We start from the raw sequence: 72,089 nt of genomic DNA, 5'->3' as shown, positions 1-72,089 counted from the left end.
AGAGTTATTAGCAGCTAAACTAACTCTTGAGGGTATGTTACATACATTTATAAAATATATCAAGCAAGAGTTTGTAGAAAGAAATTAGAATGACGAAAAACGAGTAAGAGAATGGATTAGAAAATTAAATAATATAAAAATATATAATATGAAATATATATATATAGAAAATTATATATGTGAATTTCCATACTATAACAACTCGAGTTAAGGCCCGACCCTTTTATATTCTTTGATTTGAAATATGGTACTCATTATTATTGTTTAGACTTCTTGATGTCTTGTTGTTAATTGGGATTAGTTATTGGTTGTGTTTTAAACAGGTTGGGAGTTACTGTTTTTCAAAAGAGTTTCTGCTTGTTTCACTTTTTAGGACCCTTGTTGTCAAAATCTTTGGAAAAAAAGTTTGTAATCAGATTGTAATTTTCCAGTTTTGTTCTTCCCGCTCAAGTGTGGAAATGGCCGCTCGAGCGGAGTTTACACTCTTACAATATTTTGCGTGTCTGCAAAAATACTGAGTGATGTGTTTCTACGCTCGAGCATGGGATCTTCCGCTCGAGCGTGGACCCTAGGTTGGAACACGCGATATAGAGTCCCAGCTCAAGCGTCCATTTCCATGCTCGAGCGGACTGCGCGATCTCTGCTTCTATAAATTCGCTTGTTTGTCCAACTCTAGGGCTACTTTTCCTAGATCTTCTTTAAGAGTCTTAGGGTTTCGTTTGAGGTTTTCTTCTGAAGGTTTTTGTGAGTTTTTCTTGATGATTTGAGTGAGTATTAAACTCATGTATTGATAAGCACATATCAAGGAGGTTGATTGGTTATATTGAAGAGTGTTCGTCTTCGGTGGAATCCGGAGATTCAAGCCTGGAGTTTCAAAGGAGTTTGATTCTGTACGTAGTTGTTGATTCGACAAGTGAAGTTGTGGATTCAACTTTAGGTTAATCAATTCCAAGACGAAGGTTGCAGTGAAAGATATACAGAAGATTTGAAGACAAATTTGAAACGTTTGGGTAGTTTTTTTGTTATCTTTGTAATCTTTCTTTCTTCAGTAGCGGATTGATTAGTGGCGTTTCGCCCGTGGTTTTTTTTATCACAATTGAAGGTGCTTCAATTGTGGTTTTTTCTACGTAAAAATTGTTTGTGTCGATTTATTGTTTTTCGAGAACAACAATGTAAATCACTTTCGTAAGTGCTTGATGATTTAGATTGTGTGTTTTGAATGATTGGGAATTGAAATATTTAAATCTTGGTCTAATCACGAATCACTTAGGATTTTCACTCTCAAAGTTCACTGGAGTGATCTTTGTTTCATCATAGTATCTGTGTTTGCAGTTTGAACATCCGGGATATAGCGATCCCGGTTTTTGACCCGACTCTTGTTGTACCCCAGTCTCGGGTTTAATGGTTTCAAATTGTTGTTTATAGCTTTTTCCATTGTATCTTCTTGAATTTGGCTTTAAGGTTGTTGTGGTTATGTTTGGACAAGTTGGTCACTTGTTTTTCAAACTTTATGTTGCCCAAATTTTTGGTCCTCCGCTCAAGCGACACTTTCTGTGCTTGAGCGGGCTTTGCGAACTCTCAATACTTTTGTAGGTCTACAAAACTACTGGGAGAGTATTTTCTACGCTCGAGTGGCGTTTCCTACGCTCGAGTGGCCATTCTTGCGCTCGAGCGTTGGCTTGTTGTCTGCAAAATTACTGGATGTGTGTATTCTCTGCTTGAGCATCACTTCTTGCGCTCGAGCGGAACAACTTATTGTGTTTGACGCTCGAGCATCAACTTTTGCGCTTAAGCGGACTATGCGTGTATCAGTTCGCAGCAACCTACCTTTTCATTACTTTTTCATCCCTCTCTCTAAAACTCTCCAAAACCTAGATCTTGAGTTTCTCTCTCCAAAATTCACCTTCTTTCTACTTTTTCTCCTAGATCCATTGATTTCTCCACCCTAGTGTCTTTGGGAAAAGGGCAGAGCATCTCGAGGGCTACGTTTTGATCTGAATAAACTTTGGTTTCGGCGTCTTTAGAGTTTCCGTCTTGATTTTCTCGTCTCCTAACTTTGAGGTGGGGACTTTCTACACTTTTCTATGGGTTTTAACTTAGTTATTTGTTGATGGGTAAGAAATATTAGAACTTGTCGTGTAACGCCCCAACTTCTTAATATACATATATAACCAGAGTTAATATCACAGATAATTCGTTTATGTTCCATTACAGGATTACCAAAACATTGCCAAACCAAAAGTTAAAAGGAAAAAAAACTAGTCTGAGACTTCAAATGAACCACAGCTCCAACACTTCATCTTTTTTGCCTTCGAATTAACCTTCACCATTGTAAACTGCTTCATCACCTGGCATGGCATGCCATGAGCTTGGAATGCCCAGTAAAAACGTACACACCCCCATATCTTTTATCAACCAATCAACCATACACAGAACAAATCGTACAACATTACAATAAGGTTCTATGAATTTGTAGTTAGACTAGACATCGAGAATCCCCCAAATCGATCATTCTACCTAACCACAAGGATTGAACATTAGACTATTCAGAACTCCCCCTTTTGTTGCTTTGTAGACCTTACCACCTATACCCACCTTCCGGTTATTTACCGGTCAGTGACATTGATGGACCTCAAAAGGGATGGCCAAACAAGTGGGCTTGCTTACACCTAAATCATGCCTAGGGCTCGCTTACACCCTGTACATACCATACCAAATTGTGCCTAGGGCTCGCTTACACCATGCACATACCATACCAAAGGGTTTGCTCACACCCTGAAACCACCGCATAGAGTCTGAATACGTCCGTGTCAACCTAGGGGCTCACTTAGACCGCTTAAGCAAGACTTAACTCATTTGGTTTTAATCCCATCATAATTCATGTTATTCATACGTATAAATTATTCTGAAACACTAATGTGAACGTCAACCCGTTGCCAACCCCTGTTAGATCTTTTGCCAAGCAAGTTAGTCACATTCGGTAAATCGGTAATATAAAAGAGCATAAGACAAACATAAGGGAGGAAATATAACCCATGATAAGCATACATAAGTATGGTAAAGCAAGCAAACAACATTAGGAATGCTTTAAAACACTTAGAGACAAATAACACAATAAAATACAATTTCCAGCACTATTCAGTTCTGCAGGGCTAACAATAATGCTTTAGTAAAAATACTTCTAGGTCAAATTAGGGGCTGAAATTGCACAGAAACAATAATCAACCTGTCTAGTTTTAGTTCCAATTCTTAGAATTTGCACAGAACCTCCAGAAAGTCACCTATAAGCTCTGTTCGAAAACTTGTCCACATTTGTCACCCATTGGGAAAACTGGCTTTCCTCTCAATCTGCCCGATGATTTTTACCCAAATAAATTCCATTGGAAAGAGAACTCAAAATTATAAATTTTTACAGAAGAACCAACCGGAGATTATTATTTTGGAATTTTATAAAATTGTAAGAAATGGACTATTTTTTAGAGACTCAGGACCAGAGTTTTAAACAAAATATCCAAGACCTAAAAACACACAATTAGGGGCTAATAAAATTATCACAAGCTCTAAACACACCACATAGCCTACAATAAATTCATATTTTAGAAATAAATAAATTTGATATTTCTTTTAAATTAGAGAAGTTGCAGCAGTGCCTAATTTAACAAATTTGTAAGGCAAAGTCACTAAATCAAACCCACACTTTCATACACATCAAAAACCCTATTTACCATTAATATGCAACACAAGAGGGCATGTAGACAATAGGATGAGATGGGTGAAAGAATTGGAGAAGACATGGGAGGGGTGTGTTCTTACCTTGACTCAAGAAGGCACATTTTCTCCCTTCTTCTTCTTCTTTTTTTTTTTTTTTTTTTTTGTTTTTACTTCCCCCTAATCACACTCTCCTTCTCTCACCTTCTCCCTAGGCTGCTAAAAATGTGGGTGTGGAATTGAGACAAGGCTCTCAATTTATAGGCCATGAATTTGGGTTAAAAAGACCATTCTGCCCTCTTGCTTAAAGACTAAGGAAAATAATAAATATCTAGATTTTTTTTCGAACTAATTTGCTCAAATAAATAATAAAGATGCAAAGAACTAATAAATATTCAAATAGGCTAAAGCAAATAAAATGTATGAATTGATGTAGAGACTAGGGGTTAAAATAAATAAAAACTAAGTGTTAGGGGTATTTTCAAATATAAAAATGGCATTCTAGGATTTAGTTATAATACAAAATAAAGACAGAAAAATTATTCTTTCTTGGACCATTTTGTAAAATTTTATGAAATTTGGGAGTAAAATGCAATTAACCTAAGGCTTAGGGTTTCAAGTGTAATTACCAAAAATTAGGGTCTCTACATGTCGTGATTTTGAACAAACCTAGGGTTTTGGGATAAGATCAAAAGAGGAGTTTTCGATTGAATGTATTGGAAATGGTCATGAGAGTAGATGTGAGATTATGTTGTGGAAAAAGTTTGACTTGGGACACTTGGGGTGATATTTGGAAAAGGGAAAACTTTGCCCTAAAATGTCTTGATTAATCATTTTGTATAAATTATGAAATTGGTAATAAAAGTATGTGTTAGGTCCCTAAGTCTTGTCAAACCCGCGAACAAACTTGTGTGGTTGAGTTGTAATTTTTTGTGCTGTTTTGTGTTGCTCGCTCGAGCGACGAAGTGCTTGCTCGAGCAAAGGACTGCGTCTGGCTTATAACCTGAAAGAGATGAATGTGTGCTCGAGCTAAGACTAGGTGGCTCGAGCGAAGAACTACGTCTGCATAAAACTTGAAAGAGTTCATTTCTCTCTCAAGCGAAGGTTTCGTGGCTCGAGCAAAGGAACTTATGGAAATCATGCGAGTTACGGTTCTCGTTCAAAATTCGGATTTCTATAAGTAGTTGGTTTTCAGATCTACTTTGAGGTGTTCTGAGATTTTTTTCTGGGGAGTTTTTGTGAGTTTTCCTTGATAAAATTGAATGAGTATTAAACTCATGAATTGAGAAGCATACATCAAGGAGGTTGATCGAATACACATACAAGAGTGTTATTCTTCGGTGGATTCCAAAGATTCAAACGTAGAGTTTCAAAGGCGTTTGATTCTGTACGTAGTCGTTAATTCGACAAGTGAAGTTGTGGATTCAACTTCAGGTGGATCAGTTCCGAGACAAAGGCTTGGTGAAAGAGTTACAGAAGATTTGAAGGCAAATTGACTGAGTTGGGTAATTTGTGTATTATCTTTGTAATCTTTCTTACTTTAATAGTGGATTGGTTAGTGGCATTTCACCTGTGGTTTTTTTATTACAATTGAAGGTTCTTCAATTGTGGTTTTTTCACGTAAAAATCGTTTGTGTCAATTTATTGTTTATTCATAAAACAACAATCTAAATCACTTTCATAAGTGCTTGATGATTTAGATTGAGTGTTTTAAATATTTGGGAATTGGAATATTTTAAATCCTGATCTAATCACGAATCACTTAGGATTTTTAATTGGTATCAGAACAGGTCACTCTTTGTTTTTATCAAAACTATAGGAGTGTGATTTTGTGTGACTAGTGATATGGATTCTATTCGTGAAGGTAACTCGACCCATAGACCTCCTTTACTCGATGGTACAAACTATTCTTATTGGAAAGCTCGTATGAGAGCCTTTTTAAAATCCATCGATGAGAAAGTTTGGCACTGCGTGATCTATGGGTGGAGTGAACCTATTGTCACCATTGATGGTGTTGATATTCCTAAACCCCTTGATAAATGGGACACAACTGATTACCAAAACTCGAGTTGGAACGGTAAGGCTCTCAATTCCCTGTTTTGCTCCGTCACACCTGAAGGGTTTCGTCGTATCTACATGTGTGAGGTAGCAAAAGAGGCTTGGGACATTCTTGAAATGATTCACGAAGGTACTACTTCTGTCAAAAGGTCAAAACTTCAACGTCTCACCTCCGCCTTTGAAACCCTTTTTATGCGCGAAGATGAGACGTTTGATGATTTCTATCCAAAACTTAGTGATATCGTGAATTCTTGTTTCACACTCGGTGAAAAAATCCCTGAAACTAAAGTTGTTGGGAAAATTTTGAGGTCTTTACCCGAGAGGTTCCAATCAAAAGTGACAGCCATTGAGGAGGCTCAGAATGTTGATACCCTCAAGCTTGATCAGTTGGTTGGAAACTTGCAGACTTATGAAGCCCACCTGATTTCAAAGAAAAAACAAAAAGATAGTGTGGCTTTCACTAGTGCTCATGAGACTGCAAAAACTCCGAAGACTGAATTTGATTTAGAGTCTGAGATGATGGCTATGTTTACTAAACAGTTTAAAAAAAATTTGAAGAAAAAGAAGCCTAATTTCAGAGACCCTATTTCAAAAGACAAGAGTAATGAAAAACCCAAAACTTTTCCACCAAAACTTGCTCTAAAAACTGAAAAGAAGATTGTAAAGGGGCAAGGGGTCAAGTTCTATGAATGTCAAGGGTTTGGTCATATTGCCCTTGAATGCCCTTCGAAAAAGAATCGAAAGAAAGTTTACACTGTGACTTAGGATGATGACAGGGGGTCGGAGCAAGAACCCGAAGAACCTGAATCCGGAGAAGACGGGGATAGTGCTTTCATGGCATTTTGGTCCACTTTCACTTAACCTCTTCCAAAGCCAGTGGAGTTAGCTCATGGTCAGAACCTGCATCATGCTCCCACCTTTCATGGGAGTAACTACCTGTATTGGAAGATCAGAAGGAGGGCTTTTCTGAGAGCTTTTGATCCAAAAGGCTAGCAAGCCATTGAAGAAGATACAGAAAGTGCTGACAATCCGAGCAATTAGAGAGCCCTGATTACTATTCGTGGAGCAATTTCTGATGAAGAAAAGCAACGGGTTGCTCACTACACAAAGGCTAAAGATGCATGGGAAATTCTGAGCCAATTTCATGAAAGAGGAGATTCACCTTCACCACCATCCAGCAACTTTCCTGCCTTAGTTGCTAGATTGGATGAGGTCAAGAAGAATGAAGAGCAAAAAGAGGATGATGAGACATCAGAAGACAATGATGATATTAATGGTGATGAACTGCAACAAGCTTACGAAAAGCTTTACGAGGAATCTCTAAATTTGTCCAAAATTAATGACAAACTCTCTCTCAAACTCAAGGCTTGTGAAAGTGAGAATGTCAAGCTGAAAGGAGAACTAGTAGCAGCAAAGCAGAATATCATCAATATCTCAAGTGATAGGCAAGACTTATGTGGAAAACTTCTATCTTATGAAACTGAAAGGAATGAACTTCTGAAGGTGTATTCCACATATAAAGAGAAGCTTGAAAGCCTTGAGATGTCACAAGCTACATAGGAAGAGATAGTCTGTCAGAAAGATGAAGAACTCCGTATTGCTAGAGCCACTATTGCCATGTGGAACAAAGGTTCCAAATCTTTAGAAGACATCCTCGGGTCTCAACAAATGGGGTGTGACAAAAGTGGGCTAGGCTATGGTGCGACAACTCACAAGGGATAGGCCTCTACTTCACATGACCCGAAGACTCAAGCAAAGGGAAAGCTGAAGGTAGACCAGGGTGATCCCTCTCTTCATCTACCTAAAGGGGGTAAGATCAACGAAAGGGAGGTAAAACCTGTTTTTATTTTTCATCACTGTGGTAGGCATGGCCACATTCATCCTTATTGCTATGAATTGTTTGGTAAGGTGTCTCAAAAGGGTAAAAATTTGAATACTTTTTTGGGTAAGGAGACAACCTTACATGTCTAGGCGGAATACCAAGATTCATGAGAGTGCTCACAATGCCAAGACATTTACCAAGACCAAAAAGATTTGGGTGAGAAAAGATGATTTAACTTGTTTAGTTGTTCACACTGCCCTAAAAGCACGTGACTCACACATGTGGTATCTTGATAGTGGGTGCTCTCATCACATGTCCGGTAACAAATCCTACTTCACCTCCCTTGAAAAATATGAAGGAGGAATTGTTACCTTTGGCGATGGCGGCACTTCTAGAGTCATTGGTAAGGGCTCTATAAGTGTTGCTGGTCTTCCCAAGCTCAAAAATGCTCTTCTTGTTAATGGTCTTAAAGCAAATCTTTTGAGCATTAGTCAAATGTGTGATTCCAATCATGAAGTATTGTTTTCAAAAAATAAATGTGAAATTTTGGATAAAAAGGGAAATACTGTCTTACATGAGGTTCATACATCTGATAACTGCTATGGGATTGTTGCTACTAATGATCTCACTTGTCACTCTGCCATCATAAGTAACATTGATTTGTGGCATCAAAGATTAGGTCACATGAATTTCAAAGACCTAACTACGATAGCCAACAAAGAGCTTGTGAAAGGAGTACCTAAACTGGGTAAGAATCTGAACCATGTGTGCGGACCATGTTAACTTGGAAAGCAAACCTGTGCCCCTCATAAAAAGGTGAACAGCTTTACAACCAAGCATCCTCTTGAATTGGTTCACATGGACTTAATGGGACCTACTCGCACTGAAAGTATCGGAGGTAAAAGATACTTTTTTTAACTGTTGATGATTTTACTCGATTTTTGTGGATAAATTTTTTAAGGAAAAAATCTGATACGTTTGATGCTTTCCAGGCCTTAGTCCTTAAAATCTAAAATGAACAGGGTGTTTCCATTGGGCGTATCATAAGAATCCGAACTGATCATGGTCGTGAGTTTGAAAATAGTTCGTTTTCAGATTTTTGTGATATGCATGGAATTAAGCATGAATTCTTTGCACCTATTACTCCACAACAAAATAGAGTTGTTGAGAGGAAGAACAGGGTTGTTCAAGAAATGGCTAGGGTCATGCTCCTTAGTAAGAAACTGCCTCCAAAGTTTTGGGCTGAAGCCTTAAATACTGTTGTTTATGTCATAAATCGCGTGTATTTAAGGCCCGGCACTTTACAAACTCCATATGAATTGTGGAAGGGATTGAAACCTAATGTAAAATACTTCAAAACTTTTGGGAGTAAGCGTTACATTTTCAAAGATAGAGAGCCTTTGGGAAATTTGACTCCCGAAGTGACGAAGGTATTTTTCTAGGGTATTCAACCACTAGTAGGGCTTTTCGAGTCTATAACCTGCGAACTTCTTCTTTAATGGAATCTATCAATGTGGTTATAGATGATACAAGTTCCCCTACTCCAGCAACAAATGAGGATGACAATGGTGAGTCTCCAATGTTGGATACTGAACCACAAAGTCAAAGAGAAGCTGAGGTCCAAGCACAAGAAGTGGAGACGGCACCATCCTCATAGGTAAGTCAAAGTCCAAAGAGTGCACAAAGAATCATCACTCCTGATGCTTCTGTCACCGCAAGTCCTGAGTTTAAAGCATCAGCAAGGGTGAAACTAAATCATCCAGCTCAACAGGTGATTGGAAGTGTATCGAATCGAATGAAAACCCGAAGACAGATTCGGGATGAGGTATCACATATGTGTTATGTTTCATTAATTGAACCTAAGAATTTCAAAGAGGCCTTGCTAGATGATAGTTGGGTCAATGCTATGCATGAAGAATTAGCTCAATTTGAACGTAACAATGTTTGGACTATAGTTCCCAGACCTAAAGACATGAATGTGATAGGTACCAAGTGGATCTTTAAAAACAAATATGATGAGAATGGTACTGTGGTTAGGAATAAAGCCAGGTTGGTTGCTCAAGGTTACACTCAAGTAGAAGGTGTTGACTATGATGAGACGTTTGCCCCAGTTGCACGTCTCGAATCTATTCGTATTTTACTTGGTGTTGCTTGTTATCTTGGTTTCAAATTGTTTCAAATGGATGTAAAAAGTGCTTTTCTGAATTGGTACTTGAAAGAAGAGGCATATGTTGAGCAACCAAAAGGGTTTGAGGACCCTAAATATCCAAACCATGTCTACAAGTTGGAGAAGGCTTTGTATGGATTGAAATAAGCTCCTCGGGCTTGGTATGATAGACTTACTACCTTTCTTCTTGATAATGACTTTCAAAGGGGTAGTGTGGATAAGACTCTATTTGTGAAACATACTAAGTCTTATATTCTTGTTGCTCAGATTTATGTTGATGATATTGTGTTTGGATCCACTGCTGATCATTTTGTGAAATATTTTTCGGATTGCGTGACACATGAGTTTGAGATGAGCATGATGGGAGAGTTGTCCTATTTCTTGGGTCTTCAAATTAAACAGTCTCCTTCTGGAATGTTTGTTTCTCAGACTAAGTATGCCAAAAGTCTTGTGTCTAAGTTTGGTCTTGTGTCTGCCAAACATGCCTGTACTCCCATGAGCACCAATCTTCACCTTTCCAAAGATTCCTCTGGTATTGATGTTGATCCTACCCTTTATAGGAGTATGATAGGGAGTCTTATTTACCTCACAGCCAGTTGTCCTAATATTGCCTTCAATGTAGGTGTTTGTGCCCGTTACCAAGCCAGTCCTAAAGAATCTCATCTTCTTATGGTCAAACGCATCATCAAATATGTGAATGGGGCATTGGGGTATGGGGTTTGGTTTTCTACTGATACTATAGCTGAAATTACTGATTTTTCTGACGCCGACTGGGCAGGGTGTGCGGATGATAGGAAGAGTACATCCGGGGGGTGTTTTTACCTTGGGAATAATCTGATTTAATAATTATGAATTATGTGCATATTTAGATAGTGGTTGTTCTGTATGCTTTGGGAAAAAGAAACATTTTCCCGAATACACGTGGATTAAGCACAATAAACCATTAACCATTAGAATAGCAAATAATAGTGCAATTGTTCATAAAGAAGCCATAGAAAATTTAGTAGTCGAAATCCAGTCGATACGTTTTGTTATTCCAAAATTATGGGCAATCGATCAACCATCACACAATTTAATCATAGGAAATAATTTTTAACTATAGCGATTCTGGTTTTAGACCCGACCCATTTGATATTCTGGACTTGGGTTTCATGTTTCTGTATTGTTGCTCTTGTCTTATCCCTTTTTTTCCCTCCTTGAGTTTGGTTATTGGGTTGTATTGGTTGCATTTGGATTAGGTTGGTAGCTTGGAGATATCGGAATCCGAAATAAGTAGATAAGGGACAAGAGTCCTAGAACAAAAGAGGGTCTTAGTCTGGGTAAAGATAAGACTTAATGAGAGTTTATTTCTATCTAGATGAAGATCCAGGATGAGCATGGAGCATAAGTCCATTGAAGTGAGACTTCTAAAGAGATCAGGTCACTTATGGTTACAAAAGCAAGGCACTCTCGTGAATCTGAGATAAGTTCTTCCCAGTTAGTTTAAGCACAATTGGCTATCTTTGAGAGATACTGATTACTGACTTGATCGTTTGAGTGCCTCCGGATGGACAAACCACTGCCGTATTCTCATTTTCTTGTTGTTGGTTGTTGGGCTTAATCTATTCTACTGGTGCTCTTCAGCTGAGTTTCATGTTTGGTTGTGTAGTCAAAAATCAACACCTACAAAAACACATAAAGCGTATACAAAATATGTTATGTGATAAACCCAGGGGATTGGCTGAGTGATAAAGATTTGAGAATAAAATCTAACGTCTTGAATTCGAGTCATCGTAAGGAGTCACTAAAAATTTGCCTGGCGGTTATCTTCAAGGTTCTAAGACCACTGAAAGTTTGCTTAGTTTGTCAAATTGTGTACAAGCTGGCCGAACTCATTTTAGATATGACATAGTTCAAATTAAAAATAAATTTCAACCACAATGTATTTTTGTTTTTGAGTTCTAATTATGGACACACAATATATTTTCTACTTTTTTTATTTCTTATTTTTTTATGTTTTCTAATTATTTGCACGAAGTGTTTTTTCTATGCTTTTTGTATGTTCTAATTGTGGGCACCTGAAATTAATATTAACAAGGATTTGTCCCATTAAAGTCAAAGTTCAATATGTTGAGTAGATGCAAACAAATCTTGTGAATTAATAAACAAATGACACAAAAAAGTTAGGCAATTGGCTAAGAAGAAAAAAAAAATTTAAAAAAAACACAAACACAGAAACCTATGACAAACTTTGTTAGATGTCGACAAAATCAATAAGAAGGATCAAACAACGTCACATAGTACGAATTTCTTGAAAATACTCAAAACTTGTCACGACCCAAAACCGCCCGTAATAGTTTGGTGCCGTGATGGCCAGTAATCCAAGATTACCGAAGGCCAACTTCCAAAATTCACACACAAACAGAGTATAAATATATATAGGGCTTACAAGTGCGGAAGCATAAATTTAAAAATACAAGTGGTCCATAAGAGCAGTGCATAAGTTACATGAGATGGCATACAACTTTACATAATATTACAACTTGGATACAAATACAATAAGGTACACAATGCATTTTTACATCTTGATCAAAAGGCTTCTCCAGCCGACATGTGTAAATTACAAGCATTATAAGCCGAGAAGCATAATTTTCAAGACTGCCGATGTGAATGCAAGTTAGGCAAACATAACAAAAATCCAAAACAAGCTCGCCAATCACACCTAGGCGTCACCGCCTTCCTGCTCATCACCTACATATATATATAGAGAGGGTGAGCTTGGATACTCAGTGAATGGTATAAGAAATAAAGGGGTTGCATGACTGGTACTCAAGATCTTTATCAAACAATACATAACATAACTAGTGCAAGTCAAGGGATGAACCATGTCCATCTTCCAAATCTGTCAAGTTTCAAGGGATGCTTACTAACATCATTATAATACAAGTGATGGCATCTCGGCAAACAAACCCACGCGGTAAACCGTCAGTGGCAAACAAGGCAAGACAAGACAAGACAAGGGAGAAATTTCAATTCAATGGTGCCGTTGCATTATAGTCCCCTGACACTAAGGACTTGTGCTACTAATGCTTAGAGTCCCTTAGCACGTATGGATTTCCAAACTTTGTGCTACAAATGCTTATAGTCCCTTAACACGTACGGACTTCCAAACTTTGTGCTACAAACGCTTATGGTCCCTTAGCACGTACGGACTTCCAAACTTTGTGCTACAAACACTTATAGTCGCTTAGCACGTACGGACTTCCAAACTTTGTACTACAAATGCTTATAGTCGCTTAGCACGTACGGACTTCCAAACTTTGTGCTACAAACACTTATAGTCCCTTAGCATGTATGGACTTCCAAGAATGTCATCAAAACAAGAATATATATATATATATATTTTTTTTTTCCAATTAGGAATAACCATTCATGCTTACAAATACTTTCCAAAACGAAGCGAAACAAGACTTTTATCAAAGCATTATAACATAGCTTTATTAAAAATACCACTCACATAGTTCTTCAAACGTCGGGGTCAAGGCAAGTCCAAACCCTACAAACACATGGCAAAGTCTGTTGAATGCACCTTCAAACTAGTTTCACATGGATGCAGATGATCTCGGCATTCCTCAAGACTAAGTCGAATCAAAACAAACACAGTTCTTTATCTCGGGAAAACATGCTAGGCAACTACCAGGTCTAGGCCGAGGTTCCACACCCCCTTGCCGAGGTGGGGCCTCGATGGCCACATTAAAAGAAATGAAGTCGGGAAAAATATGGGTTTCCCTCTCTTGAAGAACACGATGAACATGAAGAACATGAACATGAGGAAGATGAATGCAAGATCACAATTTGCTGTTACAAAATCTCAGATTTCATGCTATGAGTTCAAAAACATGGACTTGGGTACCCATATTCAAGGATTTTATGAGAACAAACATAAAAATATGAATCTTAATGCAAACTTTCAGATCAAACAAGACTTTTTCTTCAAGAACGCATGAACACTATTTTTCTTTTTCTAAAACCAACTTTAAATCGATGCATGAAATGCAGAACAGGTTCGATCGTGCAATGTAGCAAGATGATCAATAAGAACGACAAGAGTAAATCAAGAGTCTAACCTTAATACGCGAATCTAACGGTTTGATCTCTAGGAATCAAGCTCGAAGTCCCACTCTCTCACTCTAAAACTCCTTCTTCTTCTTCTAGAGCTCCTCTCTCCTCACAAACAAAGACATATAGCAAAATGATACATTTCTAGGTCTGCTGGCTGACTTAACCCTCTACAGCGGCACGTGGCAGTAGCTGGTTGGTGCTACACAAAAAGGTGGCTGAGTGACAAGACAAAACTATAACAAAGTGTGTTCAACAAGCAAGATGGCATGGGCACTTCGGTAGGCAATGATCTCGGCCGAAAGCAAGGCATCGGCAAGTAAGGAAACAATGACCTTGGCTAGGAAGGACAACACTTAACTAAGCTGTGCCACACCTTGGCCTAGATGTGCCACACCTCGGTCTAGGTCGTACCACTCCGGGACAAGATCACTTAGGTGCAAAGGTAACATCTCGGCCTAGATGATACACACCTCGGCCTTGGTGATGAACACCTCGGCCTAGATAATGACTTCTCGGCCAGTATGTCAAGGCGAAGGTGGAGGTCAAACAAAGTGGTTCCAAGATAATTCTAGACTGAAAATGACCTCGGCTAAACTCACACCAGCAAGGTACAAAACATGCTGTAACACTTAAACGAACAAGGACAAGGCTCGAAATGCAAGTTCACAAGACAGAATCACATGAATACATATGAGTATGGTTAGGATAGCATGAGGGTTATTACATCCTACCCCCCTTAAAGAAGTTTGGTTCCCAAACTTGAGTTACCTTGATTCGAGAATAACTCCGGGTATCGGACTTTCATTTCCTCTTCCATTTCCCACGTAGCATCCTTGCCGTAATGCTCTTTCCATTCAATCTTCACCATCGGTATTGCCTTATTTCTCAATCGCCTCACTTGTCTGTTGATAATGCATATCTGCTCCTCTTCGTAGCTTAGGCCTTCATCAACCACAATCCCGAAATGATCAATCATGTGTAGTGGATCTCGTACATACTTCCTCAACATCGAGATATGAAACACATTATGGACTTGACTTAATCTCGGTGGTAAAGCAAGTCTGTAGGCAACCGAGTTAACTTTCTCAAGAATTTCAAATGGTCCAATGTAATGGGGTGTCAATTTACCCTTCTTCCCAAATCTTGAAACTCCTTTCATCGGCGAGGTTTTCAGGAATACATGATCCCCTACTTCGAATTCTAACTCCTTTCTTCTCTGGTCGGCGTAACTCCTCTATCGGCTCTGAGTGGTCTTGATTCTCTGTTGGATAAGCTTAATTTTTTCGGTTGTCCTTTGAACTAAATCGGGGCCGATCAAAGCTTTATCTCCTACTTCGGTCGAACATATCGGCGATTTGCACTTCCTCCCATACAAGGCTTCATACGGCGCCATGCCAATGCTAGCTTGGTAACTGTTGTTGTAAGCGAACTCTACTAATGGAAAATGCACTTCCCAGCTTCCCTTGAAGTCCAATACACACAGTCTAAGCATATCTTCAAGTGTTTGGGTTGTTCTCTCTGTTTGGCCATCGGTCTGGGGATGAAAAGCTGTACTAAACCTCAATTCGGTCCCCAGAGCCCTTTGTAAACTCTGCCAAAATCTAGAAACAAATTTTGGATCCCGGTCTGACACGATGGACATCGGCACCCCATGAAGTCTAACGATCTCATTCATATACAACACAGCAAGTTGATCAGCACTGAACAAAGTTCTAACCGGCAAGAAATGCGCTGACTTAGTTAACCTGTCGATTATAACCCAAATCGAATCCATTCCTTTCTGTGTCTTCGGCAAACCAATCACAAAGTCCATGGAGATGTCTTCCCATTTCCACTCAGGAATCGGCAAAGGTTGGAGAAGTCCAGCCGGCCTCTGATGTTCCGCTTTCACTTGTTGACAATACAAACACTGAGACACAAACTCGGCTATCTCTCTTTTCATATTCGGCCACCAAAAGATCTATTTTACATCTTGGTACATCTTGGTGTTCCCTGGATGAACTGCAAATCTGGATCCATGAGAGTCTTGCAAAATCCTTCTTTTCAATTCTTGGACGTCGGCCACGCACAATCTTCCTTCAAACTTAAGCACTCCATTCTCAAGGGCGTAACCCGACCTCGGCCTGGTGGTAATCTCGTCTGCTACCTTCTTCAGGAATCCATCCTCCATTTGCCTTGCCTTTACTTCCCCAATAGTAGTCGGCTCCACTGAAATCATGGCTAGGCATGCCAAACTTCCCACTGACTTCCCACTCAAGGCGTTGGCTACCGAGTTTGCTTTGCCTGGATGATACTGAATCTGCATGTCGTAATCCTTCAATAATTCAAGCCATCTTCTCTGCCTCAAATTTAGTTCCTTCTGGGTGAACAAGTACTTCAAACTCTTGTGATCCGTAAAAACTTGGCAAGAGGCTCCATACAAGTAGTGGCGCCAAATCTTCAAAGCAAACACCACGGCTGCTAGCTCAAGATCATGGGTTGGATAGTTCTTTTCATGAAGTTTCAACTGACGAGATGCATATGCTATGACTCTGCCCCCTTGCATTAATACACAACCCAAACCCTTATGTGAAGCATCACTGAAAATCTGGAATTCCTCATTACCTGACGGGAGTACAAGAACTGGTGACGTAACTAACCTCGTCTTCAACTCTTGGAAGGCTGATTCTCTATCATCGGTCCATTCATATGCTGTTCCTTTCTTAGTTAGTTGTGTCAATGGTACTGCTATCCTCGAGAAGTCCTTCACAAACTTTCTGTAAAACTACGAACCTCGGACACGTTGGTCGGCGTCGACCAATTCACAATGGCTTCAATCTTACTCAGATCAACTGATATACCCTCTTCATTAATCACATGCCCTAAAAAGGAGATGCTGGAAAGCCAAAACTCGCACTTACTCAACTTGGCGTACAGTTTCTTGTCTCTCAAGATTTGCAGGGCAAGCCTCAGATGATTCTCGTGCTCAATTGTACTCTTGGAATAGATCAATATGTCGTCAATGAAAACAACTATGAACTCATCTAGATACGGCTTAAAGACTCTGTTCATCAAGTCCATGAACGCTGCAGGAGCATTGGTTACTCCGAAAGGCATTACCAAGAATTCGTAGTGGCCATACCTTGTCCGAAAAGCAGTCTTCTCAACGTCCTCTGCTTTAAATTTCAGTTGGTGGTAGCCCGACCTAAGGTCAATCTTGGAAAAGACTCGTGCCCCTTGTAATTGATCAAGCAAATCGTCAATCCTAGGCAGTGGGCATTTGTTCTTAATGGTTACCTTATTAAGTTCTCTGTAATCAATGCAGAGGCGAAGTGTGCCATCCTTTTTCTTAACAAACAAAACGGGTGCTCCCCACGGTGAAGTGCTCGGCCTAATGAATCCCTTATCCAATAATTCTTGTAACTGTAGTTTCAGTTCTCTAAGTTCAGCTGGGGCCATCCTATAGGGTGTTTTGGAGATGGGTTGCGTTCCCGACACGAGGTCCACAGTGAACTCTATTTCTCTATCGACCAAGTGGCCAGGCAGCTCATTTGGAAAGATGCCGGAAAATTCCTTAACAACTGGTATATCGGTCAACTCAACACTTCCATTCGAATCACTTAGTATACTGCACAAATAGCCCTGACACCCTTTTTGGATCAACTTATAGGATTTCATGGATGAGATTAAGTAAGGTGGGGGTATTACTCCCTTACCCTAGAAAAAGACCTCGGCTTTGTTTGGGGTCTTCAATGTGACGCTTTTAGTAACATAATTAATGGATGCATGATGCGCTACTAACCAATCCATTCCCAATATGATATCAAAGTGAGTCATGCTTAATGGCATCAAATCAGCTAATAGTTCTACATCCTCAATCACCACAACACACGCCCTATATATGGATGCAATAATTACAGTTCCCCCAGATGGAGTAGATACAGATAGCATATAATCAAGGGGTTCTAACGGTCTGTTCAACTTCCCAGCAAATTTTACAAATACAAATGAATGTGTAGAGCCCGAATCAGTCAAGACGTATGCAACTTGAGAGCAAATTGAGAGTGTACCTGATACTACCGTTTCAGCATTCTGGGTGTCTCCTGGCACTAGAGCAAAAACTCTGCCCTGTCTCATCTGTGTCCTTCCGACGTTGCTTCCTTGTGCAGAGCCCGAGGTGCTCCCATTTTTCTTACCATCATCAGCTCTTACCTTAGGACAGTCTTTCACGCGGTGGCCTATCTCGCCACATTCAAAGCAGGCTCCTGTCGCCCAGCGACAAACCCCTAGATGCAGCTTCCCACAACTCGCACATGTTGACTTAGCATTACCATCCCGATCTGAGTTGCTGGAACTGCCCACATTCGCCTTCTTCTTGGCATTAAACGGCATCCGACGACCCTCATAGTTCTGTCTCTTCCTCTGACTCTCTCTTGAGCTTTGATATCGATTTAAGTTAGCTTCCTCGAAGATGGCCTTGTCTAGCACCTCGGCGTACGTCGGCATATTGAGCATGTTGACCCAATCCTGGATTGGTCCACGTAATCCACTTTCGAACTTCCTGGCTTTCCTATACTCATCACTGACCATATGAGGCGCGTAGCTCACCAATTCGGTGAAGGCACGGTTGTACTCTGCCACTGTTATGTTGCCTTGTGTCAGAGTCTGAAACTCTGTGGTCTTGCGATCTCGAACGCTGAGCGGAAAATGCTTGTTGTAAAACAATTCCAAAAATCTGGCCCACGTTAAACCAGGATTAGCCTCCCGGATCATCATCCACCACCTTCGAGCGTCGTTGTCTAATGTGAATGCTGCTAATGTCACCTTCTGAGTGTCGGTGCTGGGAAAGATCTCGAACAGCTTTTCCATTTCCAAAACCCACACCTCGGCCTTCATCAGCTCTATGCCCCCTGCGAATCTCGGTGGGTTCATCTTCTTGAACTCTTTAATCAAAGTCATCGTCCCTTCCCCATACAAGGTTGGCTGTGGAGGCACTTGGGGCACTGGAAGAGGTGGAGTTGCATGTCGGCCATCCGTCTGTTCAGCCGGGGTAGATGTAGCACTTGCATTCTGTTGTCTCATCTGCCTTAACTCGTGGGTTAAACCTTCAACTAGTCTTTCTAGCCTGTCCAATCTATCCTTTGATTGATCTTGGCCAACTGGTGGTCTACCTCTCCTCATGATGCTATGAGTAGGCAAAATGCAACCTTAAAACAAACTGAACCAAGAATCATGTATGCAATTTAACAAACGGTTATGCCGAGATGATGCCCACCTTGTCAAGTAACAAGCAATATGATGCAATCCAAAGATCATTCTAAGGGACATCCTATGCTCTTTAGGACTCAAAGTGTGTGAATGACGTACTATAAGGAATGCGTGCTCTGATACCAATCTGTCACGACCCAAAATCGCCCGTAATAGTTTGGTGTCGTGATGGCCAGTAATCCGAGATTACCGAAGGCCAACTTCCAAAATTCACACACAAACAGAGTATAAATATATATAGGGCTCACAAGTGCGGAAGCATAAATTTAACAATACAAGTTGTCCATAAGAGCAGTGCATAAGTTACATGAGATGGCATACAACTTTACATAATATTTCAACTTGGATACAAATACAATAAGGTACAAAATGCATTTTTACATCTTGATCAAAAGGCTTCTCCAGCCGACATGTGTAAATTACAAGCATTATATGCCGAGAAGCATAATTTTCAAGACTGCCGACGTGAATGCAAGTTAGGCCGACATAACAAAAATCCAAAACAAGCTCGCCATCACACCTAGGTGTCACCGCCTTCCTGCTCATCACCTACATATATATATAGAGAGGGTGAGCTTGGATACTCAGTGAATGGTATAAGAAATAAAGGGGTTGCATGACTGGTACTCAAGATCTTTATCAAACAATACATAACATAACTAGTACAAGTCAAGGGATGAACCAAGTCCATCTTCCAAATCTGTCAAGTTTCAAGGGATGCTTACTAACATCATTATAATACAAGTGATGACATCTCGGCAAACAAACCCACGCGGTAAACCGTCAGTGGCAAACAAGGCAAGACAAGACAAGACAAGGGAGACATCTCAATTCAATGGTGCCGTTGCATTATAGTCCCCTGACACTAAGGACTTGTGCTACAAATGCTTATAGTCCCTTAACACGTACGGACTTCCAAACTTTGTGCTATAAACGCTTATGGTCCCTTAGCACGTACGGACTTCCAAACTTTGTGCTACAAACACTTATAGTCCCTTAGCGCGTACGGACTTCCAAACTTTGTGCTACAAATGCTTATAGTCGCTTAGCACGTACGGACTTCCAAACTTTGAGCTACAAACGCTTATAGTCCCTTAGCACGTATGGACTTCCAAGAATGTCATCAAAACAAGAATATATATATATATATATATATTTTCCAATTAGGAATAACCATTCATGCTTACAAATACTTTCCAAAACGAAGCGAAACAAGACTTTTATCAAAGCATTATAACATAGCTTTATTAAAAATACCACTCACATAGTTCTTCAAACGTCGGGGTCAAAGCAAGTCCAAACCCTACAAACACATGGCAAAGTCTGTTGAATGCACTTTCAAACTAGTTTCACATGCATGCAGATGATCTCGGCATTCCTCAAGACTAAGTCGAATCGAAACAAACACAATTCTTTATCTCGGGAAAACATGCTAGGCAACTACCAGGTCTAGGCCGAGGTTCGACACCCCCTTGCCGAGGTGGGGCCTCGATGGCCACATTAAAAGAAATGAAGTAGGGAAAAATCTGGGTTTCCCTCTCTTGAAGAACACGATGAACATGAAGAACATGAACATGAGGAAGATGACTGCAAGATCACAATTTGCTGGTACAAAATCTCAGATTTCATGCTATGAGTTCAAAAAAATGGACTTGGGTACCCGTATTCAAGGATCTTGTGAGAACAAACATAAAAACATGAATCTTAATGCAAACTTTCAGATCAAACAAGACTTTTTCTTCAAAAACACATGAATACTATTTTTCTCTTTCTAAAACCAACTTTAAATCGATGCATGACATGCAGAACAGGTTCGATCGTGCAATGCAGCAAGATGATCAATAAGAACGACAAGAGTAAATCAAAAGTCTAACCTTAATACGCGAATCTAACGGTTTGATCTCTAGGAATCAAGCTCGAAGGCCCACTCTCTCACTCTAAAACTCCGTCTTCTTCTTCTAGAGCTCCTCTCTCCTCACAAACAAAGACATATAGCAAAATGATACATTTCTAGGTCTGCTGGCTGACTTAACCCTCTATAGGGGCACGTGGCAGCGGCTGGTTGGTGCTACACAAAAAGGTGGCTGAGTGACAAGACAAAACTATGACAAAGTGTGTTCAACAAGCAAGATGGCATGGGCACTTCGGTAGGCAATGATCTCGGCTAAAAGCAAGGCATCGGCAAGTAAGGAAACAATGACCTCGGCTAGGAAGGACAACACTTGACTAAGCTGTGCCACACCTTGGCCTAGATGTGCCACACCTCGGTCTAGGTCGTACCACTCCGGGACAAGATCACTTAGGTGCAAAGGTAACATCTCGGCCTAGATGATACACACCTCGGCCTTGGTGATGAACACCTCGGCCTAGATAGTGACATCTCGGCCAGTATGTCAAGGCGAAGGTGGAGGTCAAACAAAGTGGTTCCAAGATAATTCTAGACTGAAAATTACCTCGGCTAAACTCACACCAGCAAGGTACAAAACATGTTGTAACACTTAAACGAACAAGGACAAGACTCGAAATGCAAGTTCACAAGACAGAATCACATGAATGCATATGAGTATGGTTAGGATAGCGTGAGGGTTATTACAAAACTCTTCTATACTTGAAATGCAAAAGGTCAACTAATGATATTATGTCTTATGTTTGTTAACTTGTTAGGTAAAAGAATTACAAATATTAATTGCACACAAAAGTTGAATTTTATTGATTAATAGGAATTGAAGCAAGCGATTATGAGGGTTTGGCATCGTTTCATTATCGATGTTTTTGTTTTTTGTTTTCAATTTTTATGTTTTCAAAACACACAAAAAAACTTTCACCCTTCTTTATATCATAGAGCTAAATAAAAATTATCTTGAATCTGGATTCAATTGCAAATGCTTATTATTTTTGTGTATATTATAATAGACACTAATAATGTTTATTACAATTATAGATTCTCCTTACGTTTGAGAAGTTACATTCCGCCTTTTGGGATTTCCAATCATCACATAACAAATGGCCTATTACGTTAATCAGTTGTTAAGTCATACTAATAGAGTGCATAGGACAATTCTATTTCCACACACTTACTTATCTCAACGCACACATTTAATGAAATATTATTTTAATAACAATTATATCCTAAAGTAAAATGACCATAATGGACATCCACCAACACCCATAATATCATATCAAAAAATTCTTTGTACACATCTTTTAAAAATAAAAATAAAATAAAAATCTCAATGTACATCTTTTGAGTAAAAAAAATTAAACTCTAATTTCTCCATTATTTGTCACTTCTTTCATTATTTCTCACTTTACTTACTACACACTTTATACCCCTCTACATAAACATTTGAAATTATCATCAACTATATAGAACTTACTTTCATTTTTGTGTTACAATGGTAAAATCAATACTTAAAATATGAAAATAGAGTCATTGAAGTACAATTTATAGTTCTAAAAAATCATTTTACTAACTACATATATCAGTCATATCAGAGATTATATTCCATCTTTCTCTCATGCTTAACAATTTTCCATGCAACCAAGTTCCTTTACCTACACACACACATACTCTCTCTCTCTCTCTCTCTCTCTCTCTCTCTCTCTCTCTCTAAAAACACACTCATGTCAAACCTCTCTTTCTGTCCCCTCTATACAAACCCATCCTATCTATTTATATTCCTATATATATATATATATATATATCATGTAATTTCAAAGCATATTCCAACAATAGGTTGGTGGTGGTGGTGGGTCTGATTGTTATTGTTAGAGCTAGAGAGCTTCGGCATCTTTGAGGAGAAGGACTAGGGTTTTGTTGATGTGACAAGCCATGACGATTTTAATCCCACCCAAGAACTTGTCGCTGACAAACACTGCCAGAAAGGGTTGCTGCTGGTCGATATCTTCAATGGAATCTTCAATGGAGGGATGGAGGTCTTCAATAGTCTTCACTTCATTTTGACTGTTAAAGTTTGTCTAGAATCGTAACAGTGTCTATAATTTTCAACAAGTGTGTGGGAGGAGGGTGGTGTGTGTACAATATTAGTGAATCGTATAATTGAAATATCTAGTGCGTGGATTGAGAAGAATAAGTAATAATTAAATTAATAAGTATGTGCACTGAAAAATAATATGTACTAAGATACAGTGGTGTGTGGAAATAAAATTTCCTGAGTGTATGACATAAGTAATAATTTTTTATTTTTTATATTTATGAAAATAGCTATATTAACCTTTATAGAGTTAAACACTTTATTTATTTTTTATTTTTTCTATCTCACCTTCCGTATTTCCCATTATCTCTCAACTAGTAAGAGCACTTTGCCTAACCATTGCATCACCTTCTCCCACTGTCAATCAACACCACTATCATTAGTATCTACATGTATTGGGTGTCACTGAGGAGAATTGGAGAATATTGTTGTGGTGTCACTGCTGGAAAAATGACTTTTAGCGGCGTTTTAAAAACGCCGCTATATGTATGAAAAACGCCGCTAATTCCTTTAGTGACGCTTATCGCCAAACGTCGAGGACGCGGCCGTCGCTATAAGTTTATGACGCTTTTAAAACGTCGTAAAATTAGTATAGGCGGCGTTTTTTAAAAAACGCCGCTAAATGCGATAAATAATAATAAAATGACGTCATCCAATATTTAGCGACGTTTTTAAAACGCCGTGATAGATTTTTTTATTTTAAAAAAATGTCCGTTGGCACTGTCGTGGCGTTTTGAAAAAACGCCGTTATAGCTCTTTTTTTAAAAAAAAAATTGTTCTGAATCTGTTATATTTAACTAAAAAACATACCTGTAATAAAGCTGAAAAATAACAATAATATGAATAAAATTTTACAGCTACTTCAATATATTGACTAAATAAAATTACATGATTGTGTCTAAACCAAAATCAAACAAACACAATCAAAAAATAAAAAGAAAAAATAGGTTAAGTCATTTGCTTGCACATGCAGATGCAATGGAATAGTCAAGCATATTACACATCATTACACTGCAGAATAGGGATTCGTATTCAATTAATCATAATAGGTTCATGTACAACAAAGACAATTTTGAGCAGGATACATTCCCAAATCCCAGTCAACACAAAGGAATGCAGAGAGCCCGGTGAACAGTGGCGCTGACACCTCCAACTTCTTCATATAATTTGTAATTTTCTGCATCATAATCCTTCACCTTTATCATAAAATGAAATTTAGTAAACCAAAGCAAAGAAGAATTGAGCATGATGCCCAGTAGTTTAAATGGGAAAATCAAGAAAAAGAATCCCTAATGCAGGTCAAAGGCATTTGCATAGTAATTGAGAGAGAGAGAGAGAGAGAGAGAGAGAGAGAGAGACTTATGAATTAAGAGGAATAGGATCACAATCTATGTTTAGACAAATTTTCAACTCTGTGATAAAAAATAATACAAGGAAATCAAACATAAAATTAATAATAAATCTGGATGAAATAAGGATATCAAAATGCAGCGAATTTATCCCAAAAAAAGAAAGAAAGAAAGGCAAAAAAGAAACAAAAACAATAGTGCAGGAACAAACCACAGAGCCTAGTTGTCTCCTCTCTCTTGGTTTATCTCTCTTATTAGCATGCATGGAAACTCGTGATCAAGCAAGGTGATTTTTTTGTGGATTATTTTGTGCAAGTAGTCAACCGACTATCCCTCTTAAATTTGTTAGAAAGAAAGAAGGAACAGCCAGCCTATAGCATGCCAAGCTGGCTTCACTCACTAAGAACCCTAGATTTGAGTAGTGTCCATATAAAGGAAAGTCGAGCATTATTTACAAATGAACGGCATTGTCAAGTTAGTCGAAGCTCATGTTCACAAGTACATAGCTCCTAAATCTGGTTAGATGCAATAAATTTTGCAAAAAAATTTCACTTCCAACATTATCACAGTCCAAATGTGTTCCACATAAAATCCTCACATGAGTACTGCCACTCATCAGATTGTATCATACAACCTTCATAACTTATAATGTAATTCAAATTGGAACTTCAAATGGTGTAGAACAACATGTAATTCAGAAAGAACTGATCTGTCTGCTCTTAACAGTTAAATATTTAGACATTGTAGACAATAAAAATGTAAAACATAATTGACAAGGCAAATAAGCATACCAGAACTTTTGCACTTCCGAAGTCACAAAGCTTAACCTGATGGGTGAGAGGATCAACCTGCGAATAAACAGACAGCAGGTTAAGATAAACACTCCAACTCAGTCAAGAAAGCAGATATAGAATAACATACCAGAAGATTTTGAGGCTTCACGTCCCTATGGCAAACCCCAGGAACAGTATGAATATAAGCCAGCCCCCTAAATATCTGACAAGTATTTTCAACTTTTATCAGGCTAAGGGGAAATAAAAGAGTAACAAAGAATATATATATATATATATTCAAACCTGATATGTATAAAGTTTGACATAGATGAGCGGCATCCTCTGATTTGCATTGCTGTAATGCTTCAGAACGCGGTACATAGTCTCAGGGACATATTCCATGACCAAATTCAAGAAAAGCTCGTCTTTACTTGTTGTAGAAAAGAAACAGTGCTTCAAAGAAACCACATTTGGGTGATCCATCAAACGCATTAACTGCAGCTCACGATTTTTGTACCGCCTGTCCTGCAAGACCTTTTTGATGGCCATAGTTTCTCCAGTTTCCAAGCATTTTGCCTGAATGAAAGTGATATTAAATCATCATCGATACTGGAATTACTGAAGTTCAAATAAAACTCAGATTACATTACCTGAAAAACAATTCCAAATGATCCAGTACCCACTACACGCTCAGCCATGTAACTAATGGTCTGCAAAAGGCATTATAAATCAACAGCTTAGCTTCCCAAGTTGCAGGAATTACCCAAAAATAAAATAAAATAAAATAAAAGACATTCACTTGTGAATCTCCTCAGAAGTTCAACCTTCAGACTACATAAAAAAAATTTCAATGTCTCAATGCTTAGGTCTAAAGAGGACATGTAACTCTGCAAAAACAACAAATTCCCTAGGAAGTAGATAAATTATTAATAAATTTAAACCTTTTACAAGAATTAACAGTGGATAGTTTATGTACACCCAAAAGAAATAAAATACAAGCGGCTTATTACATACTTAACAATAATAGCCACTAGAACTGGAATATTAAATAAATGTAGCCCTCACCCGTTTAGGCTCGCCATTTTTTCCACCAATTGTAGTGGAAATAATGTGACCAGTGACTTGATCATTTCCCTCAATTACAGCAGGTGTCATTTCCTACAATGTGAACCAAATTGGATGATTATTACAAGCACAGACTACCATAACTGACGATGAAATCAATCACATCCTCTACAACTTCTTATAAAATAAATATATATAAAAAATAAATAAATCCTTTACAAGGACCCTGATGATGATGATGATACCACAAAGAACAAAGTATGTAATCTAACTAGCATCAACAATCAAACATGATTACCATAATTGAACAGATTACTTCAAAAGCAAATGAAGTTCCGAGAAATGAATCTAACTGAAGCAATGAGCGAAGATCTAAAGAAGTACGCTAAGGAAAAGCAAAATGATATGACCATAGCTTTGAAGAAAGCATCAAATGGCACAATCTACCCAATCTAAGCAATAGGTTGATTAGATTATTACAAAGGGCAACAATAAAAGCAACAAAGAAGAAAGACTGGTCAGACCCAATCTACCCCAAAAATCTATAGATATACACTCACTTTTTTTGTCCATCTCTCCAGACTCTTGCAGCAGCCTGCATGAGTCAAAAAATAATAATAATAACAATAAAAGACAAAAACACAGAAGCCATGGAAAAACAATAGGGTTATTTCTTTTTTGAAACACGTCAAGGTCCTGTATGAAAATTTAGGGAAAGTAATTACTTGTTTGTCATTGGCAGGATTCCAATCAGGGTCAAATAAGACCAGTCGATTCCCACCTATCAAATTGAGGCCACAACCACTAGCCTTGCCGCTCAAGAGAAAGACAAACTCTTCCTGACAGATGTAAATTGAACTTGTTTCATCAAGTCAGCTCACATAGTTGCATATTCAATTAATGGACCAAAAATTATGTACCTTAGATGGATCATTAAAGCGGTTCACCAACTTTTTCCTTTTACTGATTGATGTAGTTCCATCAAGCCATAGGAACAGATATCTTCTCTCCCGACACAATTAAGCAAAAGGTCCAATGTCTGACGAATTAAAACTAAGTTATTTAACACCAAACAAAACCAAAAATAATAATAATAATAATAATAATAATAATAATAATAATAATAATCTTATGGGAAAAGAAGTGCCACAAGTAATTTCTTGATGGACAGGAAACATAACCAGACAACTTGCATAGCAGTAAACATTCTCATAAGCGCAAAAAAAAAAAAAAAAAATCAATTTCACTATGAGAACATTTTTCTGAGTTCTTTTTTGGGAGCGCGAAAACTACAGCATCCAAATAGTTCCCACATGGCTGCAGCTTCTAAGAACTATGTGTTTTGTGTGAGACAAAAAGCTAAGGCAACAATACATTGTTTGATTTGTACTTCAGACTAACCAGTTACTTCAGTTGGCAAGAATCAATCTAAGAACTACCTGTGTGTAGTTTGAGACCAAGACAATTCGATCATCTGTTCTCTGGTACAGCTGGGAGAGAAACTGGGCTAAGACATGCATTTTTCCAGATAATTCAACCCAAACCCCCTCGCCACCAGTCCAAGATCCAGATCTAACAGAACAGATAGAACTCCAAGATATCAAAAATATTGGAAAAGAATTTCAGAAATGTAAACCAAAGAAAATATGGAAGCAATGACTTACCTTCCAGAGAACATTTCTGGAGGGAAAAAGCGCAAACAGTCCTCAAATCAGGTGAATAAAAAAAAAAATTAGACATCAAAAGCAGGAGATCACCCCTTAATCATCAAAACGCAGTATAACATTTATTAACACCAACAAATCAACATGTTCACAGCTCTATTTAAGAGTGCCCCCTTCAGCCAAGTGAATAACAAAATGAAATTCATTATCCTAAAATGAATGCAATTAGATTATCACCTCTGACTCTGTTAGTTTCCGAAGCAAGCTTCCCAGAGAGCTCGAATGAAGGTTTTTGCTGCAAATCACAGTTAACTTATAAGCCAACAGAATGCATGCAGAAACATCAAATCTATCCAAACAAATACATGCAATATGATAAAGTTGAAAACTCAGAGAAATGAAATAAAAAAATAAAAAAACATTTAAGGCTAATCTTTGCCCCTGCAGATGTCCTATCTTATGGACGAAAAAATTATTCAAATAATCAAATAATGCTACAACTTATAGCAGGTAGCAGACCCAAAAAAATATTACCTTCTCCTTTTCTTGCAGGGCATCTTCAGCGGCCTTCATTTTAGCTACTGAATCATCATCACCATTCCTGCTCAAGTGAATAAACTTCTAATCAGAAACTGTATCAACAGAAAAACAACCAAACAAAGGTACATTAATGATAAAACAGAGCCCCCAATAAGAACCAACTACCCAGTCGAAATGGTCTTAAAAAAGGCAACAAAACAAGGAACAAAGAGTTATTACACATTATTAGATATCATGTGTGCTTCCCCGTGAGCAATAAATCAAACTGGTGACTGAAATTTCTAATCAGTTACGCAGGCCCACAAGAGCAATAGATCAAACTGACAAATGATTTTCTTTTTTCTTTCCTTATTCTTTTCTGGTACAGAATAAAATTATTTTCTATGCCAACAGAGAAAGATAAGAAATAGTTGTTTTAATGAAGGAGATGAAAATGAGGAGGCATGAAAATTTAGGGAAAAGAGAAGAATGCACTCAGCATGTGACAACAATTAAATTCTTTTTTTCCTTTTTCTTGGGTACAAAGACAACTAGAGAAGATTAATATGAAGGTCACCAGTAACATCTTTGACTGCAAACATTCCTCTGCAGTGCGGCCCCCCTTCCTCCCCCCCCCCCCCCCCAAAAAAAAAAAAGGTGGCCCCATGAGCATAGACGGCAAGGAATTTGTTTATTAAGGTGGGCCCATGGGCATAGACAGCAAGGAATTAATTTAGAAAGTAAACAAATAACAAGGGACAACAACCAATAAATAAATGAAGAAACTCATCTCAGTCATTGCACTACGCACTGAAGAATATTTTTCTAACAAAGGAGATTTACAGACCTGCCCCACTGCACGGAGAATGCTCTTCTGAACTCTAATATCTTTCTCAACTTCAACTCCTAGGATTCTCTGTACATGATACATAAATGTTTGTTTTTTAATTAAGATCACAATATGGATGTATAAATATGTATAGAGATCTAACCAGCTGCTATGAACAAAAGAAATTGTTGTGTGGGATCCAGCCCTATAATATTATAGCGTCCTGGTTTCTTGCCTTTGTCCTTTCCACCAGCAGAACCAGACTCTGATGGTCCACTGACACGAGCAGAGCAAAGCATTGCGGTCAGTACGGCATCATGTCGCCTATGAGCAGCAGCCACTGCCCCTGGGGGAACATCACAAACAAGATCGCCACTCACAACCTGCAGAAGCATAAAGAATTAATAGCCATAAATTCCAACAGAACCATAATGCACAAAAGTTGAGAACTCCAACCAAGATATCATGTGCAGTCAGGTAGTGACCAATGGCCCGAAGAGCAACAGTTGTGCCAACATCCTCGGGTACTGCAGCTACCTGCAAATTTTCATTATTTTACAAGTGTTGCACAAAGGCAAATAAATAAATAAGAAAAAGAAGAAATAACAGCTCAACTCTCCTCCCTGAATGATAACCTTCCTCTCTGGTCTTGAGCAAAAGATGCCAACAATTATAGATTTAAACCCCCCATAATCTGCATGGGTTACAGTAGTCCCACCCCATTCATTTAAAATGAAAATTATTTATAAAAAAAAAAACAAAAAATAGCACAAACAATGAAGAGATGATTTTGCAAGAGTACATAGCACGGTACTGAAAGGTGCTAAACCTGAACGGTATTAAAATTTAAAATACAAGATTTTGTTAAAGGCAAGTAGTCCATAAAACATAATATTAACTAATACCTTTTTTGTTGCATGATTGCTATAAAATGAATAAATTGCTAAAATTTATGAAAGAAGTGAATTAACTGTTCAATTTGCCATCATCACCATGAGATGAATTAAACACAATCTTATGATCTTGCAGATTTTAACCTATCTAAACATTCAACCCACATAACAGTTCCAAGAAAGAAAAACAATAGACAAGGCACAACATCCAATTAATATCATGACACTGCTTCCGAAAGAATTAGAAAACCAAATAGCAGTTGTGATGTAGTCCTTCATCAATAGTTGGCTGTTCTTCATAACCACATCGATGACAAATCGAACACAATTTAAACATAGATGAAATCACTGAGATCAATTACTGAAAGCACAATCTAGATCTCATAGTGCAGAGCAACACATCAGTGAAAAACAATTACTGAAATAGAGATGGAATCACTTAGACCAATTTTTCAAAACACTGATCCAAATCATATTGTAAATCATATTGTATATCATATTGTAAATCATATTGTATAAATCACAAACAAACAAAACAACTAACCTCTGATCGAAGAAGCCAAAGAGTTCCAAATCCACGGAGATCAACCACGGAGCTATGCTCAAAATCGAACTTCGATATCGCAATCCCGAGATGAATCACCAACCAGAAGAAGAATCGAAGAAAAATCACCGAGTAAGAGAGTGAAGAAGAATCGACAGCCCGGGCTTAAGACCTATATAGAGCCCTAAACAAAAGTATTCACTAAGAAAAACATTGATCCGAAACAGAGATAAATCACAAACAGAACAACTAACCTCTGATCGAAGAAGACGAATAGTTCCAAATCCATGGAGATAAATCACGGAGCACTGCTCAAAATCGAACTTCGAATTCGAAGAAGAATCACCGAACTGAAGAAGAATCGAAGAAGAATAACTGAGTAAGAGACTGAAGAACAATCGAACCTCTGATAGAAAGAGAGAGCAAGAGATGAGAGAGTGAGCAAGAGAGTGAGTGAGTGACGGCTGTGCTCAAAATAGGGTTTTCAAAATAAAGGTTTGGAGAGACAGGAGGGTGTGGAGAGAGACAGGATTTGGAGGCGGTTTTCAAACGTCTTGATTCACAAAACGGTGCCGTTTTAACTAATAACAAATGCGGCGTTTAAAAAACGCCGTTAATTATTAAAAAAGGTGACGTTTACTAAAACGCCGTTAATTAAACGCCGTTAAATCCCTATTTTCCTGTAGTGTGTAGAGAGGAAAATTTGGTAGTTAGTATAATTATAATTTCATTTTTTGGTATTAGAGAGTATTTGAGTAATTTATTCCTGTTAGGTCTATTGCAAGAAAAATTCTAATAAGGGAGCATTTGTATTCTTCAAAACGTGAGGGGCAAATACATATTTTTGACAAATTTTAGATGTATTTGTAATTTATTTTTATTTTTATTTGGAGAAATATAGAGTGTGCACCTTAAAAAGAAGCATCATAACACACACACACACATACACAAAATTACACATTATGATTGTTTGTTTGTGGTGAAAGTTACAAATATTTATTGTGTATTATGTTACTTTATAGTAATACTTATTATTGATCTAAATATTTCTTGTGTGTATTATGTCAATTTAAGGTAAACGTAATTATTGATCTATGGTATGCCCTCATAAAGTGAAAATTACCAACCATTGTAATTATGTAACAAATTCTGACTATGTTATGAAAGATGTACAATTGTTACAAATTTTTTGTGATGAGAAATATTATGGATCAATTTGAGAAAAAAAGTTATGAATCATTGTAGTATTTGTTCTAGCACATTATAATTTTATAGGTAAATTTCAAATACACTCCCTAAGATTTGATTAAAATACGGATTGCTCCATTTGATTTGAAAGCAGGCACTCGGTCCGTAAAAAAATCCAAACGACCAAATTACTCTTTTTTATTATTATTATTTATTTATTATTTTTGAATAGAAAACACCCTCTCTCTCTCTCTCTCTCTCTCTCTCTCTCTCTCTCTCTCTCTCTCTCTCTCTCTCTCTCTCTCTTTTCACACTTGAAAACCTAACTCTAATAGTGTCTATCGTCATTTATCCAAGCTCTTCTGTTGTGACTCCGCCATACAACAACGACGATGGCGGCGACTACGAGCGGTTTGATTCCTCTGTCATCCACCACCTCCACTAGGGCTTTGATTCCATCGTCGCTATGCCTTTGAGCTCTCCAACGATTCACGACCACGATGCTTACGATTGAGCTCCTCTAGAACCTCCCTAAACCTCTCTACCAACACACCATCCGTCCTCCTTCGCACACCCTCCTCCCTATCCTGCTTCACATCCACCATCATATTGCTTAAGAATAAGAAAGAGGAACCTCATGTACATACCATGTGTAGCGATCCTGGTTTCGACCCTTCTTTCATGTTTTGCAACTTCGACTGGGCAGGTCAGGGATCGAGCTACCCGGTCGGCTCACGGGGGTCCAGGGGGCAGCGCCCTTTGACGAGTCTGAGGGTAGCGCCCTGGCAAGGTCGAGGGGCAACGTCTTCGAAGAAAAAATGCAAAATGCATTCAAAGTTGCTTGTCTGCTCGAGCGGCTGTTTATGCGCTCGAACGGAAAATATTTGGTTCTAGAAGTTTGACCTGTCTGCAAAAGTACTAGAAAGGTATATTCAACGCTCAAGCGGGGCTTTCCACGCTCGAGCGGACCATGTTTATATCAGCTCGTGAATCTAATCTTTCAGATCACTTTTGTATACCTCTCTCTCTCTAAAAACATTTCCTCTCCATTCTCTCTACATTTCCCTACGCCAAATTGGATTGAAACCTTGCTTTCTCGAGATCCATTAAAGTTCTGCCATAGGTTCTTCATCAAAGTTAGTTAACTTCTCGAAGGCTTCGTTGTGTGCGGTGAAGATCGAGTTTCGACACCGTTGATTTTGGGGGTTTCATCTTATTTCTTCTTCAAAACTTGAGGTAGGGATTTTCTTAGAGTTATATATATATTTTTGCAAGATCTAGATGATTTTTGAAATCATCCTTCGATAGCTTTCAAAATTGATTGTTAATTCAAGAAGTTGAGCGATTCTGAAAGTGGGTTTGTCTCTTATTCTTTTAAAATGATCTTATGAGTTTTAATCTTCGTTGATTGAAGAAAAGATGATTTTGGAAAGTTTTCTTTCAAAAAATTTGAATTGTATAGTTTTGGTGAGAAAAACTAAAATTTGGAGATTTTTTTTAAAGGGACTGAAAATCCATGAATGATATTGTTATATTTATTTTGTGTGTCAAAATAAATGGATGCTTGGAAAATTTCTTATCACTACAAGAAATTTCACTTTTGGCAACTAAAATTTTAGTCGCCAAAAGCCTTGTTTTTAGTTGCCAATTACTTTTGGTGACTAATATATTTGTTTGCCCATTTTGTCGCCAACAATTTGTCGGGGAAACAATCAGCGACTAAAATTTTTTGAGTAGCCAAAAATGACCTAATTGGCGACTAAAACTTTAGTCGCCATATATTTTTTAAAAATAATTAAATATATATATTTTTTACTTTTAGTGACTAAATTATTTAGTAACCAATTTGAGCATGTATTTTTGGCAACTAACTATTTGGTAGCCAAAAATTTCACTTTTTGAGAATTGTAGATTAAAAATTTAGTAGCCAAAAATTTTCTTTTTACAATTAGCGACTAAAAGTTTAGTAGCCAAAAGTTTCACTTTTTGACAATTGGCGACAAAAATTTTAGTAGCCAAAAGCCAACCTATGATATTTGTTTAGTCGCCAAAAGGTCTCATTTAATTTTTAAAATTTGTTCTGTAATATGTTTTGCGCCACCTGTAACCTGTACATATACAAAATTATTTATCCATCCATTCATTCCATTCTCAACCATTCAATAAAATTATTTCTCCATAACCTGTAACATTCGATTTTCAACCATGTACAAAACTTAACTATTAATCATACATATAAAAAAAAAAATAAGAATCCATAAACATAGTATAATCCAACAAATACATATACTATCCAAACCAACAATTAAAATCCAAATTAAAAAATAAAAAATAAAAAATAAAAATAAAAAACCTTAATAACAAAACATATCAGATGTACATGTTAAGAATAAACAAAAATATAATGTAAATTGCGCCCATACAAATATCATCAATCTGGCCCAAAAACATCCCTGTATCCATGCTAACATCATCAATCTGTAACAAAAACATAATATCCATTAATATTTTATTGAATAACATTGTATTTACAATTATATAAAAAAAAAACACAATTACAGTAAAGCATGAAACCTCAATAAAACCCATCACCATGTACCAAACTTGGTAATTTTCTCCGAACATATGTAATAGTAAGAAACATGAAACCTCAGCTTAAAATAAGTTATATAAGAAAGATCTATTAAGAATCATTTGAAAGAAAATAAAAATAAAAAGGAAAAAGGGGGGAAATCAAATCCTAAAGGGGATCAAAATGTATCAAAATAAAAACAAGGATTAAAAATGTGAGAATACTGAATAACAGCTACATGATAAAGAAAATTGACCATTAAATTATATTCGATAAAGAAAATAACAGCTACATGATAAAGAAAATAAATACACTGAAAATTACTTGAAAGACTCATACAAATTGACCATTAAATTTAAAATAACAGCTACATGATAAAGAAAATTGCATGTTATATGCTGCAACCTCAAATCATTGGAAATAACTTCAATTGTTGCAATTGCTACTGTTACAGCAGCCGCAACAGCAACAACTCATCTAAGTTTACTAAGTAACCATGCAACAGTTCAATTTATCATTAAACTATTAAGGGGTGATAATTCAATGCAAGAAATAGAAAGCAACCAATAAAAAAAATAGAAGGGAGACTATAAATAAGTGCCTCCAAACTTGGCACTATTGGATCAAATGTACAGACAGGGCAAGAAAGACCTTAAACTTGAGAGTTCACATAAAGGCTTAGCTGCTAGCATTGGATCAACTGCACCAAAACGAACAACTTACTACAGTCAGGAATAGGACATTCTACTTCATTATATTTTAAGTTACCAAACTTCGAAAAGAAAATGATAAGTGAACTATTGAAGCATTATATTCAGGATTCCAAGAGATAATGGGTCGCTAATGATTCTAACCAAAATTAATTTTTTTATATAAAATTACGATAAATCTAAACAGTGGCCATGTTTAGAATGCATGTCATAGTTCTAGAGCAACAAAAACTTTCAAATTCAATTGTTGCTGTTACAAAAGTATTACACTAAATAAAATTTGAAAAGGGAGTATGATCCATTTAGTGCAATCCAGAGGCAATATGGTTACAACTGTTTCATGCTCTAGTCCTATCATGCATCCACCAAAGTATTTGTAGCCATTGGTTCACATTTTTTATTTTATTTTTTATTTTTTTCCTCCTCTCTCTTTAATTTGGTCCCTAAAATATCAATTTTGAGTTTAAATGCTCTAATTACTAACATATTAAATTGGAGAACAGATTTTATCACTAGAGGGACATTGTAGACATCTAGACAAACATAATTAGGCAAAGAAATCCATTGCCCAAATCAAGCAACTCACAGTCAGGATCTAATTCTGATTCATCAAAATCAGTATACTCATTCGTTATAGTTGGGTAGCAGAGTTGGTTTGAGAGGTTTAAAATCTTCCACAGGTCGACCAACAACTCATTCTCAGGGTCCCAAACCACTTGTTCTAATTTTTTTCATTTCACAAACTTACCAAGCTTATAACAAATCTAATCAAGATTCATTGCTACATTAATATTTCTAATAAGCTAATGCATGTTAAGAGGACATAAATGTTTTAGTGATGAGCTCAGCAAATTCAGTATAACTACGCTGAGAGAAACACCAAAGAGACATGAATTGTCAAAAATGGACACAATTATGGTTTCTTCTTGTCAAGTTCCACATAGAGAGAAGTTCTAGAAAAGTGCATATAGCTAGGCCGCCTGCTAGTACCAACCCTGAAGAGAATATAGTTCATGAAAGTGAGAACAAGAATCATCACCGCGGAAGAAATAAGTTGAACTCCCAACACTTCAATCTCTAGCTTGAGCTTTTTATTCCACGTACAAAACTATTTTCATACAAGGAATTGTATCAATGGGCTTAATCTCACATTATGTTTCAATGGGCTATTATTAAATTGTAGATGCCTATTGCTAGATACTTTTGTAATTTTTAAAATCCGTAAGACATGGACACTCACGATTCTGCTCATCAATCTTTAACACTTACAGCCTACTTGTAAAAGTAATATTCTTACCACAAGAAGTAATGCCCGGTTCATTATCCAGTTAACCTTTGTGGTGTATGATTCCAGAACAAATGTGTGCTTCCTCAAGTAATTCCAGTACCTGCACAAGTAAAAAAGTTGAGATGGAATAGAGTAGTTTTTATTTGAGATTTAATGCCCATATTCCAGTAAAAACATTTTTGAACCTCTACATTACAAACCTTGAGAAACTAAGATCACTTGCAAGGGGGTGAGGAAATGAGCCTGTTATGAGCCCCTAGAAATAAGCAATTATATCATTAATTGAAAACAAGTGGTGTAGCAGCTACAAAATGCAAAATTCTGAATATAAAAATTCCTTGTGACAGTTCATTACCCAATAGAGTATTATGCATTAGAAATCATACCTTTTGACTATTATGCATTAGAAATCATATCTCCAATGGATGAACGAGAACTATCTATCACAATGAATCATTAGACATTCCACCTTTCTTCACAAACTTCGTTTTTTTTAAAAAAAGAAAAAAGATAGATTTTTTTATTTTTTATTTTTAACTTCAGCTGCACATTTCAGTAAAGAGAAACTTTGCATTGAGAAAATGCTTCAGAAATTTTAATGTTATTATCTTGATCATAATTAACACTGTAAAGCACTTGTATCCTACTTCAAACAGCTTAAACCATAATTAACACTGTAAGAACAAGAATATAGCCAATCTCCCATTAGTTTCTGCTTAGTCTACCCATTCAAAGTCACATCTTCCATTAGTTTGTTAACTTCTGGGTCCAGCATTCTTGCTAAAGACTTGTAAAGAGAAGAACAAGATAAAAAAAATGAACATGTAATTTAGATAAATATTTACTACATTTTAAGTATAAAAAACTGTGAACTGTTGATATCCTGGTTCAAATAGCTAAACCATTAGTCATTTAGAAACTAAGAATAATTGTAAACAAACAGATCAACATGTAAATCCATTTAAAAGAATAAAATAAAAGATCATGAACCTCTTGCAGATTTCCTTGGCAGATTGGGCAACATTGATGGCCTTGTCCATCATCTGGTTGCCCTTTTGCTGAAACAAATATAACAAACATCTGCACATCAGTCTTCTTTTTTCCTTTTTTCTTCTTTTTTTTGTGCTCTTAATCTCTTGTTTATGGCTTATGATATATATATATATACACATAACAATATTGGAAGTTGTAGCCTTGGGAAGGGAGAGCTTTGCCTAGATTGAACCACTGATATATTTAATTAAACATGAATGGTTGGATGATTTTAATTAAGCTGATTTTTGTTGAAATACATAGGAAAGATTTATAGGTATTCAGAGCATATTTGGTTCATAATATGGCATAACAAATAAAGCATATTAAAAAAAAACAGTTGTGCTTGTCTATTGGCACACTTGTATATCTACCCAGTGTCAATCAAGAAGGGAAAAAAACAGAGCTTGAGCATCAACAACTGAAATTTCATCTCATCAACTGTATAACTCTGAAGCAATAGAAGGGGAAAAAACAGAGCATGAGCATATATAATCTATATCAATCTATACTCCTTAGAGGAAGAAGTGTAAGCATATATAATCTATATCAGTATACTCCTAAAATTTCCATTAACTTACCTACTAATAATATTCTTAAATTGTTCAGTACCTTAAATCAATTGCTATTTACCTAACAATACTATATATATACACATATAACTCTACTCAGCAATTTAAGTAGTTCTTCACGATTGCTTAAATAGAGCAACAAAAGTTTGGAATTAAACACAACTTGGAGCTCATATGTGCTTCAAATGTAGAAAAAGAGTAAAACCCTAAAATGATTTTATCAAAATCCTACAGCATCAAAAATAAAATATAACGCTAGATCCGCGATGGTGAAATGGGAAATAGAGGAAGAGGGAGAGAAAGAGAAAGAAAAACCCGAATGTGGCTGGGAAGGAGGCCGCGATGGTGAGAGACGGTGGCGAGAGTCACGATGGTTGGTGGTGAGTCGGGGTGGTGAGTGAGGGTGAGGTTTGGTAGTGCTTGAGATAGAAGTGTATATCGCGTGTGTATGTGAGAGACAGAACCGAACCGAGTGTAAATATATCGGGCGCCAAAAATATTTTGTTTCCCTCTAAAACAAATACTACAACCTTTAGCAACAAAATAAATTTTTGGTCGCCAAATAACAATAAATAACGACTAAATATTTTGCAGCCAAATACTAAGTAATAACGACTAATATATTTTTAGTCGCTGAAAGTATTTTATAAATCCCTCCAATATATTTGAAATGTTTCCCTTCCAAAATTTTAGTTCTTTGGCGACTAAATTTCTTTTTTGTCGCTGAAAATGAACTTTTGGTAACCAAACTTTTGATCGCCAAAGGTAAAAAATAATTTTTTATTTTTCATTCGGCAACTAAATGGTTTAGTAGCCAAAAATCAATATACAGCGACTAAAATTCTTTTTTGTCGCTGAAAATAAACTTTTGGCGACCAAAATTTTGGTCGGCAAAGGTAAAAAAATAATTTTTTATTTTTCATTCGGCGACAAAACGATTTTAGTAGAAAAAACTCAATATACGGCGACAAAAAAAAAATTGTCGCCAATTCTAGTATTTTTAGCGACTAAAATTTTTTTTAGTTGCCAAAAACCAATTTACCTCGACTAAAAAAATTTAGTAGCTAAATATTTTATTTTTGCCAACTAAAAAAATTAGTTTGTCGCCAATTCCACAACTTTTGGTGACTAAATTCTTTTTAATCGCCAATTTTGGTCGCCGAATGTGCATTTTGTTGTAGTTTATTTATATTTATATAAATGATGAATTTTAGGGAATATGAGAATTGTTGTTTATTTTAGAAATTATTGTTGAAAATGTTGAAATAGTTTTGAAATAACTAATTGTTGAGCATACTTGAGAAGAAGGAATTGAGTTATTCCTTGGATGATGAATTGGAATAAAAGTATTTATATTCATCTTGTGTTATTGGGCATATCAATTCATTTGATTACATTAAACTTTGAAAGTTAATTTGAAAACTTGCATTGAGAAAAGAATATTGAGAAACAAGTTTCCATGAATTGGTTTTGGATTAAATATGGTGGTAAGTCTTGACAGGTGGTGTAGATGAAATTGAATAAGTGTCGAGCCTTCCAGTTAATACTGGTAAAAATGACAGATTATAGGTGTCGAGCCTTCCAATCAATGCTGGTAAAAATGACAAATTGGTAGTACTTGTATAGTCTACTTGCAGACACCAACCTAGGGATTACGAGAGTCATATTTACCGCTCTTGAAATAAATTGTTAAGTTTTGAATAATTGAAATTGCATGACATCATTGAGCATGATGGTTTTCAAAGATGAAGATGTGATTTTCTTTCAAAAGGGCATAGCATGGTATGTGCATTTCATCTCTTGAGACTTGTATAAAATATATATACTTTGTTAAGGATTTCCTACTGGGCTTTATGCTCACTCTACGGGATTTTTGTACAGGAAAATATGTGGTGATGTCGCCTAACTAGAGGTGAGAAAATGTGTATTGAGAGTACGAGACTCTCATTTTGCTGTGACTTTGTGTGTAAGTCAATGGTTGTATGTGTGTGGGTTTGAATAACCATTTTGTGTAACCAGACTCAAGCCTTGGAAACTTGTAAATCCCTTGGGAGTATTTATTTGTTTATTTACTTATTGTTAGATTAATGTATTGTTACGTGAAGAACTATTGTATCATGTAAAGTAAGTTTGGATTCGGTTTTCCTTGAAAGAACCATGATTGTTGTATTATCACACCATGGAATAAGGTTTGATCCTATTCATGGAGATTCCGTAAATATTCCATTCCAAAAATAAAAAGTTCAAAACAATTGGGATTTTTTTTTAAAATTGGATGCAGTTACTAATTCATGATCTGACATGTACAAAATGAAAACCTCATTCTAAAAAACAAAGTAAAAATTCAATACGTAATAAATTTTGAACAAATAGATATAAATTTGAACATATATGCAAAAAAAAATTTAAACAAATAGAAAATAATTTGAACAAATAGTTATAAATTTGAACAGATAAAAAAAAAGTTAATAGATATATAAAGGGATAAAATTAGAAAAAAAAAATGTCCTCCAAACTAACAAAAGGGCTTCTCACCAAATTATTTCACAAAGGATAAACTACCAATAGGTCCTAATAATTGGACTTATTTTGCATAAAGTCCTATTAAAAATAAGTCGTAGAGAAATCGTCGCTAAATATATATATATATATATATATTTCCATATATTGCCAAAAATTGACTATTAATGACTTTTTTGTCACAGTTTTTATAAATTATGGCTAAAATTTACAATTAGTGACGCTTTTCTGTGACTAATTTTTCAAACAGTCGTTCAAAGTTGAAAATTAGAGACTTTTTTTGTGACGATTTTTTTAAACTGTCATTAAAACTTACAATTAGTGACATTTTTTGTAACAATTTTTAAACTGTTGCTGAAAATTAACAATTAGTGACTTTAAAATAGTGTTTGATGAAAAAAGTCATTTATCATACGACTTGTTGGACAATAAGTGAACTTGCTAGGACCTACAGATAAGTTTCCTAAAATAAATTCAATAAATATAATACCTTATATCATCCTTATCTTGAACTTTTGAACAATTTTCTCTATTCTTATAGCAATATAAAATTACTCTCCCTTTGTCCAAAAGGTTGAAATTCAATGAACGTATACAATAAAATGGGATACTTAAAATTCAAATTCGAATTTGCTTTCTAATTTGGACTTCAAAATTGGAAGTAAAAAATTAGCATATAGTTTTTTAAGGCGGCGCTTATAGTTTGAAATATGAAAAAAAAAAAAAATGAAAAACATTTTAACTCCATTCTAAAAAGAAGAGGTCTTTAATATAATATATTTACATTTTTGGTTAAATTATTTAAAAATAATAATAAAAAAATGAATGACTTCAATTTCTCGAAATACACATAAATTGAAGAAAAACAGAACAAAGAAAGATGTCTTAAAGTTCTATGATTTCGTGTTTGCAAATTTATTTTGGTTAAAGAATGAGGATTTGAGAGAAAAAGGGAAAAAAAATGTGTGACTGGTAGAATGGTTCATGACTGCAGCAAAGCTGCTTGAGAAATAGGTTAAATTCCTCTTTCCAACTGTAGTTCGAGCTAAAATCATCTTTTAAATAGAGAAAATTCAAGCTGCTGCAAATATTAGTAGTAATGAAGTTAGGAGGGTTATAAGAAGAAAGCATATTATTTCAAAATTGTCATTTTTCACCACAAACATAAAACTAGAATAAAAAAATCTACTCTAAAAAACAAAAGGGGAATTACATTCTAGTGGGATAGAATTTTTTGTTTTTACACAAATATAGAGGGGTGCACCCCACATTTTTTTATTTGCACCCCGTCACAGAATCATTTGCACCCCACATGTTTTTGTAATTTTTTTTCTCTGTCCTAGTGTGTTGTAATTTCCACAAAAACAAATCCTAGAAAAAATAAAATAAAATAAAACCCTAGTCCTATTTTGGCATCCAACATAAAAAAAAATAAAATAAATAAATAAATAAAATAAATAAATAAATTTGATCCCAAATGCACCCTTTAAGTTTGAGTGCAGTTTAATATGATGCACTTGTCCAAATAGAAACTTTATTAGATGATTACATATCATAATTTTGTGAGATGATGCTCCTATGTAAATTGGTAGCTGTAAGAACCAAAAGCCAATCTGTAAGAACCAAAAGCCAATCTGTAAGAACCAAGTGCCAATTACTCCACATAAGTTGGTCAATACTGCACAATCAAATGAAGTTTGTATCCATTGGGGAAAAAAAGAGACTATTTTGTTTTCTCTTCCAACAATATCCCAAATGATTCAAATGATTTGCTGAGAAAAATCCCTTTAGATTTGCATTTTTTCCAATCATTTCCCCCTTATTTTTGTGCTCTTGAGATTGGAATTGCTTCTGGATCGATAGAAGATGTTTGTCGGGATAGTGCTAAGGAATTAGGGGTTTTGATGTGATATGTTGAGATCCTATTTCCTTTTTCATCGTTAAGAAACATGTTATGGGGATATATTTTATGAGTACCAACACATGGCAAGGTGACGCCGATGTATCAGCCGAGGTGCCACGTGTCCTGGTCATTGTACCGAGGCTATCTCGGCGTTGCCGAGGTTATCTCCGAAGATATCGGAATTCGAGATAAACGGATAAGGGACAAGAGTCCTAGAATAAAGAGGAGACTTAGCCAAGATAAGGATAAAGCTCTTAGGAAGTTTATCTTTGTCCCTGAAGGTGTCCAAAGTAAATACTAAACAGGAATCCATAGAAGTTAGGCTTCTATTGGGATTAGGATTGAGGTAACTATAAAAGAGAGGCACCCCCGTGAGCCTAAGGTACGCAATTTATGCTTTGAGCAGTGAATTTAGCACTTGATTATCTTTGAGAAATATACTGACTTGATCGTCGGAGTGCCCCCGGGTGGAAGAACCACCACCGGAGCCTTCTCTTTCTGTTACAGGTTAGCTGAAGCCATCTATTTTGCCAGTGCTCTCTAGCTGATTACTAAACGGGCAGTGTGATCAGAAAATCACTCACACAATTTGGCGCCGTCTGTGGGAAAAATGAAGAATAGATGGCCAGTAACGGACAGAAGGAAAAGATTGGGGACGACACTCCTACTGGGAGTGGCAGACCTATCGACCTTGATATCGAAGGAGACAACCACAATGCAGAAACTCGTGACCAGGGACACGGAGAGAAAGACGTCGGCCAGGAGGGCAACACTTCGAAGAAGACAGACCAAAGCAAGTACTATAATGAAGATAACCTCCAGGTATGGAGGGATAGGTGCCTGCGGAGTGATGAAGAAGTAAAAGAATTGTCAAACAAGTTGGCAGACCTGCAGTCAGTCGTCAACTTCATGATGCAAAACAATGTCATGCAGCCACCGTACCTGCTGCAGGATACGCCGATTCCAGCAGCTAATACCCAGAAAGGAGGAAGGAAAACAATCTCCGAAGCCCCTTAGCACACCAGAAGCGGAAGGCACTCTCACCGGCCTTCCAGGGAAGTTGGACGAGAGGAGCCGAGACGAGAGGAGTCCCGAAGGACGTATCACACGAAGGACCCAAGGCCCAAAGAACATCGGCATGTTCAAGGGCAGGCGCTCTACTTTGACACAACCCATGGAGAAAGATCAAAACGGGCCCACCACGAGGCCGAAAGTAGTGTGCCGAAAAGATTGAAGTCCAAAGATAGCCGAGCTCCGGGGAGGAGTAAAGAAGACTTGAGAGATTACCTCAAGAGGAAGCAACAGAATGCTGAAGCCGAGGTAACTTCCCCGGTTAAGCCGAGGATACCATTCTCGGTGGAACTAGACAAATTTGAAGCACCAAAGAGATTCAGTATGCCCAGGTTCCAAATATATGATGGTAAGTCAGATCCCAACTTTCACGTTGGATTATACTTGCATTCAATGGCATTATATAGTGGGAATGAGCCATTGCTCTGCAAAGTATTCCCCTCATCCTTTGGGGAAATTGCATCATATTGGTTCCATAAACTACCAAAGGGAAGCGTAAAGACTTGGGAAGGCCTGGCCAAGATGTTTGTGGCCAGGTTTGTGACAAACAAACTGCAGCCCTTGAGGGTCGACGCACTAATGGCTTTAAAAATCACCAAGGATGAAGGCCTTAGGGCCTACACAAAAAGGTATTACGAGGTGTTCAATCGAATACCCGAATGCAAATTAGAGGTGGCGGTCGTGTCTTTCAAGAACGGCCTGAAAGACGACTGCCCACTACGGAAGTCTTTGGCAAAGACATTGCCAAAAAGCATGGAAGAACTCATGGCGAGAATCGAGAAGTACGCCAGAGCCGAGGAGGATATGTCGGGAAACAAAGAGACAAAGAAGGAGAAAGGAAACGGCTCGCTGAAGCGAGGCCGAGGTAACAATGGATCGAACAAACAGGAAACGAAATTGAGGGCTAAACAGGCAGTGACGACTGTGTTCCGAATTCCAATCTACAAAGTTCTGGATCAAATACAAAACCAACCCTATTTCAGGGCACCGGCAAGAGCACCAGGGGAATTTATGGAAAGAAACGTCAGTAGGCGTTGTGCCTACCACAATGAAGAAGGGCACCCAACTCAGGGATGTAAAGCCCTAAAAGCACACTTAGAAGACTTGGTGAGGCAAGGCCTTCTAAGGGACCTTGTCGATGAGGCCAGGACAAGGGAAGAACAGGCAAGATTGCCTCAAGTACCAGCAACTCCGCCTCCCCCAGCACAGCAACCACAGGCAGGAGGACCACGGGTGGTTAATGTAATTCGCTCAAAGGTGAACGAAAACGACATACGTGGGGAAACCCAGAAGGTAAAACACCTACAGCACGTGAACCAGGTCAGACATAAAAGACCTCGGCCTGAAGAATGCCAGGGACCGACGATAGCCTTTACTAAAGCCGACCTAGAGATGGTCCAGCATCCACATAATGATGCCTTGGTAGTATCCCTCCAGGTTGGGGAGTGCCAAGTGAAACGCATCCTGATTGATCAAGGCAGCTCTTGCGACATCATGTATGTTAGATGTTACAAGGAGTTGGGCCTTCATCCTGATGACTTGGAGCAATCCAGTGGCCTGATGGTCAGCTTCAATAGAACGTCGACATGGCCATTTGGCGCAACAAGCTTGGAAGTACAAGCCGGCACTAAGAAGATCAAGACAGAATTCAGGGTGATTGACACGCCCTCGCCATACAACATCATCTTGGGAAGGCCATGGTTGCATGCAATGGGGGCAGTTCCCTCAACGTTGCATCAACTACTACGGTTCCCAACAGAGCATGGGATTGAAGAAGTCAGAGGAGATCAACTAGAGGCAAAGAATTGCTCCATGGCAGCAATTGCTCCATGGCAGCAATGAAATCCACCTGCAACATTCGAGAGCTAGAAAATGCAGAAATTGAAGATGAGAACGTGGAAGTCCGAGAAGACGTTGGCAAAGAGCCAGCCGAGAAGAGCGAAGAGGCACTAAAGAAAATCCTCGTCCAGGATGGGGATGAAGAATGCTTCTTTCTTCTCGGCTCGGGCTTAGCCGAAGAAGAGGAAAAAGAGTTAGAAGCTTTTCTAAGAGCCAACATTGAGGTGTTTGCCTGGACACCTTACGAAATGCCTGACATTGACCCCGAGGTCACTTGCCACAGATTGGATGTCGACAGGTCGGCAAAACCTGTAATTCAACGAGCCAGAAGACCGACGTTGATGCACGTCGAAGTAGTAGAGGAAGAAGTGGACAGACTTCTGGAGGCTAGGGCCATCCGAGAAGTTCACTACCCAACATGGCTATCCAACACAGTAGTGGTGAAGAAGAAGAACGGTAAATGAAGGGTCTGCGTAGATTTTACAAGCCTAAACAAAGTTTGTCCCAAAGACAGCTTTCCTCTACCTAAGATTGACCAATTGGTAGACGCCACATCTGGACATGGAAGGATGAGCTTCCTGGATGCTTACAGGGGATACCACCAGATAGCCATGTATCTCCCAGACGAGGAGAAGACAGCGTTTATCACCCCGAAAGGGCAATACTGTTATAAGGTAATGCCTTTTGGGTTAAAAAACGCAGGAGCAACTTACCAAAGGTTGGTAACCAAGATGTTCAAACACTTGATTGGCCAAACAGTAGAGGTCTACATCGATGACATGGTCGTGAAGACCAAGGAACCTAAGGGTCATCTTGCCGATCTAAAAGAGGTCTTTGATATACTCAAAACATACCAGCTCCGACTCAATGCATCGAAGTGCGTGCTTGGAGTTGGATCAGGTAAATTTTTGGGATACCTGGTAACCAAAAAGGGCATTGAGGCCAGCCCAGATCAAATCAAGGCCATCCTAGAGTTGAAAAGCCCGACGTCGGCAAAACAGGTTCAAATGCTTACTGGAAAGGCCGTAACCCTAAACAGATTCATCAGCAGAAGCTCAGATAAGTGCAGACCTTTCTTCAACTTGGTGAAGAAAGCTACAGACTTCCTGTGGACAGAAGAATGCGAAGCCGCTTTGGCCGACCTGAAGAAGTACTTGACCACAGCTCCAGTTCTTTCCAATCCAGAGCCAGGGGAGGAGCTGTTCCTGTACTTAGTCGTTTCAGAACATGCAATAAGTGCAGTACTAATTTGAGAAGAAAAAGGGGAGCAAAGGGCTGTTTACTATGTAAGCAAAACCTTGGCCGATGCAGAAACAAGGTACCTACCACTAGAGAAACTAATGCTGGCCTTAGTAATGGCTTCAAAGAAGCTGAACCATTACTTTCAAGCACACAAAATTATAGTGCTAACAGAGCACCCACTGAAGTCCTTGTTACAACAAGGAGACTTAATTGGAAGAATAGCAAGATGGGCAGTGGCCTTGGGCCAATATGACCTGGAGTTCAGGCCAAGAACAACAATTAAGGGCCAAGTTTTGGCCGACTTCGTGGCCAAATTCACGCCAGAATCCATCAAACATCGGGCTCCGTTGAGCCAAGATGAACAATGTCCAAGCAAACAAGGAGAAGCCCAACCAAAGGCAAAAGAACAAAGAAAGGAAAAACTCAGACCCTGCAGCATTTACATCGGTGACTCCTTTCGCCTATTTGTCGATGGGAGCTCAAACCGGCAAGGAGCGGGAGCAGGAGTAGCATTAATATCTCCTGATGGGGAGATATTGAAACAGTCCATTTGACTAGGGTTCAAGGCCTCGAACAATGAGGCAGAATACGAAGCATTGATTGCAGGACTAAAGCTGGCAGTGGCAGCAGAAGCAGATGAGGTAATAATTTTTTATGATTCACAACTTATAGTAAATCAGACAACAGGAGAGTTTGCAACCCGAGATGAGAGAATGTCGGCATACGCAAAGGAAGTCATCAGGCTGGCAGCCTTGTTTCGCAACTGCCGACTTCTTCAAGTTAGCTGAGATGATAACAACCACGCCGACGCATTGGCCAACTTGGCAAGTTCAATACAAACTGGAAAAACAAGGACAATAATGATTGACTATTTGTCAGGCCTGAGCATAGAACCACCGATCACAGAATAAAAAGCAATGTGTGTGGACTTGGGACCAAGCTGGATGGATGCAATTGTTACATTCCTAAAAGAAGGAAAGCTGCCCGAAGACCATAAGGAAGCACAGAAGGTCAGATTAAAGTTGGCAAGATTCAATCTGACAGCAGACAGACATCTCTACAAAAGGTCCTTCACTGGACCCCTTTTAAGATGCGTACACCCTTTGCAGGTTGAAAATTTTCTATATGAAATTCATGAAGGGATTTGTGGAAGCCACATTGGGGGCAGATCTCTAGCTCACAGGGCCATTACCCAGGGGTATTGGTGGCCTTAGATGCAAAAAGATGCCGAAGCCTATGTGAAGAAGTGTGAACAATGCCAGAAGTTTGCACCTTTGATACACCAGCCAGGTGCTGACCTGAACTCTGTATCCAGTCCTTGGCCATTTGCCCAATGGGGTATGGATCTCGTTAGGCAATTACCTCAAGCAACTGGACAAAGAATGTACTTGCTGGTAGCAACAGATTACTTCACGAAGTGGATAGAAGCAGAACCTCTTGCCAAAATCCGAGATATGGACGTCAAGAACTTCATATGGAGAAACATCATCACCAGATTTGGCATTCCAAGAGCAATAGTTGCCGACAACGGAACGTAGTTTGACAGCAAACTCATCAATAACTTCTGTACGAAATTCAAGATAAAGAATTACTTTTCAACACCAAGTTTTCCCCAAAGCAATGGGCAAACAGAAGCATCCAACAAAGTAATTTTGGATGGGATAAAGAAGAGGCTGCAGGCAGCAAAAGGAAAGTGGGTAGACGAGTTGCCCAATGTACTCTGGGCATATCGGACTACGCCGAGAAGATCAATAGAGGAAACCCCCTTTGCCATGGCTTACGGCACAGAAGCAGTCATCCCACTGGAGATCGGCATCCCAGGGATCAGAACCCACAGAGTAGAGAATGGGACTAATGATATACTTCCAGCCCGAGATCTGGATCTCTTAAAAGAAAGAAGGGAGAAAGCTGCAATTCAGCTTGCAGCATACCAGCAGCAGCTTGCTAGAGCTTACAATAAGAAAGTCAATCTAAGGGATTTTCAAATCGGCGACCTAGTCCTAAGAAAAGTTATTGGCAACAAGAAGGATCCTAGAGAGGGCAAGCTTGGCCCAAACTGGGAAGGACCCTACAGAATTACTTCGGTATTGGGCAATGGAGCGTACCGGCTTGAAGATAATGAGGGCAAAGCATTGCCAAGACCTTGGAACACTTGTAATTTGAAATTTTTCTATCATTAGATGTTCTTTGTTATTTTTTGCCAATGTCATCAATAAAATCTTAGTAGAATTCTGCAAGACTTGTAATGTTGTTTCTGAATAATGTGAACCCAAGTGGAACTCAGGCTCACATTGGGGGCAGAGAGAAGACAAAAATGTTTAACATTTGTTGAAATTTGTAGTAGTTTACAAGTTGACGTTAAACCGAAGTAATGCTTAACACTTGTTGAAATTTATAGCAATTTACAAGTTGAAATTAAGCCGAGATTATTATTTATCTTCACTTGTTGAAATTTGTAGCAATTTACAAGTTGAAGTTAAACCGGAATAATGCTTAACACTTGTTGAAATTTGTAGCAATTTACAAGTTGAAGTTAAGCCGAGATTATTGTTTGTCTTCACTTGTTGAAATTTGTAGCAATTTACAAGTTGAAGTTAAGTTGAGATTATTGTTTATCTTCACTTGTTGAAATTTGTAGCAATTTACAAGTTGAAGTTAAACCGAAGTATTGCTTAACGCTTGTTGAAATTTGTAGCAATTTACAAGTTGAAGTTAAGCCGAGATAATTGTTTATCTTCACTTGTTGAAATTTGTAGCAATTTACTAGTTGAAGTTAAGCCGAGATTATTGTTTATCTTCACTTGTTGAAATTTGTAGCAATTTACAAGTTGAAGTTAAACCGAGATAATTGTTTATCTTCACTTGTTGAAATTTGTAGCAATTTACAAGTTAAAGTTAAGCCGAGATTATTGTTTATCTTCACTTGTTGAAATTTGTAGCAATTTACAAGTTAAAGTTAAACCGAAGTAATGCTTAACACTTGTTGAAATTTGTAGCAATTTACAAGTTGAAGTTAAGCCGAGATTATTGTTTATCTTCACTTGTTGAAATTTGTAGCAATTTACAAGTTGAAGTTAAACCGAAGTATTGCTTAACGCTTGTTGAAATTTGTAGCAATTTACAAGTTGAAGTTAAACCGAAGTAATGCTTAACGCTTGTTGAAATTTGTAGCAATTTACAAGCAGTTCACTGTTTAGCACTTGTTAAAACTTAAGAAAATTTACAAAGTTGAGACTAAACCAGTATATGTTTATCCTTCTTCAAATTTATAAGCAACTTGCAGGACAAGTACTTGCTGAGGTCAATCGTCAGGTGGTATAACCGAGGTGTGTCACCCCAAGAAGATTGTACAAAGAAGGAAGAATACATAAGACATGCAAAAATATTCTAAGTATAGAATCATACAAGATCAGTTAGAAGAAGACAAAGATGCAAGCACTTAGAAAAGAAAATATGTATTAGCATTCACCAAGAAAAAGAGCACGACGGCCATACAAAAAGCCTACATTGTTCCAAAAGATAAAGAAGAAACAAAATACAAGTAAGCAAAAGAAAAACATAAAGCTAAGACTCCTCTCCATCAGTTGGTTGAATTTGAATATCAGATGCTTGTTGAGAAAACATCTCAGCAGCCTTATCCGCCGCTATCTCGGCATCAATTTCTTACAAAGTTTCTTCAACACTCTTGTCCGCAGAGGAGATGTCGGCTGGTGCATTCTCGGGAACAGCTTCTATGGGAACCTCATCACCTTCCTCATCTTGAGTCAAGTCCAGGACTTGCTCATTCTGAGGGGAGGACTTGACCCTATCAGCATTCTTGGGTTTTCTCATTAAAGCCTCATCTTCTTCCTCATCACCGTCCTCAGACTCGGATTCGCCGACGTCTTGACTTGGAGTTGAGGCTGGAGGAAATGGAAGAGGGATAAGGTCGGCATTTCTGAAGGGCGAGTCCTCGGGGACATTGAGCTTCTTTAGAAGAGACATCCAACCAAGGGTAAAACCCTTGTTGCGTGCCTTCTTCACTTGAATCTCATAGGCCTCCGTGATGTCGGCTATTCCTTGAGCATATGCCTTTTCATCAGCTTCTTTGATTTCGGCGTCTTTGGTGGCCAGGGCCTCCTGAAGCTCCTTTTCGGCCTGGGCCATTTTCTCCTCGGTCTCCTTTCTCTGGGACTCAGCAACCTTCCTTATGGCCTCGGTAGAATCGGCATTCTCTTCGGCCTCAGTCTGGGCTTTGATTGCAGCCTCGGCTTGGTCTTCTAATTTTTTCAACTTTGACTGAAGACCTTTGTTAGTCTTTTGAAGAGAAGAGAATTTCTTCTTCATATCAACCAGCTTTTGCCGATTTTTAAAAGACTGAACAGAAAAGGAGTGAGAATGCTGGATTGCCTGAAAAAGCACAAGGCAAAAATTAGTACAAAGTTTTCTAAATACAAAACAGAAAGAGGAAAACTATCAAGAAGAAGACACTTACTTGAACGGAGCGTTGAAGCATCAACGCTTAATTCTCGTACTCACTCAACTCGACGTTGCGATCAAGATCGCTGGGGAGGAGCAGAGCTGTGCTAAGGGCTACACCGACATTTATATCCACGGCACTATCATTAGCCATAACTGGCTTATCCTCCAGAGTAATTTTTGGTGCCCAAGGAGCAACATTTTTTTTTGACCCCGAAGTCGTAGCGGAAGAAGACCTCGGTCTTTTGGATTTTGGGGACTCGGATGGCTGGGCTTCGGAGCACCTCTTCCTAACAGAGGGTTGAGGTTTGTCACTCTTAGCCAACTTTGATATAGGCAAAGCATCCTCAGACTCAGTCTGAGTAACTTTAGCCTTTGGTTGGGCCTTCTTAATTCTTTTTGGCTTCGGTGAAGGAAGGGTTTGTGCTAGCTGCTCATCAACAGATGATGGGACGCTGGCCAGAAGGTCTTTTGCAACTAGTTTTGGGCGGCCCATCTCGGCAGTAAGGACAAGACGTCGCCGACGTTTTCGTTCTGGTATTGGAACCAGGTATGGAGCCGAAGTTGATGGCTGATCAGCTAGATCGAATGTAGATCCTTGATCTGTTCGTGATGTGGATGTAGTCAATGGAGTTGTAGCAGAGGGTGGAGAAAGGCTTTTCTTTCTCCTTTTGGAAACGTCGGGCAAAGTTGACTTATATGATGGAATAAAATTGAGAAGCAGAGGTGCTTTTCTTTTATGAACAGGCAAGTCCAAAAGCTTCTTCAAATCTTTGCTAGGATAGAAAGACTCACGAAAGCCCTTTGGTGGCTTACGAACAGCTGCAAGAAGAACAAGACGTCAGAAACAGATAAGGTATTTGAGACTTTGAAAGAAAAGAGGTAAATCAGAATGCTGGGCTCTTACCCTTGCCCTCTAAAATCGATCGAGGAAGAGAGAAGAGATGGTGGTCCTCGTCTGGAGCAAACACCCAATTTCCCGAGGTAATGAAATAGTCATCTCCAACCCCCTTGTTGGAGTCTGGGAGGTCGGCTACGATTTTGAATTCTGTAGACCTCGGCTTAAGGTAATAAATGTAGCCTTTTTCTTTCAAATTAAGGGCACACATGGTATAGCAGTACTGGATATCGGCTAGAATAATCATAGCATTTTCCCATTTATCTAAGGCAATGATGCCATTGATCACTCGGTAGGAATTGATTGCCAGTTGCATGGGGTTCAACTTATAATAGTGAAGAATCTCGCGAAAAAGGATGTTGAGTGGGAGCCGAAGTCCACACTCAGTAAAAGCTACAATGGGAAAGGGCATCGAATCATCTGTGGGCATGATGGAGTCGTTATCTCTAGCCAACCTCAGATGGACATCGGCAGGAATGGAGAACTCTTGCCTAAAGTACTCAAGTTTGGTTGGGGTGTCTGTCCTATGTCTCCACATACCTATGGCGTCGGCCTAGGTTAGAAGAGTTGGGTTTCGGAAGAAAGATGTTTTACAGAGAGTTATTGGGAACCCAGGAAAACCTAGGTATGAATTGAAGCAAGAATTTGTAAAGATTGTTTCTGTTTTTTTCTAAGGACTGACGGGTTCTACAGTCAAGTCCTAAACCTAAACCTATAAGGACGAAGATTGAAGGCACAAATCTGGAAAACAGAAAACAAAGGCGAAGTTTCAGAATCAAGAAACAGAGATGGACTATCAAAAACATGAAGAATACAAAGGGTTGAAGGCCAAGAACAGTGGCAAGACGTGCAAGAAAATTGTGAACAGTACATGTATTCAAGGCATAAGCAAAAAGTAAAATCAACGCACTCAGATGTATGATTCACAAATTAGATGTTTGAGCAAGGCAGTAATAACAAGAAATTCCAAAAAAGATCAAGAGCTGGAATACAAAGAAAACAATTGCTTACCAGAAAATATGAAGCCGGTGTAAAGATTGCCGAAGTCAGACGACGGTTGGGGAGGCAACGAAATGGTGCAAAACACGCCGGAAGCGGTGAGCGGAATAAATTTCAGAGTAAGGAAGCTTGAACAATGGCGGACTCAAGAAGAGAAAGTTAGAGAGAGAAAAAGCGAAGAGAAATCAGATGCAAAAGTGAAAAGTGAAGAAAGAGGGAAAAGTTTTGTCAAAAACCAGAAACAGCGGCAAAAGAGGATAATAAATGCGCCTGGAACAGCGCATACGTCAGACGGCGCACACAGAAAAAAACGTGGATTACAGGCGCGTCGCAAACACGATCCAATGAGGATAAAACGTGTGAGTAAAACAGTTAAAAAATAATGCATGACAGATCATGCACGCGATGGAGTTCATTAGAATTTTTTGCTCTTGAAAGAAGACATGTCAGCCTGAAATAAATGATCTCGGCTGAGGAGTTCTTGAGCCGATGTACAGGAAGAAATACCGATATAGGTTCCATCACCTCAGGATACCGAGGTAATAGAACCTAGGGGGCAGTTGTGGGGATATATTTTATGAGTACCAACACGTGGCAAGGTGACGCCGATGTGTCAGCCGAGGTGCCACGTGTCCTGGTCATTGTGCCGAGGTTATCTCCGAAGATATCGAAATCCGAGATAAACAGATAAGGGACAAGAGTCCTAGAATAAAGAGGAGACTTAGCCAAGATAAGGATAAAGCTCTTAGGATGTTTATCTTTATCCCTGAAGGAGTCCAAAGTAAATACTAAACAGGAATCCATAGAAGTCAGGCTTCTATTGGGATTAGGATTGAGGTAACTATAAAAGAGAGGCACCTCTGTGGGTCTAAGGTATGCAATTTATGCTTTGAGCAGTGAATTTAGCACTTGATTATCTTTGAGAAATATACTGACTTGATCGTCGAAGTGCCCCCGGGTGGAAGAACCACCGCCGGAGCCTTCTCTTTCTGTTACAGGTTAGCTGAAGCCATCTATTCTGTCAGTGCTCTCTAACTGATTACTAAACGGGCAGTGTGATCAGAAAATCACTCACACACATGTCATTCTCGTCTAGGACTCTGCACTTTTCTTCTAGAATAATCGTCTTTTTCCAAATCGAATCTTTGTGCATTAAATTCTTGTCTTGTCTTATGTTAGTTTGGTCCACCCTTTGGGATAGTTCTCTTGATGACATCCCCCCACTTCCTCGGACCCTCATGCTCATATTTAATGACACTTTTCCTTGTGATGCCGATGAGTCTGTCCTTTTATGATAAGAAATTGTCCCTCTCAAATGGACCATACCTGGTGGTGGTAGCAGTGGCAATTGCGGTTCTTCGTTGTGTGGTTGTACCTCGTTTTTCTCACCCTCTAATTCTACTGTTGTTGTAGATGTTGGTTTGATTATCATTTATGCTGTCTTTGTCATTATCACCTCATTTGGTGGTTGACTAACTATATCGGGATTGTCTATTGATTTTCTTTGAGAAAATGATAGATGAGGCAATTTTTTTTTCGTGTTATACATAAAAATGAAACAAGAGCAAATATGGAAACCATGCTTGCAATGAATAGCGATAATGATATGATCGGATGGAGTGATGGATTCTCGCCCATGAGAATTTTCCTTCCCATGATGAGATTATAAGAAGAAAAAAAACTAACTCAATCCCTCTTACTTGATTTCTTTTGCGATAATCAGATTTTTTTTTTGTCCCAAGAAAATTGCATGAATTGAGGAATAATAAAAGGAGAAAATCAAATGTTGAAAGGCATGGTGATGTTATTTTTAGCAATGTTGACGGTTAAGTTGGTTGATTCTTAGGAACATATACTTGAATCCAACACATCATCACTATACACCTCGCAGCTAAATAAGTTGCAATGATCAAGGCCTACGTTCATCCTGGCTAGGATTGGGCCTTGTGTTGGGTTAAGGTGAAGCCTTTTCAAAGTCCACTTTTGAGTTTATTTTACAGATTGTCCAATGTATCAAAATACCCTTATTCTCATATTTTTTATTTTCCTAAACTACCCTCATAGTTGGAAAGCGACACAATAGTTTCATTTTTTTTTAATTTTTTTTGGGATTGTTGATGTGATTCTTGCATGTGTCAACCCCAACAATACTTTTGGAATTCCTAGTCCAAATATTGAATAATAGAGACAATTTCACTGTAAATTTTAAAAAAACATAGACATACAACATCAAATTGTAAATACAAATTAACAGAAAGAAGACATTTAAAGTTGTTATGCTCACATTAAACCACCAGTGTAAGGGACTCTAGTTGTAGGCAACCAGCTATTTCCAGATATGAAGTTGGAGACAGTGAAGTTAACCGCATTTGTCGCGTTTATCACATGGTAACCAGGCCAAGTAACCCTGTTGGCAGTACTTGATCCTGGTCCTCTATTATTGTATTCTGCATAATACAACGTATTTAGTGCAAAAGTTCCGGACCACATAGCCCAACCAGCTGGATTAATCAAGCTATCCAAGAAGGATTGCATATAAACAGTTCTCGAGTATAGTTTCCACGGCCTGCCCAAGTATGTTTGTGTAGTGCCATTGTTCGCTGCCAAGTCAGGGGCAGCTGTAATGGTACAATTCTGTATTGAAGTACCGGTATTCTGGTTTATATCTGTCCTTCCTTGTGCGGTGATTGTGTTAAATTGGCCTAGTATGGGAAGTCGAGGATACACATTGCAGTTTTGGAAAACCACAGCTGCATTTCCAAATATGAAGTCTACTGTGCCATAGATATCACATTCCCTATAGAATTGCCTAAGTGAATGAGTGTACAAGGTGTCTTGGTAGCCTTCAAAGCTGCACTTGTAGAAGGTGGACAAATCGGCATCATTTCGAAGTGCCACTGCTTGCTGCTTTATGGCTCCTGCTGTGTTTCGAATGGTTATGTTTATTGCTACAAATCTTGGTCCAACTACAGCTGCAATTGAAGTATTCATTGAGAATGTAAGATTAGTTAATTTTGAATTGTTTTAATGTAATTGAATAGATTTGATTTATGGTAAACCTGAACATGTGTAATGGTAGATCATTAATTACAGGTCTTGGATTCTTAATCAGGAAACAAGTAGGCCAAATTTTATTTGTTTCAAAATCTCTTGTTGTCTTAAAATACTGAAAATTGTTAAATTATATATGAATCTTGAGGCCTAATCTAATGATGATAAATGTTTTGAATAGAGAAATAGAGGGATTGGGAAAAGAAGTTCTCGTGTCGATATAAGGGTTTTTTTGACTATATTTGACCCATAGGTGCTAAACTACACTATAGCTTTAAATCACAAGGGAGTAAAATAGATTTGAAAAAATTAAAAATAAATAAATAAATCCTAGGGTTTGACTCTTATAAGAACCCCGAATTTTTATTTTATTAATTTAAATCTTAATCTTTTAATTTGTTTTTAATATAAACTATCTGCTTATTTTTGTTAAGAAAAACTGTCGAAAAATAATATTTTAGTCATTATACTCAATGAAAAATGATATTTTCAATATTTTATGTGCACTTATATTTAATTTAATAGCCAAAATATATATTTTTTCATCGATTTTACTTAACAAAAATAGACAAATAGTTTAAATTGAAAACAAATCAAAAAATTAAGATTTAAATTGATAAACTTTAAAAACCTTACCTTAGGTATTTTTTTATTTATATTTTCCCAATAAATTTTTCCCTTATATATAATTATTTATAAATGATGAGAACAAAAAGATGTAAAATGTAAAATAAATAGGTAATATTAAATGCTAATTTTATAACATTTTTACATTTAAGAAAATTAAATTAGGATTAGTTGGCGAAAATTCAATTCCTATGAGGCCATATGTCATTTACTCCAAGTTTTAAATTATTATTATTATTTTGTGAGAATGACACTAGTTGAAAAGTCACCAGAAAGTCATTGGCTGCGGCAATAGCTGGTAGCAGTGAAGTAGACGGATAGGGGATATTGAACAGATAGGTGCCATGTGTAGATATAGAGAGAAATTGGAACAAATGTTGCACAGATAGGTTACATGTGTATAAAAAGTAAGACATTTGAACAGATAGATAGATAGGTATGTTTTGAACAAATGTGTCTTTTTGGACAAATAATGTCATTTTAGTTTAAAAGGATTTAAACTTGGGCCTATTGACCTAAGAGTTTCAGAAATAGACTTCCGGTGTTCATTAAATTATATATATATATATTATATACATATAATTATGGGACAATTAAATTAAAAAAAAAACTCAAGGTTTAAGCTTTCTAATGAAATAATCCTTAAGCTTTTTATTAAATAAAATTCATTTTACTTTCCTATGATATGGCTCGATAGCAATTTACCCCCTATCTTTTAAAAATGGCCATATACCCGCATATGATTTTAAATTAAAATGCAACCTTAACACGATTAATCTTAATAATCAAAAGATACCATTTATATATTCTTCTTCTATTTTTGGCAATCTTTGTAAATAAGTAAATAAATTTAGGAAAAATTAGTGAAATATCCTCTCCAACTTTGTGCAGTAAGAGAGGTCCAAGATGTTTTTTTTATTAGCTAAGGTCCTTCAATATTTTCACAGAGAAAATTCGACTGAGAGAGATTTCACCTGACTTAGAGAAATTTCATTCCCGACTCAGAGAAATTTCGAAATTCCTTTGTGAAATTAGAGAAATTTCAAATTTTCTCCATAGGAAATGTTGAGGGACCTTAATTATATGAAAATATTATATATCTTTTATCTTATAAAATCTTAATATCAGGACCCTAAAAAAAATTTCCCGTAAGTTTACCTCTACAACAAAGCAAAAAATTTAAAAACATATTACAAAACTAATTTAAGAAACTATAGTTTCCTAAATATTTTTTTAAATAAACTTAATTTTCAGTTTTAATTAATTTATGATTTAATTTGTTAAATATATATATATATATATACATGTTTAATTTAAAATGTTATTAAATAATAGATTGAGTTAAAAATTAAAAATTAGATTAAGATACTTGTATGATTTAATTCGTTATATATATATATATATATGTATGCACGTACGTACGTAAATTAAGATATTTTGATAAATCTAATTATATATAATATGTATTTTTAATTTAAAATGTTATTAAATAAAAAATTTAGGTTAAAAAGTAAAACAACATTAGTTTCATAAATTTACATTTATAACTAAGCCAAAAAAATTTAAAACATAATGCAAAACTAATTTAGGAAATTAGAGTTTCTTAAACATTTGTCTATTTTCATTAAATAAAAAAAAATATTTTAATTGCAAAACTCAATATAAATATATATATAAAATGTCTAAAATATATATTTTCTTTGCGTGGAATCTAAATGATAAAGATCTTAACTTACCAACTGTTGCAGAACTATATGTAGTCCACCCATCAGCCACGCTATGGTTCCCCGTGATTATAGTCTTGTTAATGCCGTCTCCGACTATCATCAAGTACTGTTTGTTCTTTGCAATCGAAACATACTCTTCATATACTCCTCCAACTACATAAATCATAAAGTATCCCGTGTTAGCAGCAGTGTTGTTTGGAGCCGCAGCCACCGCATCACTAATAGTCGTGAAATTCCCACTTCCATCCTTGTTCACAATCACCATAATGTTCACCTTCACTTGACCGCCCCCGCTTGTTTGCAATAACTTTCTCCCACTCACCGACTCATAAACCTTCCGGTGTTGGTTCGACATTTTCAGACCCAAATGACCATTTTTGTAAAACATTGACTCTCTTTCTGCTAGCCACCTGCCTTTTCTTGTTTTAGGAACGTAACCGTACTTAAACAGCGCAAGAGATACGCTGTACAGCTTGTTTCCATTGTCGAAAGGACTTAAAAAGTTGTTTTGAATGCTAGAAGATGGAGTTGTGGCTTGAAGCCCATCCGAACATGTTTGATGGTTGGTTATAATAGCACTAAGCAAGGTATGTGTATCATCAGCTTGTGAACTTTGGAGTGTATCTGTAGAATCGATGGATTGAATAGTGGTCGACAAGAAATCCATGTTTAAGCCGAGGAGGGACTGGCAATCTTTGAGAGCATGAATGGTGGGTTGAGAGAGGCCATTTGGGAGTGTGAGGTAGCTATTGACCAATGAAAGGAAATTACTGGTTGTTTCTAGGGAATGGCGAATGGAAAACCGGGTGTAGTCATATATAGTGGAAGATTGGTTGTTTGGTAACATGGATTGGCAGAAAAAAGGGTAAGCGGTGGAATTGCAAACGGCATCCGGTGAGCTAGAGATTTTTGCAAGGGATGGAGAGAAGAAATGGAGGGCGAGAAAGAGAGACAGAAAGCAAATAGTAGAATGCATTGAAGCCATGTTTGTGATAGTTTAGTTTTGCTGTGGCAATCTATTGTGGGATGGACTATATATATACTACTACGAGTATTTATATGCAAAACCATTTGAATTTAAATATGTGGAGTCAACTTCTATGTCTGCTAACAAGCATGTTGATGTTGATATGCCTGTTATAATTTGTTTTTTTGTTATTCCACAATGAAGTTGGCAAGGAAATTAGTGTCTGTTGTAAGTTGGGGTCTAGACTAGACCAGATCAACCCAATCACCATGACTCTTACAAAACATTATGCAATAATTTAACTTCAATCAATAAAATAATAATGATTAATTGAAACAACTTTGTAAAACACTACAAGAAAATAGCCCAAATAACACGGAACTTTTTGCGATGGTATAGGTGCCGTTGCCAAAAATGTTCTTTTGTGACAACTTTTTCAAACCGTTGCCAAAAATGGCCTTTTGTGATGGTGGTGACCCTATCGTTAATGAATATACAAGAAAAATACATAAATATTTACAACACTTGGTGTACCGTGGCAAACAAAAAAAAAAAATTGAGATGGGAAACATTTATTGTCGCAAACAGTGGACAAGTTGTGACGGCAAAAGTCCTTTGCAAACAAACCCTTGTTAAAACGACGTCGTAAATAGTAATGAAATTTTTTCTCTCCCGCTCCTTTTAGCCTGTTCACGGTCAAGTTTTGCCCAAAATTCCTAACCTTTCTAAACCAACATCCCCAAAAACATTTTGAAGCAAAATCCCCAAAGCCCTTGAGCCAAAATTCGACGACGGTGAACGACGATAACGGCTAGTAGCGAGTGACGACGGTGAATGACGACGGCTAACAACAAGTGACAACGGTGAACGACGACGACGAGCAGCAGCGAGTGATGGCTAACAGCGAACAAGGGCTAGCAACGAGTGACAACGGCGAGGAGCAGTAAGTCTCAATCGTGCCTCTCTCACTCACTCAGCGAGTGATGATGTTTGTATGCCTCCCCTCTCTCTCTCTCGCTGTGGATTTCTTCAAATTTCTCTCTGAATGATCTTGTAAATAGTTTATATTCATCTTGTAAATAGTTTAAAAATGGCGACACAGGACGAATTCATGGGTGATTTTCACTTCAGATTATTTGGGAAAATTACTTCTGAAAAATAGCCTAAATTTTTCTTCAAATTTAAAATTTGAAAAGGATCTAGTGGACTCCGACTACCCAAACAGATTTAGTCCAATGGTGAGGTGACACATAAGCATATTTGGCCCAAAATCTGTCACGACCCCAAACCGCCCCTAGTAGTTTAGTGCCGTGATGGCCAGTAACCCGAGATTACCGAAGGCCAACTTTCAAAATTCATACACAACAGAGTATAAGTATATATGGGGCTCACAAGTGCGGAAGCAATAATTTTAAAAATACAAGTAGTCCATAAGAGCAGTGCGTAAGTTCCATGGAAAGGCATACAACTTTACATAATATTACAACTTGAATACAAATACAATAAAATACAAAATACATTTTACATCTTGATCAAAAGGGTTCTCCAGCCGACATGTGTAAATCACAAGCATTATAAGCCGAGAAGCTTAATTTTCAAGGCTGCCGACGTGTATGCAAGTTAAGCCGACATAACAAAACCCAAAACAGCTTGCGAGTGACACTTAGGCGTCACCGCCTTCTTGCTCATCACCTACATATATATAGAGAGGGTGAGCTTGGATACTCAGTGAATGACATAAGAAATAAAGGGGTTTGCATGACTAATATTCAAGATCTTTATCAAACAATACATAACATAGTTGGTACAAGTCAAAGGATGAATCAAGTCCATCTTCCAAATTTGTCAAGTTTCAAAGGATGCTTACTAACACCATTATAATACAAGTGATGACATCTCGGCAAACAAGACCCACGCAGTAAACCGTCAGTGGCAAACAAGACAAGACAAGGCATGACAAGGGAGATATCTCAATTCAATGGTGTCGTTGCATTATAGTCCCCGGACACTAAGGACTTGTGCTACTAATGCTTAGAGTCCCCTAGCACGTACGGACTTCCAAACTTTGTGCTACCAATGCTTATAGTCCCTTAGCACGTACGGACTTCCAAACTTTGTGCTACCAATGCTTATAGTCCCTTAGCACGTACGAACTTCCAAACTTTGTGCTACAAACGCTTATAGTCCCTTTGCACGTACGGACTTCCAAACTTTGTGCTACAAACGCTTATAGTCCCTTACCACATACGGACTTCCAAGAATGTCATCAAAACAAGAATATATATATATATTTTCCGATTTGGAATAACCATTCATGCTTACAAATACTTTCTAAAACGAAGCAAAACAAGACTTTATCAAAGCATTATAATTTAGCTTTATTAAAAATACCACTCACTTAGTTCTTCAAACGTCGGGGTTGAGGCAAGTCCAAACCCTACAAACACATGGCAAGGTCTATTGAATGCACTTTCAAACAAGTTTCACATGCATGCAGATGATCTCGGCATTCCTCAAGACTAAATCAAATCAAAACAAACACAATTCTTTATCTTGGAAAAACATGTTGGGCGGCTACCAGGTCTAGGCCGAGGTCCCACACCTCCTTGCTGAGGTGTTGCCTCGATGGCCACATTCAAAGGAATGAAGTCGGAAAAATCTGGGTTTCCCTTTTTTGAAGAACATGATGGACATGAAGAACAAGAACACGAGGGAGATGAATGCAAAGATCGTGATTTGCTATTACAAAGATCTGGGATTTCATGCTATGAGTTCAAAAACATGGACCTGGGCACCCATATTCAAGGATCTAGTGAGAACAAACACAAAAACACGAAACTTAATGCAAACTTCCAGATCAAACAAGACCTTTCTTTCAAGAACACACGAACACCATTTTCTCTTTCTAAAACCAACTTTAAATGACATGCAAAACGGGTTCGATCATGCAATGCAGCTAGATGATCAATAAGAATGACAAGAGTAGATCAAGAATCTAACCTCAATACGCAAATCTAATGGTTTGATCTTTAGGAATCAAGCTCGAGACCCACCCTCTCACTCTAAACTTCTTCTTCTTCTTCTTGAGCTTCTCTCTCCTCACAAACAAAGACATATAGCAAATGATACATTTCTAAGTCTGCTGGCTGACTTAACCCTCTACAGAGGCACGTGGCAGCAGCTGGTTGGTGCTACACAGAAAGGTGGCTGAGTGACAAGACAAAACTATGACAAAGTGTGTTCAACAAGAAAGACAGCATGGGCACTCTGGCGAGTAATGATCTCGGCTAGGAACAAGACATCGGCAAGTAGGGAACAATGACCTCGGCTAGGAAGGACAACACTTGACTAAGCTGTGCCACACCTCGGTCTAGGTCATACCTCTCCGGGACAAGATTACTTATGTGCAAAGGTAACATCTCGGCCTAGATGATTCACACCTTGGCCTTGGTGATGAACACCTTAGCCTAGATGATGACATTTCGGCCAATATGTCAGGGCGAAAGTGGAGGTCAAGCAAAGTGGTTCCAAGGTAATCCTAGACGGAAGACGACCTCAGCTAAACTCACACCAAGCAAGGTACAAAACATGCTGAAGCACTTAAACGAACAAGGACAAGACTTGAAACGCAAGCTTACAAGACAGAATCACATGAATGCATATGAGTATGGTTAGGATAGCGTGAGGGTTATTACATCCTACCCCCCATAAAGAAGTTTCGTCCCCAAACTTGAGTTACCTTGGTTCGAGAATAACTCCGGGTATCGGACTTTCATTTCCTCTTCCATTTCCCACGTAGCATCCTTGCCGTAATGCTCTTTCCATTCAATCTTCACCATCGGTATTACCTTATTTCTCAAACGCCTTACTTGCCTATCGATGATACGTATCGGTTCTTCTTCATAGCTTAGGCCTTCATCAACCACAATCCCGAAATGAACGATCACGTGTAGTGGATCCCGTATATACTTCCTCAACATCGAGATATGAAACACATCATGAACTTGACTTAATCTCGGTGGTAAAGCTAGTCTGTAGGCAACCGGGTTAACTTTCTCAAGAATTTCAAGCGGTCCAATATAATGGGGTGCCAATTTACCCTTCTTCCCAAATCTTGAAACTCCTTTCATCGGCGAGGTTTTCAGGAACACATGATCCCCTACTTCGAATTCTAACTCCTTCCTTCTCTGGTCAGCGTAACTGTTTTGTCGGCTCTGAGCGGTTCTGATTCTCTGTTGGATAAGCTTAATCTTTTCAGTTGTTTTTTGAACTAAATCCGGGCCGATCAAAGCTTTATCTCCTACTTCGGTCCAACATATCGACGATCTGCACTTTCTTCCACACAAGGCTTCATACGGCGCCATGCCAATGCTAGCTTGGTAGCTGTTGTTGTAAGCAAACTCTACTAATGGCAAATGCACTTCCCAGCTTCCCTTGAAGTCCAATACACACAGTCTAAGCATATCTTCAAGTGTTTGAATTATTCTCTCTGTTTGGCCATCGGTTTGCGGATGAAAAGCTATACTAAACCTCAATTCGGTCCCCAAAGCCCTTTGTAAACTCTGCCAAAATCTAGAAACAAATTTTGAATCTTGGTCTGACACGATGGACACCGGCACACCATGAAGTCTAACGATCTCATTCATATACAACACAGCAAGTCGGTCGGCATTGAACAAGGTCCTAACCGGCAAGAAATATGCTGACTTAGTTAACCTGTCGATTATAACCCAAATCGAATCCATTCCTTTCTGTGTCTTCGGCAGCCCAATCACAAAGTCCATGGAGATGTCTTCCCATTTCCACTCAGGAATCGGCAAAGGTTGGAGAAGTCCTGCTGGCCTCTGATGTTCCGTTTTCACTTGTTGACAATACAAACACTGAGACACGAACTCGACTATCTCTTTTTATATTCGGCCACCAAAAGGTCTGTTTCACATCCTGATACATCTTGGTGTTCCCTGGGTGAACTGCAAATCTGGATCCATGAGAGTCTTGCAAAATCCTTCTTTTCAATTCCGGGACGTCGACCACGCATAATCTTCCTTCAAACTTAAGTACTCCATTCTCAAGGGTGTAACCCGACCTCGGCTTGGTGGTAATCTCGTTGGCTACCTTCTTCAGGAATCCATCCTCCATTTGCCTTGCCTTTACCTCCCCAATAGTAGTCGGCTCCACTGAAATCACAGCTAGGCACGCCAAACTTCCCACTGAATTCCTACTCAATGCGTCGGCTACCGAGTTTGCTTTACCTGGGTGATACTGAATCTGCATGTCATAATCCTTCAATAGTTCAAGCCATCTTCTCTGCCTCAAATTCAATTCCTTCTGGGTGAACAAATACTTCAAACTCTTATGATCTGTAAAAACTTGGCAAGAGGCTCCATACAAGTAGTGGCGCCAAATCTTCAAAGCAAACACCACGGCTGCTAGCTCTAGATCATGGGTTGGATAGTTCTTTTCATGAAGCTTCAACTGACGAGATGCATATGCTATGACTCTGCCCCCTTGTATTAATACACAACCCAAACCCTTATGCGAAGCATCGCTGAAGATCTGAAATTCTTCATTACCCGACGGGAGTACAAGAACTGGTGCCGTAACTAACCTCGTCTTCAACTCTTGGAAGGCTGATTCTCTATCATCGGTCCATTCATATGCCGTTCCTTTCTTAGTTAGTTGTGTCAATGGTACTACTATCCTTGAGAAGTCCTTTACAAACTTTCTGTAATAACCTGCCAAGCCCAGAAAACTACGAACCTCGGACACGTTGGTCGGCGTCGGCCAAGTCACAATGGCTTCAATCTTACCCGGATCAACTGATATACCCTCTTTATTAATCACATGTCCTAAAAATGAGATGCTGGAAAGCCAAAATTCACACTTACTCAACTTGGCGTACAGCTTCTTGTCTCTCAAGATTTGCAGGGCAAGCCTCAAATGATTTTCGTGCTCAATTGTACTCTTGGAATAGATCAATATGTCATCAATAAAAACAACTACGAACTCATCTAGATACGGCTTAAAGACTCTGTTCATCAAGTCCATGAATACTGCAGGAGCATTGGTCACACCGAAAGGCATTACCAAAAATTCGCAGTGGCCATACCTTGTCCGAAAAGCAGTCTTCTCAATGTCCTCAGCTTTAACTTTCAGCTGGTGGTAGCCCGACCTAAGGTCAATCTTGGAAAAGACTCGTGCCCCTTGTAATTGATCAAGCAAATCGTCAATCCTAGGCAATGGGTACTTGTTCTTGATGGTTACCTTATTAAGTTCTCTGTAATCAATGCAAAGGCGAAGCATGCCATCCTTTTTCTTAACAAATAAAACAGGTGCTCCCCACGGTGAAGTGCTCGGCCTGATGAATCCCTTATCCAACAATTCTTGTAACTGTAGTTTCAGTTCTCTAAGTTCAGCTGGGGCCATCCTATAGGGTGTTTTGGAGATAGGTTGCGTTCCCGACACGAGGTCCACAGTAAACTATATTTCTCTATCGACTAAGTGGCCAGGCAGCTCATTTGGAAAAACGTCGGGAAATTCCTTAACAACTGGTATGCCGGCTAACTCAACACTTCCGTTCAAATCACTTAGTATACTGCACAAATAACCCTGACACCCTTTTTGGATCAACTTATAGGCTTTCATGGATGAGATTAAGTAGGGTGGGGGTACTACTCCCTTACCCTGGAAAAAGTCCTCGGTTTTGTTTGGGTCTTCAATGTAATGCTCTTAGTAACACAATTAATGGATGCATGATGCGCTACTAACCAATCCATTCCCAATATGACATCAAAGTGGGTCATGCTAAATGGCATCAAATCAGCTAATAATTCTATATCCTCAATCATCACAACACACGCTCTTAGTAACACAATTAGTGATTTTCCTGCATATGCAAACTTGTCAAGATGGAGCACTAAAGGCGAATATGCATGTACTTGTTACAATAAGAAAACTACATCGTGTTGGTTGAAGCATAGTAGGAAACAATTATACTTAGGTCATCGCAGATGTTTACCTAGTGGCTATAAATTCCGAAAGGATAAAGTATCATTTGATGGTAGTCGGGAATTCAGACTCAAACTAAAATTGTTGTCTAGAATTGAGATGCTACTACAATTAGAATCTGAGGGTATTTTAACCCAATACAAGATGGATGACCTTAAGGAGAGGCATAGGAGACAAGTAGAGAAGGAGAAAGCTAGACATCGCACCCATAACTAAAAGAAAAAGAGTATCTTTCATGAACTGCCATATTGGGAGCACAATCTAATAAGACACAACCTCGATGTGATGCATATAGAGAAGAATGTTTATGACAATGTGTTGTGGACAATATTAGGGGTTGCAAGTAAATTAAAGGATGGTATTAATGCTCGGCGTGATTTACAAGAAATGAATATTAGAAAACCCCTACATTTGTAGTTAAATGGGTCAAATAAAGCTTTTTTACCACCAGCACAATTCACGATGACCAAGGATGAGAAAGATTTGTTCTTGAAAGTGTTGAAGGAAGTTAGAGTTCCTGACGGGTATTCATCCAATATATAGCGTCGTGTGCACTCACAGAATAGAAGTATTGGGGGTCTTAAGAGCCACAATAGTCATATTCTGATACAACAACTTATTCCATTGGCTATTCGAAGATTCTTACCGAAGAATGTAATTGAACCCTTGATTGAATTGAGCAATTTCTTTACACAATTGTATTCCAAAGTGAATCGTGTGACGGATTTGCAATATATTCAAGATCGTATCGCCGTAACACTTTGTCATCTAGAGAAAATATTTCCTCCGACTTTTTTTGATATAATGGAGCACTTGCCTATACACCTAGCTGACGAAGCATTATTGGCTAGAGTGATTTAGTTTCGATGGATCTATCCAATTAAGAGTTATTTTATTACTTTGAAGCAATATGTACATAATAGAGCTCATCTAGAAGGTTCAATTGCTAAAGGATATCTTATAGAAGAATGAATGGATTTTTGTGCAAAATATCTCAATGATGTGGAAACCAAATCTAGTCAACCGGTGAGGAACTACAGTGGTGATGATAATCTGGGTCATATTGTTCGTGAAAACACAAACTTTTATCTTGATAATACTTCTTGGGTACAAGCTTATTGGTATATCTTATTAAATACAAGCGCGGTTCAACCATTCATAAAGTAGGTTATGTCACTCAATCAATATTTTATTATGTTCTATTGAATTTTGAACAAAAAATTTCGCTCATTGATAAATTTTTAATCTACACAACAAACACATTGAAGTACTTAAGGTCAAAATGCCTCGTGTCGACGATCATCAACTTCGGCGTGAACATTTTGAAACTTTTCACATTTGGTTCAAGGAACATGTATATATTTAAATTTACAGATTCTACTTACCTAAGTCGAACTACATTTTTAATTTTAAATTTTTGTTTTAAATAGGTCCAAACTTTGCAAAGGACTAGTGATGTCACATTTTCTGAAGAGATTATTGTATTGGCAAATGGTCCTCATAACCTGGCAAAGAGGTTCAATGAGTATATAATGAATGGGTTTCACTATAGAGTAAAGGCCGTGGATGACCGTTGAGCCACACAAAATTGTGGTGTAGCTTGGAAGGTAGATGCCATAAGTTATGCTAGTCGGAAAGACAAGAATCCTCATGTGGGGTCTGTGTACTATTATGGACAATTGACAGATATTGTTAAGATTCGATATTCCAATGAGAAGAAGCATGTGTTGTTTAAGTGTGATTGGATTGACAACATTCACGGGAAGAAAGAAGATGTCTTTAACTTCACGTTGGTCAACTTCAATCATTTGTTGTACCGAGATGATAGAATCACCAATGAACCTTTCATCTTGGCATCCCAAGCAGAGCAAGTTTCGTATGTTACAAACCTGTAAGAACCAGACTGGCAAGTGGTGGTGAAGATGTCTCAAAGAGGTTTATTTGATATGAATTCGACTGATCCAGAAATCGAGCCATATGTGAGCCAACAATTGGAAGAAAACATACTGCTCCATGATGAAGAAGTTGGTTGGGTGAGGGAAGCCACAGAAAGAGAAACACTTAATGTTGAAATAGGCTGATATTTAATAAACATCAATAATTGAATTAAGGTCAAGGTTGTAGTTACTTATCAGTGTCTTAATTTACTTTGTCTTTGTAATTGTATTAGTTCAATTAATGTCATATTATAGTTGATTCAAAGCCATTCTCTATGTTTCTAATGTCAATTAATGTCATATTGCTTACAGATTATTATGGCAAAGAAGAAGCCTGATCATCCCCTACGCATGATGTTCGATGAGGTACGTAAGAGGACATTAGTGGCACCACCATCATAGGAGGCATCACATCCACCACCATCAAAGGGGCCATTAGTGCCTCCACCATCTGACCAGCCACCGCAGTGACCACCATTAGTGGCACCACCATTAGAGGAGGCATCACAACAACCACCATCAGAGGGGCCATTAGTGCCACTGCATCGACCACCATTAGTGGCACCACAGTAACTATCATCCCGACTAGAGTTGCTATCTTCAAAGCCAACCACAGGTATATAAATTTGCTTTGATTTGTATGAAAATTATTTAAATATATATTTATTTATTATCATTATATATAACTTGTTTATTCTCATTGTATCTTCCAAACCCTTCGACTTTTTCACAGCCCACTCAGGTATAAGAATTCGATTTATATTAACATTATTTAAATTTGCATTTCTTTATTATCATTGTATATTGTTTATTCTTATTGTATCTCACAGGTCATGTTAGTTCTTCATCAACCTTGACTAGGCGTGGTAGAGGATGTGCCAAGGGCATTAGGGAGTGAGGTACTAGTACAAAGTTAAACATACAATTTGACGAAAATTACTGCCCAATAGGGGATAATGTGTCTACGTTGACTACTCAACTTGGCATTATTGTGCGCAATGGTAACATTGTTCCTTTTACTTTTCTTAACTGGACCATTATGCTTGACGATATTCTTGATACTATCTGGAATGATGTAAAAGTAAAAGTATATTTTTGTCCATTGGTTTTATTATTCCAAAATTGTGTTATTATTATTTAAACTTTTAAATTGTGTTTTGTAGGACAATTTGAATGTTTGTCCAGAGGAGTATAAGGGCAATTTTAAAGGTAAAGCTAGTTCCCTAAGAAACATAGAATTCAAGGTGTTGATGCCTCAAAATCACTAAACGGTGTCGGATTAGAACGAAACTTGGCGCACACGACCGTCTAGGCATGAGAGACTTGTGGGAGAATATAGGACTCGACTCGGGTTCTGGATTTGTGAGTTAGAGCTGGATTTCAGTCTAGGCTAACTAGTTCCTTAAGAAACATAGAATTCGAGTGTTGACAACCCAAAATCACAAAACGTGGTCAGATTAGCACGAAACCTGGTACACACGACCACCTAGGCACGAGAGACTTGTGAAAGAAGACGAGACTCAACTCGGGTTCCCGGTTTGGGTGTTAGATCCAGATTTTGATCTAGGGAAACTAGTTCCTAAAAAAACTTAGAATTCGAGGTGTTGACGTGCCAAAATCACCAAACGGAGTCGGATTAGCATGAAACTTGGCACACACGAATACCTTATCACGAGAGACTTGTGGGAGAAGATGGGACTCAACTCGAGTTCCTAGTTGGGGAGTTAGAGATGGATTTCGATCTAGGCAAACTAGTTCCTCAAGAAACTTAGAATTCGAGGTGCTGACACCCCAAAATCACCAAACGGAGTCGGATTAGCACGAAACTTGGCACACACGATCACCTAGGCACAAGAGACTTGTGGGAGAAGGCAAAACTCAACTCGAATTTCTGGTTTGGGAGTTAGAGTTGGATTTTGGTCTAGGCAAACGAATTCCTTTATAACTTAGAATTCGAGGTGTTGAAGCCACAAAATCACCAAACGACGTCAGATTAGCATGAAACTTGGTACACATGAAAGCCTTGGGATGACAAACTAGTAGAAGAAGACGGGACTCAAATTGGGTTCCCGGTTTGGGAGTTAGAGCCGGATTTTGGTCTAGGCAAACTAGTTCCTTAAAAAACTTAGAATTCGAGACGTTGACGCTCCAAAATCATCAACCGGCGTCGGATTCGCACGAAACTTGACACACACGACCGCCTTGGCATGAGAGACTTGTAGGAGAACACGGAACTCGGTTGGCGTTCCCGGTTTGGGAGTTAGAGCCGAATTTTGGTCTAGGCAAACTAGTCCCTTAAGAAACTTAGAATTCGAGGTGTTGAAGCCCTAAAATCACCAAACGACGTCGGATTAGCACGAAACTTGGCACAGAAGACCGCCTAGGCACGAGAGACTTGTGGCAGATGATATGACTCGACTCAGGTTCCCAGTTTGGGAGTTAGAGCAAGATTTCGATCTAGGCAAACTAATTCCCTAAGTAACTTAGAATTCGAGGTGCTGACGTCCCAAAATCACCAAACGGCGTCAGATTAAGAACAAATTTGGCACACACGGCCGCCTAGGCATGAAAGACTTGTGGGAGAAGATGAGACTCGACTTGGTCCCCGGTTTAGGAGTTAGAGCCAGATTTTGGTCTAGGCAAACTAGTTCCTTAAGAAACTTAGGCCTTGTTTGGTTTGTTTTCCAGAAAAATTTTTGGGAAAAATTCTCTACAAACAAATTTTCAAGAGTAATCAAACCAAACAATTTTTTTCCAAAAAAATCTCAAAATTTTGTTTGGTTATCTACTTTCCAAAATCACTCTATCTCTCACACACATCAAATCAATCACTTTTTTTAAAACTCTCTCTCTAAAACAATTTTCCAAAACCATTTCTGAAAAAAGCCAAACCAAACAACTTTTCATATTATTTATCTCAAAAATTACTCTACAAACACAAACCAAACACACAATTAGAAGTCGAGGTGTTAAAGCCCAAAATCACCAAACAACATCGTATTAGCCCGAAACTTGGCAAACAAGACCGCCTAGCCATGAGAGACTTGTGGGAGAAGACGGGACATGACTGGGGTTCCCAGATTGGTTGTTGGAGCTGGATTTTGGTCTAGGAAAACTTGTTCCTTAAGAAACTTGAAATTCGAGGTGTTGACGCCCCGAAATCAGCTAACGGCATCGGATTAGCACGAAACTTGGCACACACGACCACCTAGGCATGAGAGACTTGTGGGAGAAGACGAGACTCGACTTGGGTTCCTGGATTGGGAGTTAGAGCCAGATTTCGGTCTAGGCAAACTAGTTCCTTAAGAAACTTAGAATTCGAGGTGTTGATGCCTCAAAATCACCAAACAACGTCGTATTAGCCCGAAACTTAGCAAACAAGACAACCTAGGCATGAGAGAGTTGTGGGAGAAGACAGAACTTGACTCGGATTCCCGGTTTGGGAGTTAGAGCAGGATTTTAGTCTAGGCAAACTAGTTCCTTAAGAAAACTTTGAATTCGAGGTGTTGACGTCCCAAAATCAACAAACGACGTCGGATTAACACGAAACTTGGCACGCATGACTGCTTAGACACGAGAGACTTGTGGGAGAAAACGGTACTCGACTTGGGTTCGCGGTTTGGGAGTTAGAGCCGGATTTCAATTTTGGCAAACTAGTTCCTTAAGAAACTTAGAATTTGAGGTGTTGAAGCCCCAAAATCACCAAACGGTATTAGATTAGCACAAAACTCGTCACACACGACTGC

General features: G+C 38.1%; 3 protein-coding genes and 1 long non-coding RNA gene across 11 annotated transcripts; all 4 read right to left on the bottom strand.

Annotated features, from left to right (window-relative positions):
- Positions 1-24,029: 24,029 nt before the first annotated feature.
- On the bottom strand, positions 24,030-28,004 carry LOC114259859 (shaggy-related protein kinase iota-like). Of its 6 annotated transcripts, none has more exons than XM_082914876.1 (11): positions 27,950-28,004; positions 27,725-27,857; positions 27,206-27,324; positions 27,011-27,124; positions 26,846-26,880; positions 26,286-26,378; positions 25,871-25,930; positions 25,524-25,796; positions 25,369-25,443; positions 25,239-25,295; positions 24,030-24,275 (listed from the first exon to the last, which is right to left on the bottom strand). In XM_082914876.1, exons 6-11 carry the CDS (start codon positions 26,373-26,375, stop codon positions 24,150-24,152), a joined length of 681 nt encoding a protein of 226 aa, XP_082771002.1. In that variant the 5' UTR covers positions 26,376-26,378; positions 26,846-26,880; positions 27,011-27,124; positions 27,206-27,324; positions 27,725-27,857; positions 27,950-28,004; the 3' UTR covers positions 24,030-24,149. The 6 variants fall into 6 exon arrangements, with proteins under 6 accessions (XP_082771002.1, XP_082771006.1, XP_082771004.1 ...); XM_082914880.1 differs by having other exon boundaries at positions 24,030-24,294; positions 27,950-27,984; XM_082914878.1 differs by lacking the exon at positions 27,206-27,324.
- Positions 28,005-28,048: 44 nt separating this feature from the next.
- On the bottom strand, positions 28,049-32,527 carry LOC114299961 (uncharacterized). Its single transcript, XM_082911372.1, has 8 exons — positions 32,393-32,527; positions 30,989-31,198; positions 30,735-30,803; positions 29,754-29,834; positions 29,461-29,680; positions 29,316-29,374; positions 28,484-28,550; positions 28,049-28,244 (listed from the first exon to the last, which is right to left on the bottom strand). The coding sequence occupies exons 1-7, from the start codon at positions 32,525-32,527 to the stop codon at positions 28,542-28,544; spliced, it is 783 nt and encodes a 260-aa protein (XP_082767498.1). The 3' UTR covers positions 28,049-28,244; positions 28,484-28,541.
- Positions 32,528-34,165: 1,638 nt separating this feature from the next.
- Positions 34,166-38,588, bottom strand: LOC145820132 (uncharacterized). Of its 3 annotated transcripts, XR_014361161.1 has the most exons (5): positions 38,412-38,556; positions 36,693-37,279; positions 36,502-36,592; positions 35,146-35,194; positions 34,166-34,400 (listed from the first exon to the last, which is right to left on the bottom strand). It is a non-coding gene; the product is annotated as an uncharacterized LOC145820132 (long non-coding RNA). The 3 variants fall into 3 exon arrangements; XR_014361160.1 differs by having other exon boundaries at positions 36,693-38,557; XR_014361162.1 differs by lacking the exon at positions 35,146-35,194 and having other exon boundaries at positions 36,693-38,588.
- A 16,612-nt stretch (positions 38,589-55,200) lies between these two features.
- On the bottom strand, positions 55,201-59,422 carry LOC114264752 (pectinesterase-like). The gene is made up of 2 exons (XM_082913550.1): positions 58,441-59,422; positions 55,201-55,998 (listed from the first exon to the last, which is right to left on the bottom strand). Exons 1-2 carry the CDS (start codon positions 59,414-59,416, stop codon positions 55,307-55,309), a joined length of 1,668 nt encoding a protein of 555 aa, XP_082769676.1. The 5' UTR covers positions 59,417-59,422; the 3' UTR covers positions 55,201-55,306.
- Between the last annotated feature and the right edge of the window lie 12,667 nt (positions 59,423-72,089).

The sequence above is a fragment of the Camellia sinensis genome, chromosome 2 (assembly GCF_055761805.1).
Source record: "Camellia sinensis isolate YWXY chromosome 2, ASM5576180v1, whole genome shotgun sequence".
NCBI lineage: Eukaryota > Viridiplantae > Streptophyta > Magnoliopsida > Ericales > Theaceae > Camellia > Camellia sinensis.
This window is presented reverse-complemented; position numbering and strand designations above follow the sequence as displayed.

Excerpts from the sequence above, each read along its gene's own strand:
- LOC114259859 (XM_082914875.1), bottom strand. Across the intron at positions 25,931-26,285 it reads AAAATGGCGAGCCTAAACGG|ACCATTAGTTACATGGCTGA; the intron begins GTGAGGGCTACA and ends TGCCTTTTGCAG. Across the intron at positions 24,276-25,238 it reads TCGGAAGTGCAAAAGTTCTG|AAAATTACAAATTATATGAA; the intron begins GTATGCTTATTT and ends ATTATGATGCAG.
- LOC114299961 (XM_082911372.1), bottom strand. The coding sequence starts at position 32,527 with ATGGTGGATGTGAAGCAGGATAGGGAGGAGGGTGTGCGAAGGAGGACG. Across the intron at positions 29,681-29,753 it reads TGACTGCACATGATATCTTG|GTTGTGAGTGGCGATCTTGT; the intron begins GTTGGAGTTCTC and ends ATGCTTCTGCAG. Across the intron at positions 29,375-29,460 it reads TCTTTTGTTCATAGCAGCTG|GAGTTGAAGTTGAGAAAGAT; the intron begins GTTAGATCTCTA and ends AGAGAATCCTAG.
- LOC114264752 (XM_082913550.1), bottom strand. The coding sequence starts at position 59,416 with ATGGCTTCAATGCATTCTACTATTTGCTTTCTGTCTCTCTTTCTCGCC. Across the intron at positions 55,999-58,440 it reads ATATAGTTCTGCAACAGTTG|CTGTAGTTGGACCAAGATTT; the intron begins GTAAGTTAAGAT and ends CTTCAATTGCAG.